The sequence below is a fragment of the Sminthopsis crassicaudata genome, chromosome 1, assembly GCF_048593235.1.
Source record: "Sminthopsis crassicaudata isolate SCR6 chromosome 1, ASM4859323v1, whole genome shotgun sequence".
NCBI classification, from domain to species: domain Eukaryota; kingdom Metazoa; phylum Chordata; class Mammalia; order Dasyuromorphia; family Dasyuridae; genus Sminthopsis; species Sminthopsis crassicaudata.
Genome location: NC_133617.1, coordinates 631,880,617 through 631,952,705, shown reverse-complemented (window position 1 = coordinate 631,952,705; position 72,089 = coordinate 631,880,617). Strand labels below are relative to the sequence as shown.

General features: G+C 39.5%; 2 protein-coding genes across 7 annotated transcripts; both read left to right on the top strand.

Moving 5' to 3' along the window:
* Positions 1-16,182: 16,182 nt before the first annotated feature.
* Positions 16,183-20,735, top strand: NTN3 (netrin 3). The gene is given in 8 exon segments (XM_074282808.1): positions 16,183-17,966; positions 17,968-18,082; positions 18,457-18,645; positions 18,877-19,026; positions 19,398-19,448; positions 19,586-19,641; positions 19,643-19,661; positions 20,262-20,735. Coding segments are annotated over 8 exon segments (1,755 nt in total). The 5' UTR covers positions 16,183-17,132; the 3' UTR covers positions 20,603-20,735.
* Positions 20,736-26,827: 6,092 nt separating this feature from the next.
* Positions 26,828-68,977, top strand: TBC1D24 (TBC1 domain family member 24). Of its 6 annotated transcripts, XM_074282810.1 has the most exons (9): positions 26,890-26,926; positions 44,525-44,691; positions 59,044-60,071; positions 60,951-60,968; positions 63,327-63,485; positions 64,325-64,388; positions 65,398-65,493; positions 65,756-65,978; positions 66,896-68,977. In XM_074282810.1, the coding sequence occupies exons 3-9, from the start codon at positions 59,107-59,109 to the stop codon at positions 67,051-67,053; spliced, it is 1,683 nt and encodes a 560-aa protein (XP_074138911.1). In that variant the 5' UTR covers positions 26,890-26,926; positions 44,525-44,691; positions 59,044-59,106; the 3' UTR covers positions 67,054-68,977. The 6 variants fall into 6 exon arrangements, with proteins under 6 accessions (XP_074138910.1, XP_074138914.1, XP_074138915.1 ...); XM_074282809.1 differs by lacking the exon at positions 44,525-44,691 and having other exon boundaries at positions 26,828-26,926; XM_074282814.1 differs by lacking the exon at positions 60,951-60,968 and having other exon boundaries at positions 26,887-26,926.
* Positions 68,978-72,089: the final 3,112 nt, after the last annotated feature.

The window sequence follows — 72,089 nt, the reverse complement described above, 5'->3', positions numbered from 1 at the left end:
TTTTTTAAAATAGTTTTTATTTACCAGATATATGCATGGGTAATTTTACAATATTGACAATTGCCAAACCTTTTCTAATTTTTCCCCTCCTTCCCCCCACCCATTTGGCAGGTTGGTCAATACATGTTAAATATTTTAGAGTATAAATTAAATACAATATATGTATACATGACCAAACAGTTGTTTTGATGTACAAAAAGAATTGGACTTTGAAATAATATTTTTTTTAATGAAAAGAAACTAAATGGGGAAATAGGGAACTAACCCTTCTTTTGAGAGAAGGCTGTCTATATTTCAACAGGAAGGGCAAATCTGAATATTTTCTAAGGAATGAGCCCTGATTGGCCAGTCCCCGTTACATATAAAACACTTGGTAGAATGATTAAATAGCTATTTCACTTTCACCTTGGCTTCACACAATCCAAACAACTCTCTCAAAGTCCATGTTTTCTGGAAAATAGGACCACAACTTCTCCACATTCAGAATAATTTTTCAAAATAGGAAGTCTGAAGCTTCAGCCCTACCCTGAATGTCAGAACTTTTCCACTCTGCCAAATGATCCCCCTTACTCATGGGACATAGGTAATCAATATACTATAGACATATTGTTAGAAACACCAAAAATTAAAGCAAAGCACTCCTATATGGATCCCTCTGCCCATCCATTTCCCCAAATTCTCCCAGATTACCTTCTATGTTTTTAAAAATGGCAAAGAGGCTTTCTGAACTATACATATTCACAGATCATGGAAATGCAATTAACTGTGATTTGGGCATATCTGATACAACTCTGATTATAAACATATAAATATGAGAAGAGATGTTGGTCTTCTGGCTGACCAAGCAGTCTCATCATGATCGTTGACAGTATCTAGCACTAGGAAGCTTTTCTCATTTTGGTTCCATTTTTTCACCCTAAGTAATGTCTTCCCCAATACTAGTCTTCTGTCTATAGAGAAAGACTCAGAATTTAGCAGCCTAGAAAGTCTGATTCCCAAAGTCTTTCCCACATGGTGACATGAAACTAGGGAGTTTCAGTCCAACTTCAGACAAGCTCTCTTCCTTGCACCTGAAAGAGCCACTAAAAGAAAATTGGTAATCTCATTCCTTATGTGACCATGCATAAATCTTGCCACTAATCAGCTTCTCACAATTTCCTTTCTCTCTTTGGTAACAAAATTATCTGCTGCTGAGTCCAGGGGAACCCAAAGCACTTGTCCCCTTTCTCTCCACTAAAAGGTCCCTTTCAGTTCTGGACTCATACATATGTGGAGCTGGTTCAGTACTGGGAAGCTTGACCTTTAAAACTTTTTTAAAGTTTTAAACTCTGGCTCTTTACATGTCTCCATTTAGAGCTCCATGGAAAATTACTTAAAGGTTAGGTTTAGCTCAAGTCTACAGTCTCTTTAAAAAGAGGCAAGGAGAAATTAAAAAGTGCTCAATGTACAATGTAAATTAGGTATAGAGTAGCTATTTGTTTTCTTTACACAAAAGAAATCCTTAACACAAAAAAACTCAAGAATTATATTAGCTAAGATTTAAACAAGCAGCAGAAATCACTTTTAACTATTGCTATACTTTCTCAAGAAACTGATACTTGAAATATTGAAATATTTTGTGGAACTACTGAATTGGCTTTTTACTTTAATTCTGTATTGTCAAACAAATACCCATATATTTTGGCAACCCAAGCCACAGATTGGATTCATCTTTTTGACAATGGTTATCTTTTTTCAAGAACTGGAGTAAATAAAGCCTCCATAAGGAGGATGAGAATTCATGAATTCTCAATCCCTCAGACTCACATGGTTGCCTCCAAGAATAGGCATATTACCTCAGGAAAACTGTTTGATCACCTATCCTCAGTAAATTGATTTGGGGGCGATACTGTTATTTGAAAGATGATTACTGGTGAGGATATTGGAAGAAATAACAAACCAGAAAAGACATCCAAGGATTCTGGTTTCTAGAAGTTATTTTCTCTCCTTCATGGGATAATCATGAAATTCTCATTAAGGATGATGTATCTTTAATCTTTGTATAGCATTGAAAATAACCTTTCTTGTGTGTCTACATTGCCCTTGACTCCTGATGCACATAGTGCCTGAAGTCATGACTATTCTGGGGACACTGCCAGAATATAATAAAGTCCAAGTCATATGGTCTCCAAAGTTTAGAAGTTTCTCCTTGTAAATTGAGGGAGAGTTTGATTGAAATGGGTTCTGCTACTAAGTTTCTAAATACTTAATTTCAAACGAGTTTGCTTGTTTTAAATATGCCCCACAGAGTATGACCCAAGATTCTTCAACTAATTGAAATGTACTTCCTGTGCAACATCATTCCATCTCATCCAATAGCTCTCAAAAATTTTAAAACTGATCAAGGACTTTTTGAATCTAATCCAAAGGTTTTAATTGATGTTTTCTGTGGAAATGTCTAGTTCTTGTTTTTACCTAGCTCATTGATGATCTTTTTCTTCTTTTTTTATTAATTTATTTATAATTCCCAAGCAATTCTTTTTTTTTTTCTTTTTCTTTTTTTCCAAGCAATTCTTAATGAAAAAAAGTGAAGCATTTGATATATAGTTATAAAGTCTCAAAAAATGAATTCCAATATTGGTTGTGTTTAAAAACATGAACTTTCATTTCAAAATTATCATCTCTCTGGTAGTCAGTAAGTGGTGGCATTTCATCTTTTGGATTGGTGATTTATCATTGATTAATCAAAGTTCTAAAGTCTTTCAAAGTTTCTCTATAATGCTACTGTATAAATTATTCTTCTAACTTTGCTCACTTCACTCAATCAATTCAGGGAGGTCTTCCCAGTTTCCTCTGAAACTGTCCATTTCATCATTTCTTATACCACAATAATGTTCCATCATATTTATATCACTACAACTTGCCATTCCTCAATAGGGAGACACCTAATTTTTTACTACCACAAGAAGAGATGCTATAATTTTTTTTTGTACATTTACTCTTTCTATGGGAATAGTGACATAATCAGGATATATCAGGGTCAAAGTGCATGTAGATTTTAGTAACTTTAGGGTAATAATTCCAAATTCCTTGGTAGATATACTTCAAATATTTTATAGCTTCCCATATATTTCATGTCTTTGATTGGATGATTAATTTGCATCCTGTAAAGTTATCTAAAAATAGCATCTCATTAGTTGCTTCAATTGATGTGGGGGAGATTGATTAATTGCTTCAAGTGACTCAAGCCCTTAATCAAGGAAACATTTTTGATGGATAGATAAAACATAGCAAGTTTATAGGTACCAAGGAAGAAGCCCAAATATATGAAGAGGTTAACCAAGCATCACACGTAATGAAAATATACTAGAAACTTTCCCAATAAGTGTAGGAGTAATGTAAGGATACCCACTCTCCCTTCTATAATTTTTATAGTCCCAGAAATGCTAGCCATAGCAATAAGAAAAAAAGAAAAGAAACTAACAATGTAAAAATATATAAAGAAGAGATAAAATTATCCCATTTGGGATGACATGTTGATTTATTTATAAAATCCTAGTAAATTATCAAAGAAACTAATTGAGACAAGTAAGAGATGAAGTAAAGTTACAGGCTACAAAATAAATGCGCAAAAATCACTAGCATTCTATTTAATGAAAACATTAAAGATTGGGGGAGAGAGAAGGAAAGAAAGGGGAAAAAAGGAAGGAAAGAAGGAGGGAAGGAAGGAAGGAAGGAAGGAAGGAAGGAAGGAAGGAAGGAAGGAAGGAAGGAAGGAAGGAAGGAAGGAAGGAAGGAAGGAAGGAAGGAGAGAGGGAGGGAGGAAAATATAGGAGGCATCTGGAATAAGGCACATGAAAAGGACTTTGGTATCTCTGCCTTACACAGTGGAACAAAGAAGGATCGAACTGGTGAAGATGTAGAAGGGTTTTGAGAAGAAAAAGGAGTCATATAGGTGGCCTCTTTTGTCCCTGGCTTCTTTGATAAAGTAGAAGCAACCTGGAAAGAGAAACAGATTTGGATTCAAAGGACCTAAATTTTGACTCCTAGCTCAGCTGCTAACAGTCAGTGTCACTTTGGACAAACCATTTAATCTCTCTAGTCCTCAATTTTTCCACCTATAAAAAAGATCTCCAATGCCCCTTCCATTTCTAAGGCTATAATGTTCTGATTTGCTTTTGCAAAAAAAAAAAAAAAAAAAAAAAAAAAGGAGCTTGATTAATATTAGGAGAGAGAGGTGGAGGTTTTGAGTAGCTACTTCAGGGATGATGATGTCAACCAGCATAAAACAGTTGCTGTGCAGCAGTGCATATCTACATGAGATTAGATAATATGCATTTATAATAGATCTAGTTTTTACAGTTATGTTGTAGGAGTTAAAAAGGCCAGAAGGTGGAAGGTAATGGAGGGTTTGGGACTAGCAGAGGGCAAAGGGCAAGAGAGTCAAGAGGGTAGGACAACTCCTAGTTTGACCTTTTCAGGTTGGAGGGAAGGAAGACAGTGAGACCAGAACAGGGATAGTGCACTAAGAAAATGGAAGGGTAGAGGGTAAGAGCAAAACAGTGAACAAAAAACCTGATTGGTAAAAGTAATCTAGAAGATGGAAAGACAAGATCACAGAGAAGAATTTCAGATTTCCAGTCTATGGGCTGGCACAAAAATTTCTGTTTCTCATTTCTCAATAATTTTGTGAAGTAGGATTGGAGTTCCCCCCAGGAACCTGGGTCATTTAAGATTGTCACAGTTGAAAGGCCAGGGGAAATGACCTAATATGACCCTTTAAGGTCCCTTCTAGTTTTAAATCTATGATGTTCTGCCTAGCAAGTATTGGGATCCCTAACTCCAAATCTCCTATATCCAGCATTCTTGCTCCCTGTTACCACCACTGCTGCTTCCTGTGTGTAGTAATAATGCCAGTTCAGTTAAACAAAGGGTTGTTATGGACCTACTATGTATAAGGTTCTACTAAGTGCCAGAGATATAAAGACAAAAGTAAACTCTAACTGGCTTCAAGGAGCTTGTATTCAACTGACACAGTTCTGGATTTTCTTGATACTGCTTTCTCTTGGTTCTTCTCCTACCCGTTTTATCTTTCTTTCTTGTCTCCTTTGCAGGTACATCTTCTATGTCAATGCCCTTAACTGTAGCTTATGAAGCTCTGTCCTGGGACCTCCTTTTTTTTTTCTCTTTCCGCACTTTCTCACTTGATTATTTCCTGAGTTTCCATGGGCTTAATTATCCCTTATATGAAGATGATACCCAGATTTATCTATATTTCTCCAAACCTCTAGTCTCTCTACTGAGCAGCAGTGGACTATTTCCAGGTGTTTCTTGAAAATTTTTAAGTGGATCTTCTGTAGTAATCTCAAACTCAACATGAGTTCTTTCCTCCCAAACCTATCCCTCCTTTATTTCTGTCAAGGATTTTACCTTCCTTTCAGTTAGTTACTTAGATTCACAATCTTGGTATTATCCTCAATTCCTCAACCACTCTCATATCTAATCAGTTGCTAAATTTTATTATCTTTACTTTCATGATATGTGTCAACAAATATTTATTAAGCACCTATTATGTAACAGACAATATGATAAACATAAGACATTGATAAGGCAGAGAATATTTATAGGAGAGCAACCAGGATGGTAAGTGATTTTGAGTCCATATCATATGGGAATCACTTAAAGGAACTTGAGATGCTTAGCCTGGACTCAGGGATCACATGGTTCCTGTTCTAGTGTTCTGTACTTAAAGGGCTGACTTGTAGACTTGACTAGATTTTACTATTAGATTTGTTCATTTCAAAGGGCAAAAGCAGTAATTTAGACATTATGTCAGAAAAAAATTTTAAACAATTAGCACTAACCTTTGTTAAGTATGTTCAATTAGGGATTTCTTTTATATATGGGTTGGACTAGATGGTGGCTGAGGACCCTTTCTTAGATTCTGTGACTATGATTCTGTAAATTTTGTATTCTTCTCATCTGTTGGTTTGTCTAGGAGATTCTGGGCCTGGACTCATCAGTGACCAATAATGGCTATTTAGATAGCCTTTCCTTCCCAAGAAAACAAAGGAGGAGAAAATGCCATGATTAAGAAATCTAGGAGTGCTAGGTAAGTTATGCCCTATAAGTCTGGCACATGTGCCCATTATGCACATATATATATGTATGTATGTATGTGTGTATGTATATACACACATACATACATACAGACCATTCCATTAAGTCCCTAGGAGCACTACTTCTAGTCCATAAAGGACCAACAACTGAAGGGCTTTCCTTGAGGACTGAAGAGAATCTCTGATGGGCATACTGGCTAGACCAGGATAACCGTGGAAGCCGGATAAGGAGAAATGATATGTTTTCCAACACAGCATTTGGGATGAGGGTGGAGCCCAGGTCTCAGCCATATAAAACTGGAGCATGACCAAGAAGTCAGAGTGTGAGTCAAGATTGATCCATTTGAAGCTTCCCAACCAAAGGCTCCCTGAGGAGAAAATCAAAAAACAATCCACAAGGGTACTTCTAAGACAGAACAGGCAGAAAGCCACATGAAGAGGAGGGCACTGCCAACAAAGCAGAACAATGCCAGCTGGCTCTTTCCCCCTCTCCTGTATCTTGATGTTATGAATTAAGAGCTCAGAAACTGTGATAAATGAAGGCAGGTTTCTCCATGCTCACATGTAGCAAAGTGGTTCACAAGATCCTAGATTACAGGATTTAGAACTGGAAGGGACCTTTGAGGAGGACATCTAGTCCAATTCTTTCAAAGAAGGGAAGTGATTTAGCCATGATCATATAAGAAAGAAACTTCAGAGGCAACATCAGAAGCTTGGAGGGGCTACCCAATCTCCCTCCTTAAATGAACCTGGGTCATTTAAGATTGTCACAGTTGAAGGGCCAAGGGAAATGACCTAATGTTCAAGAAGCTCCTAGAGGCTGATACAATGATTTGAGAAGACCTAAATGGGCACCAGGGACCCTTTTTGAGAGCCTGTAGGGGCCACATACCTGAAAGAACCATTGTGGTTTGCCTATCCGGGAGGCCCAGATAGTACCCTATAGAAGCTCCACCCATCCTCAGATAGCTTTTATGGGAACAGCTATATTGGCTCATTTGTATAGCCCCAATATTGGTAATCACCTCCAGAATGTAAGCCATTCTGATTGTATAGGTAAAATGAAAGATTAATAGAGCTCTGGACTTGGAGTCAGGAAGGCCTAAGAGCAGATCTGTTCTCAGACTGTGTGACTCTGAGCAAGTCACTTACTCCTGTCTGTCTCAGTTTCCTAATCTATAAAATGGGAATAATATCACCTACCTTCCAATATTGTGAGGATAAAATGAAATAATATTTGTAAAGCATATTGTAAATCTTAAAGTCTTTGTAAACATCAGGTGCTATTATAGTTATTATTCAATAAATGCAAGTAAAATTTCTGTTGCTTTCCAAAATTGTAAACCAAAACTCTGTCACCTCCTTGAAGAGGAGGAGCAAAAGCAGTGATCCAGAAGTGGTCAGCTACCACCCTCTAACCAAGGACTAGTTATAAGATAAAGAAAGTTAAATCATTCCAAAGGACTGAGTTTGGAGCAGTTCAATCACCAGTAATAAGACATGTCAGGGAAGAGACTTGAGAGGTAGTCTTTACATTAATTAAGGGGCCATATATAGCCAGTGACACAAAGGGCAAGATTTTGTGGAAGGATGAGGCAGCCATTTAGTCATTTGTATAATTTATGTTAATGCTTACCAAAAAATGCCCCCTTTTCAAAGGAGCACATAATGTAGGAGACAGACAATGGAGTAGACCTCTAACAGAAGCTAACCCAAGAAGCTTCTTTGTTTCTTGCCCAGTGGTCCCCTCAGCAGAGTGGATGAAGAAGAAGGCTCAGAGGATAAAACCAATTGCCCAGTTTGGGCCAAATTATCTGAGGAAAACTACCAGCACCTTGGTGAAAAACTGCACAAGTCCCCTGTCCTTGGAGAAGAGGTAGAGATTTGGTCTGATTGCTATGAACATCTGCTTAAAATTAGGCTTTGTGTTGCTGAGATGCTGAGCCATTGAGAAACAGTCATTAAGGGGCTGAGTGCCTGATATGCTGCCATATAATTCCATATTCTGTAGTTTCTGATTAAAAATCACACTATATTTAAGTGTCTTTTATATCCCAGGCACTGTGGTGGATATTGGGGACACGAAGACAAAAATTACATAACCTTTGCTTATAGTTTAGTTTATATTCCATTCAGACAAATACTGTATAGTTGTTACTGTTTAGCTGAGTTCAGTCAAAGCTCAATTTTCACTACTTTAAGCATTCTCATGATTTTATTAGTAAGTTTGTGGAATGGTTGGCTAGTATCTTAAAAGGTGCTTCACAGGTCTTGTTCAGTCTATCATTGTAAAGAGCACCAGGCATATTCGACCTGTTGGAAGTGATGTCAAGTTCTCTTCAGTCTTGGTGTCTTCTGACAGTTGCTGCTAAAGTCCCAGAAACATCTCCCTGAGTTTTCAGAGAATAATCAAGGTAGCATAGTATTGTCTTGAAATCAATGGTCTGTTTGCTCTTGTTTGAGATCTTACTACAAAAGGTCACAGAATTCTAGGGAATTATCAGAGGGAAAAAGTGGTTTGCATATTACTACTTTTATTTTGTATTCTGCATTTTGTGGATTATTTCATAGGAAACAAAATTGTTGTTGGTTCAGCCTGTATGATTTTTCATGACCCTATGGCCCATAGCACACCAAGTCCTTCTATACTCCATTATCTCTTTAAGTCTGTCCAAGTTTATATTGTATTGGACATCTTTTGACCTGAGGTTTTCCATGTCATCTCCTTTATCATGTTAGTACTTTCCATGGGGTTTTCTTGACAAATATACTAGTGATTTGCTACTTCCTTTTCCAGTGGATCACCTTTTGTCTCCACTATGACCTGTTCATCTTGGGTAACCCTGCACAGAATAGCTCATAATTTCATCAAGTTACACAGGCTGGGGCAAGATGGGGAGGTTAAACAGATCTAATATTTTATTATAAAGAATTGTATGCAGAAAAATGTATTCTTAGCAACCTCTAAACAAAAGATTAGTTTTTGGTCTTAACAGGATTCTAATACCCTATTTTCCATAGGTTCAGTGTATCAACATTCATATTTTTGACATTTGCACTGTTTTCTAGAAACATTACTCCCACCCCCACTAAAGTTGAGCATTAACTGTATTTGGAAGGAAATATTATTGTCTGGGCCATGAAATGTGACTGCTTGAACATTTTTACCTTACATTCACAAATCTAAAGCTGAAAACGTCCTTGGAGGCCATCTAAGCCAGTCCCACTCATTTTACCCATAAAGAAATCAAGGCTCAGCGAGGTTAAATAATTAATTTGTCCAGTCACATAGATAATACATCAAGTGTGAGATTTGAATCTAGATCATCTTGATAAACAAGTAAGTTCCCCTTCCTCTGCACCACATTCCTTCCAAGATTTAGTGCTCTAGCTTCTTAAGGAATGGTCAAACTGGCAAGGTTAACCTATATAATGCACAACATAATTATGTATGCAACTATGCCCTCTCAGTGAGACATCTTTCCAAGTTCAATGAGTTGAAACAAACTGGAAGACCTTTAAGATAGAGTTTCAGACTCATTAATTAGCCATTTGAAATTGGGGCCAGATAGTTATACAAAAGGTGAAATATAGGATAGCTCTTTCTTATCATTGGGCCTTTTGAATGACTCTTTTTGAATAGTGTGATGTATCCAGTAAACTTTGAGAGGTGTTATTGTTACTATCAATATGTATTGTTGTACACATAATTTTAATGTATTGCGTATGTTATTGTATAAAACATGGGCAAAGGCACCTTTTCTAAGTGCAATGTTGGAGAAGCAAAGAGACAGAATGAAGGACATCTCTGTCCATGATTAGTATTCCTGCATTTATATTATAATGTAATAATAAATTAATTTAAAAACATTTATTAAACTACAGGAATAAAAATAGAAATTACCTACTATGTGCTAGATACTCTCTAGGAGTTCATATTCTAATTAAAGGAGACTACATATAAGAGGGTTCAGCTATAGGGTAACTCAAAAAGTCTGGGATTCCCAAGAGGGAATTAGCAAATCAGATGGAAATGCCTAGAGGTCTGGAGGGCATAGTGACAAGACAGATGGTAAGAGCCAATGGCCCACATAGCAGATGGAAAGCTCGGATGGTCCTTTATTTTTTCTTGTAATTCAATTTATTTTATTTTCAGGTCCAAATTTTCTCCCCTACCTCTACTTCAATTAAGAAAAGCATAAAAAATAAAGCCACCCATAGTTGAACAAAATTAACTGCACATTGGCCATGTTGAAAAAAAAAATCATACGCCTCAATCTATATTCTGAATTTATCTGGAAGTAGATAGCATTTTTCATTGTTAGTCCTCTGAAATTGTGATTTATTGTTGCTTTGACCATAGTTTCTCAAAATTACTTATCTTTACAGTATTGTTATTATTGTATAAATTGTTCTTCTGATTCTAACTTTTTTGCATTACTTCATACACGTTTCAGTTTATTTTTTTATGAAACCATCCTCCTTCATTATTTTTTACAATATTATATTATCATACTCATATATCATGAGTTGTTCAATCATTCCCCAGCTGATGGTCAAATTTTGACCATCAATTCTTAAAACTTGATTCTTTCCACCAAAAAGGAACTACTACATGTTTTTGTACGTGTCTTTCCCCCCTTTACTTAATTTTTTTTGGATTTATACTTACTAGTGATAACAAAGGGCATATAGTTTTACAGCTTTGGGAGAACAATTGTAAATTGCTTTCCAGAATCACTGGATGGATTCACAATTTAGTGGTCCTTTATTTTACCAAAAGAAAGGTAGTTGGTGAATTCCTCATAATGATTAGATTTGAGGGGACTATTCTACTAAGGCGGGGAAGAAGGAAGTAGACTCAAAGGTTGGAATAGAGTGAGAATTCTGGTTTCCCTCCCAAAGAGATAAGGATTTTGTATGGGGAGGAAGGAAAGAGAGTTGGTATCTATCATATCTACCCCAAATACATAAAATAATTTACCAAATCAACACAAATGATTTACCAAATAAACACAAATGATTTATGTTATCAGCAGCACTAAAAATTAATCTATAAAAGCCTCTCTGATAGGAGGTTTTACTTGAGTTAAACCTTAAAAGAAGTCAGGAGTTCTTAGAGGCAGAGATAAGAAGGGAGAAAATTCCAAAAAATTGAAAGAACTTATGCAAAAGCACAGAGATGAGAAATAAAATTGTGAGGGGCCTTAGAGGTCTGCCAATCCATCCTCTTCACTTTATGGATGAATGATACAGATTACAGAATATCGGCTCCAAAACTGACTGGGCCTCTAGATAAATGCAGACTGGGACACCATAATAGCCCTCACCCTAGCCCCAGTTGCTAGTACAGCATTATCACCCTCTTACCAACCAAAATTATTTTGTATATATCTTGTACTTACACAAGAGGGCTCTAGATATGAGAACTTACCAATTGTAAGGTCCCCATGTATGACAAAGTCTGATTCCCTCTCCTCATCTGTATCACCTGTGAGCCACCTATGAGGTTTAGCTCAAAGGCAGGCAGAATAGACATGTCCAGCAATTATAAGCTAATTCTCTACCAATAAGGGAAAATCCTATACTAATGGCCTTTAGGTTAGAGGTTACATTCACTTATCCCCAGTAGATATGGAAGCTCCTTGAGAGAGCTTACTTTCATATTATCTTTGCATTTCCAGCATTTAACACAATTCCTAGCCATATAGATAATAGCACGTAAAAATGCTTGTTGAACCTTTGAAATCACTTGTGGGGTAAGAATTTTCTCAATCTTGGTTCAGAAATTGATTTGGGCATGACTAAAACAAAAGAACTTCCCCTATGCAAAGACTATAGGGGAAGGATGATAAAACAATAGGATTTTAGTGGGATGTAATGAGCATGTGGGTGGCCCCTAAAAAAAGGTAGAATCTATGAAAGACTCCCTTCCCCCCCCAAAAAAAGATAAATGTGGGGGAGGTTCCAGAAGACCAGGCCATGGACAGCGACAAATCTTGTCCTGCTGACCACTAGGGGGCATTTAGAAGCTACATACCTTGACTAGATGGAGTCCCACATCTCTTTGCTGACCATGCTGGAAAATCCTGAATTGTCTTCCCTCTAGCCTCCTTCTCTGGTTTCTGCTCTTTTACCCCTACTCTTCTATCATATTTAAATATTTTCCTCACAACCTCTTATATACTAAGCACTATTCCATGTTCTTCTTTCCACATATCCCATAAGGTCACAGAAAATTATCCAAATAGACAACAAAAAGCCTTGGTTCAAGAATCAAAAGATTGAAATTCTAGTCTTAGTTTTTCCACTTAAAATAAGTCTTACTTAAGTCATTTTCCCCTATCTAAGTATCATTTTCTTCATCTATAAAATAATTTGTTTGTGGGTAGAAATTAGGTTAAATGACCTCAAAGATCCCTCCTGCTCTGCTATTTTATGGCTCTTAGTTGAAATTCTGGTCCATTAGGGATAGTGGAGATGGAGATACCGAGGGGTCCAGCCACAATCACAGTGTGATTTGGATACTTGTTAGGGACTACCCTCTCTCCACCTCCACTAGAGATAAAATGCTCCCCCTGCTAGGCTTTAGATCCATGACTTGATTCCTTACATGTGAACTTCTGGCCCAGGAGTCAGGAAGACATGAGTTCAAATCCAATCCCAGACACTTAACTAGCTGTGTGACCCTGAGTATGTCACAACCTCTCTCAGCTTCAGTTTCTTTATCTATAAAATGGGGATAATAATAGTACTTGCCACATAGCATTGTTGTGAGGATCAAGAAATATAACATGTATAAAGAACTTTGCATATCTTAAAAAAAAAAAAACTACATAGCTATACTAGCATATCACTCTCCTCAATAATCTTACCTCTAGCATAAAAGGCAAACCTCACAGCCTGGTATTGAAAGCTCTCTACAATGCTTCCAACTTATTTGTCCAATCTTATTTTGCATTCTCTTCTCCATACACTTAAATTCCAATGTACTAGAATTTTAGTGCTTCCTTTTGTATCTCCACCTACTTCTATGCATTGAGAGGAATCATAGTAGAATGGAAGGAATATTGTAGTAGAGTCCAGAAAAGTTGTGTTTAAGACTTGGCTAAAATAGCTATTTTCCCATCAGCCTTCATCCCTTTGTTGTTATTGATCTCTATCTCCTCAAATAACTTTGTATTTTTTTGTATATTTTAATACTCCCTCTTCCTCCTGAAGCAAAATGTGAGCACTTTGGGAGTACCTCTTTGTAATATCCTCTAGTCCAGTATTTTGCACTTAATTGGCATTTAATCATTGTCTGCTGAATTTGATTCCTATCGATTAAAGCTTTCTAAAAATGGAATGCCAAAGTTAGGAGGTGTTCAAACAAAGGAAGGACAACTTTCTGGTGATATTTGTATGATCAAATATGGTTTGGATGTGTTGGTGTTGATAGTCTCTTCCAATTCTGAGACTCCATGGTTCTGTGTTAAGCATAGTTACACCCAAATACCAATTGTTCTCTGGTCACTGTCATAAACTTCACCTCTTATGTGTCCTCTTGTGATTTCTAGAATGTCACCAGGGAGAGGGTAAAGTCTGACCCTGGTGGGGTTATGCTCAAAACCACCCAGAGCAGATAGATAGGGCCCTAAGCCACCAGAACCAGGCATGAGGGACTCTAGGGATTTGGGGTACTGAGCAATTCAACAAAGGTCTAGTGTGTGCTTGCTTTGTGCTAGGAACAGTATTAGATTCTGTGGAAGATACAAAACTGAAAAAGGGAATATTCTCAAGGACTTTATAATCTAGCAGAGGAATGAGACACATATACAGATAATTCTTTTTATTTAAATTTTTTTTTATTTTCAGCTCACAGAACAAAACAAACATTTCCATAAAACAGTGCAATAAAAAGATGGTTGCCCTCCAAATCTACCATATACAGCTTACTGCCCTCCAAATATACAACAAACTTATAATGTGAATCTCTCTCTCTCTGTACACACACACACACAAACATACACACAAGTATAGCCCCTGACTTGGACCTTAAAGAAAAAGGATTTTAGTAGGCAAACTAGAGTTTGGAGAGAGAACAGAGTTTATTTCAGGCAAGATAATGCGATGTTCAAAGATGTCATCAAAGTTAGGACTAGATTTATGAACAAAAAATAGTTTAGCTGAGAACAGTGTGTAAATATTAGTAGAGGAGTAGAACCTGCACTAGGTTGTAAAGGTGGGTTAAAGCTTGTTGGTGGATATTTTATTCTGAAGACAGTGAGGAGCCATTGGATGAATTACAGCAAGAAAGGGATATGATTAGAGAGCTCACTAGTAAGTGATATGAAGGCTGAATTACCTAAGAGAGAGGAGGCAGAGATTTCAGTTAGGAGGCAATGCTCAGAGTCAATGCTAATATTCCACTATGGTTGTACAAACTGGGGTAGAAGGATGTTACCGAATATTCCTGTGCTGTAAAGAATGATGAATAAAAACCACCTGGAGAAATTTGAGGAGACTCAGATGAAGAGAAAGAGTAAAGAAGAATCAAGAAAACAGTATTCAAATTACTACAGTGACAACATTGAAAAACAATAAGTCTCATCAAATACAATGGTCAATTATGTGACTATCAAAGCAAAAAAGATATATTTCTCCTTTCTGTTAACAATCAACAGATCATTTGTGAACAGTTGCTTTGTAGGATAGTTTGATGTTTTGGAGAGAATGGTCTGTTTTATTAAAACAAAATATTTCAAAGTATTGAAAATTTTTTTATGTGCTACAAATAATTTAGGGCATAAACAACAATGGTTGCAAAAGGAATGGAAATTTTTAAAAACTACATAACTACGTTTATGTTGTTGGGTTTTTGTTTTGTTTTGTTTTGTTTTTTTTCCCCCCAAACCAACTTAATCCATCCTTTCCTCTTACGGTTATCCATCATTCATGCTTGTAAAAAATACCTTTTCACCTACATATTCAAATGCATATTTCTTTCAATGCTCAGCTTCACTTCTTCCAGAATGTTCACCCTGGCTCCCATCACTTTTCTCTCATTTCTCAAATTATCTTAGAGTATTTTGCCTTTCTCTTGTCTGTTTCACTCCCTGCCTCTTATTAAATTAATGTAGGTGTCTTTCATGGCATCTTCCTTCCCATCCCTTGTAAATTCTTGTAGGTCAGAGATTAATTTATCCTTGCTTACTTATCACGAAGAAAATTTTCACGCACATAGTGGGATCTAAATATTTGCTCAGTTTAAACCAGGTTAGATGGAAAAGATATTTTAGGGGTAAAAATTAATAGAACATGATGGGGGGTTAATTGGGAGTTAGAAGATTTCTCTGAAGTAGCAGAGCCGGGATATGTGCACTGGACAGTAGCACTCAGACAAATACACAGAGATCTAGTCATGTGGGGCTGAACCCTAAAACTTAGAACAGAGTGCAGGAAACCGGCTGCATTAAGTTTGAACAGGGGCAGATCCCTTTGGAGGCAGGATTAGGGTTTCTAAATATGGGGTCAGGTGGGTAGGGTGGTCTAGGACTACTTTCGAACACCGAGATTTTCTCTTAATCTTGTAGAAGGGGTGGGGGTCAGGACTCTACCTCGGATCCTACTAATGGATGGCAGGGACGTTACCAGCCCCATCTAACTCCCACCCTCCCCCCGCCAGCCAGTCTGGCGAACACCTAACCACCACCTCAGTCGCCACTCCTCCCTGTCAAGTCGGACCTCTCAACAGCCTTCTTCCCCCATCTCCCAGAGGATGCTCCCCCTCCGAGTCCCCTCCAATCCTCTACCCCCACCCCCACTATCCAGCATCGGAGACCCAGTAGCCCGGTGGCCTCCCTTTACGCAGAGGGGCTGGAGTATGGGATGGAGAAGAGAAGAGGGACCGGCAGGGGCGGGGCGAGGGTTAGGGGCGGCGCGCACAGCCCCCTCCCTGGAGTCCTGAAATCTGCTTCTGATTTCCGCGGGGAGACTGCGGCCGCCCCTCCTCCTCCTCCCCCTCCTCCCTATCCCCCTCCCTCAGCTCCCTGGCCCCCCCTTCCCCGCCCCTCCTTTAGCACGGGCTCAGCTCCCCGCCCCCTCCCCCACCTCCAAGGCTCCCCCTCTTCCCTAACCCCTACTTCCCCCCTCCCCGCGCGGTCTCAAATCCCCCCTCCCCCAGCTGCCCGCTTTCCCTCCCCGCCCTCTCCCGGCTCTTGAAGCAGCTGGGCTGGACTGGGCTGGGCTGGGTTAGGTTAGGGAGGCTCGGAGGAGACTGCCGAGGGACCAGGCGTTGGGAGGGAGAAAGAAGGGTGCGAACCCCAGACCCGCCCTCGGGGGCTCTAGGGAGATCCGTTTTGGTCCCCGCCCCCCCAACCTGCCTCTGGTGAGTCTGACTTGCGGCGGCAGCGGCAGCAGCAGCGGCTGGGGTACGAGGGGGTGGGGGTGGGCGTGGGTGGGGGGGGCTCTTGTCATCTCTTCCCCGGCTCTCAGGCCGAGGCTAGGGGAAGAAAAAACTTTTCTTTTGCTTTGACCAGGGTGTGTCCCCCGAATCGTCTCCGGCCCCTCCCATTTTCCCCCGCCCCCCACCTTTCTCCCGCTCCCGCCCACGTCTCGGTCTGTCTCCGGGTCTCTGTTTGTCTCTTGCTGTCTCTGTCTCGCTGTGTCTCCGTTTGTCGGTGTCTTGTGTCTCTGTATTTCAGTTTCTCTCCTCTCCCTGGGTCAGTCTGTCTCTCCCTGGGTTTCTGTCTTATGTCTCCGTGTCTCTGTTATCTCTCCCCGGTTTTGTCTCTGTGTTACGGTGGCTCTCCTTCCCTGTCCCTCTTGTCTTGCTGCATTTCTCTCCCTTTGCTTTTAGCTTGCTGTGTCTCTATTTGTGTGTTTTTCTTTCTGTCTCTATCTCTGTGTATCTATCCTTGTTTCCTTACCCCCCCCCTGTCAATATGAAGCTCCCATCCAGTTTTCACTTGCTGCAACCTAGGAGGGCATACCTGATATAGGGACTCTCTTTCCTCTGATTTCCCCCCTCTAACCCACCTCCTGGCCCTGGAAATGTCCTGCCCACTCGGCCAGATCCCCTTGGGGTCCAGGGCCAGGCTGGGCCAAATGCTCTGGCTCCTGCTGGCTGCCTGGATGCTGGCTCCAGGGCTGAGTGCTAGCCCGCAGGTCCCCACAGACCCCTGCTATGATGAGACAGGAGCCCCCCAGCGCTGTATCCCAGAGTTTGTCAATGCAGCCCTGGGGCGTGAGGTGCAGGCTTCCAGCACAGACCCCAGACAGACCCACCCTGCAGCCTTCCTGACAGATGCGAGTGCAGCAGCTGACCGCACCTGCTGGCGCTCCGAAACACTGACTCGGACACCACTAAATGTGACATTGACACTGCCACTGGGCAAGGCCTTTGAGTTAGTCTACGTGAGTCTCCACTTCTGCTCGGCGAGGCCTGACTCTGCCGCTGTCTTCAAGTCCCAGGACCATGGGCGAAGCTGGTCACCGCTGCGATTCTTCTCTTCCCAGTGTAACCGCGTATACGGTAGGCCAAGCCGGGCTGTGGGACAGGCTCCTGCCCAGGCCTCCTTGGGCTCCATAGTTCCTCGAGGCCCTGAAGCACTTTGTTCTGAGCCTCCACCAAGGACTGGTCCCCTCCTAGCCTTCAGCATGCAGGATGGCCTCCCACCTGGTCAGGACTTGGATTCCAGTCCTGTGCTTCAGGACTGGGTCACAGCCACAGACATCCGTGTGGTGCTCACCCGGCCAGTGGGGCCAAGGGCTACAGAGAGTGGGGTTGTGGCACCGTATGTTTACTCTGTGGGTGAACTCCAGGTGGGTGGGCGCTGCAAATGCAATGGACATGCATCTCGATGTGTGGTGGACACCCAGGGGGCGCCTGGTGTGTGACTGTAGACATGGCACTGAAGGCCCGGATTGTGAGCGCTGCAAGCCTTTCTACTGCGACCGGCCCTGGCAGCGGGCCACAGCCCATGAGGCACACGCCTGTCTGGGTGAGGCAAACATGCCATGCCATGCATATCCAGCCCCAGTTCCACCCCTGGGAGGGAGACCCTTAAGAGCATTTTGTATTTGGTCTGGGTCCCACAAGTTCCTGACTGCATGACTTCCCAACCCATTTTTTCTTTTACTGACACATTTAACAAACCTTGGTGCTAGGCCCTGTGATTTCCTAACCTTGACCTCTCCCTTGGCCTTCTCAGGAAAAGCTTTTAGGAAAATGAACAAAGAGTCCCCATAGCCTGTTGTATTTGCATCCCCAACTTCCCAACCTCCTCCTTCTGCCCAAGCTCTCGTCCCTCCCTTAGTCTAATCCTGTTCTTCAATCTGAGCCTTCCCTTTCTTCCATGCCCCCCAATTCCTCCAGCCTGTTCCTGTAATGGTCATGCTCGTCGCTGTCGCTTCAACATGGAGTTGTACAGATTGTCTGGGAGGCGCAGTGGGGGTGTTTGCCTCAACTGCCGACACAACACAGCAGGGCGGCACTGCCACTACTGTCGTGAAGGTTTCTACCGTGACCAAACCAGGGTCCTGAGCCACCGCCGTGCCTGCAAGGGTAAGACTTCACCCTAGTTCCTGACTGCATACTCTAAGCTATGATTCATAACCCTAAACTCTTGAGATTCCCCACTCCTGAATCCCAGTACTGACCTCAGACTCCTACCCTTGACCAACCTTGACTAACCTTTGGCTCTAACCTCCAGCCCTGCCCCCTAATCCTGGCCCTGGGACCCCCAGGGGCTTCTGCCTGCAAGGGTGAGACCATCCCTCAATCCCCTATCTCCAGCCTGTGACTGTCATCCTGTTGGAGCTGCTGGCAAAACCTGCAATCAGACAACTGGGCAGTGCCCATGCAAGGATGGAGTGACAGGTCTTACCTGCAACCGCTGTGCTCCTGGCTTCCAGCAGAGTCGCTCACCTGTAGCACCATGTGTCAGTGAGTGATCATCTACATACCTTTATGCCACTGAGTAATTTCAAGGATTCAGATCCCTAGGGTTCCCTCAAGTTCTTTTGCATTCTGCTTCAGTGAGTGGCCCAGTCACCTGTGCTCCCCGGGTTCCGGGTGATGACTTAGGTTCCCATGTTTGCAGTGTCTCCAAAAGACTTTTGAGGTCATCTTTGTTAATGAGAGGCACAGACTCCTAGTCTCCCCAGTCTTTCCCAGGTTTCCAGAGATCCCTGGGACCCTTGAGTTAAGTGAGTGATCCCAGAATCTACAGAATAACTAAGAACCGTCCTGCCCTCCTTCTTCTGGAGGTTCTGGCAATCTGCTCAAGCTTAGCTTTTTTCCCCCCCTTCCCATAGAAATTCCAGCTATGGTTCCCACAGGAGTGACCAGCACTGTGGCCCCTGAGGGTGAGTGAGAGAGAAGGGGTTTAGAGGGGACTTGGGGGGAGGAGATTTGCATGAGGTGGCGGTTCAGGGGAGGGCAGGGGAGGGGAGGAACGACCTATGAGATTTGGGACCCTAAAATCTTCCTTCCTGGCTCCCAGATTGTGACTCTCATTGCAAACCAGCAAGAGGGAGCTACAGGATTAACCTGAAGAGAATACTGTGGAAAAGACTATGGTACCAACCCCTTCAGACACCGAGTTCCCTTCACCTTCACACCACTTGACTGCTATTCTTGGCACTGACAGGTCCCCAGCACTAAGTCCTTCCTCAGCCCCCGCCCACTCCACTTTCAGGACCCTCAAAACCTAAGCTCCACCCTCAGTTGTTGGTCCTGCCCCATTCCCGACCCACCCCTCAAAATTGGCTCCACTCCCAAACACACATTTCCTTCCTTTCCTTTCAGATCCCCTCTCCTCCCTGACTTCTCTCTCTCTCCTCTCTCTCTCTCTCTCTCTCTCTCTCTCTTTCCTATGGATCCAACCTCAGTCTTGGTCCCTCCCATTTTAAAAATCCGACCCAGACCTCCTATTTCTCCCCCCACCCCCACATCTCTGTTCCCTTCCCCTGCCGGGTCCCCCTACTCTAGCCTTACCCAGCCCTTTTCGCAGGCCCTACCCCTTCCTATCTAGCCCCGCCCCAGACAGCACTAGCTCCGCCCAAAGCCCGTTCCTGGCCCTGCCCCTCCCTACCCTGGTTCCGCCCATCCCCGGTCCGGGCTTTTTTCCAGACCCCTCTCCCACGTGATGTGACCCCTCCTTCTCTCCCCCATCCCAGCGGTGCAGGTGGCAGTGGGCGCAGCGGAGGCGGTCGGCTCGTGGACGCGCTTCTCTGTGGCCGTGGTGTCTGTCTACAAGAGCCGGGAAGAGCGCGCGAGGCGCGGGGAGAGCGTTCTGTGGGTTCCCGCGCGGGACCTGGCGTGTCGCTGCCCACGCGTGCACCCAGGGCACAGTTATTTGATCCTGGGCGGGACAGGAGCGGGAGCCGGGGTCGGGGAGCGGGCGGGACTTACGGCCGGGCGGGGCAGTCTGGTTATCCCCTGGCGGGATGCTTGGGCTCGGAGGCTCCGGAAATTACAGCGGCGGGAGCGGCAGGGACGCTGTGGAGGGGCCGCGTGACCGGGAAGGAAGAAAGGGCATCAAAGCAGGGGCACGGATGGGGAGGGGCGCCGCGCGTGGAAGTGAGCAGGCGCGTGTGCGAGGGCTCCGCGGGGCACAGGATAGGAGAACGGGCAGGAGAGGTGGGAGTGTGCGTGACCCTGAGAGAGGGGCCAGGACCTTGGAAAGAGGGAGCCCTCACCTGGAAACCCTGCCTGTAAATAACTGTAAATACCTCGACCGCCGGCGGTCTTGGTCCGGCTGTACGGTCCCTATTGTATCTGTCCTCGAGTCATTGTATTGAGCTCTGTACCACTGTATTAGTAGCTGTATCACTTTATGTATAGCTGTATTGCTGTATCCATTGCTGTACTGATCCTTGTATCGATGTATCCATCGCCATGTCGTTGTGTCTCGTGTCATCTGTTTCGCCGCCATCCCCTCTGGATTCTACCTCTACTCCTCTCCCTTAAAGAGCCTTATCGCCCCAAAGGAACCCCAGGAGTCACCAGTTATTCCAGCCTACAACTTCTGCAGCTTCCCTGGCACGTTGCTGTTCCAGCCTGAAGACCTCCAGTGATAGAGAGCTCACTGTCTTCCTAGCCCGCTCATTCTATATTGGGACAGCTGTAGTTACTAAGAAGTTTATCATCACTTCCCATCCCCACCTCTTTATATATAAGATCCACCACTCGAATTGACACCTGTTGATCTTTAGGCAGCAAGGTGGTACAGGGCATAAGGGCACAGGTTTTTGGAGTCAAGGAAGACAGGGATTGGAATTCTGCTTCAGAACCTCCAAGAACTTTATAACCCTGGGAAAGTCAATCTCTCAGTGCCTCAGTTTCTTCATCTGTAAATGGGATAATAATAGCACTTGCCTGACAGCATAATTCTGTGAGGAGTAAATGAATCAATATGTGTGAAGCAACGTGGCTTAATAGATTTAAAATTAGGAAGAAACAAAACCTATCCAGCCCTCCCATTTTATGGATAAGAGTAAGGTACAGAAAAGTGAACTTTTAATACTTGGATGGAGCCACAGTTTGAACCCAGTATTATTTCTATTGCACCAAGCTGCTGAGATTTGAATTTGGGTCTTCTGAATCCAAACCCATGTTTCTCTTTGAATCTAAGCAAAACAAATTCCTTTAGATATTTCAGAGAATCTCAGAATTAGAAAGGACCTCAAAACTCATCTTGTCCAAATCATTCCTGAGCAAGAAACTTCTATAATACAGTAAACAAGTGGTCATCCTGCATTTGCTCAGTGGCTTCCATTGAACATTAATCCACTACCTCCCAAGGTCACTCATTCTATTCTTAGGTTGCTAACTTGTTACAATGTTATGAAGCAAGCTGTTATTCTCCCTTCCTCATTAATTTCTCATTCAGGCTAAAGCAGTAGTTATTAACATCATTCCAGTTCCTCTAAGGCTAACTAATGTCGTTCATTAAATATGGCACCGATAATAGTAACCGACCACAATACACTGAATGTGGTCTAAGAAAAATATTTAGTGGTACAATAACTTCTTGAACAGTATGCTTTCTACCAATGTAGCCTAAAATCACATGAGTTTTATGGCTATCTCATCACAGTTTTCTACTAAATTTGTACCTCCAGGTCCTTTTCCGATGCACAACTGCCTAGCCATGATGTCTAACCCTGTCTTAAAACTTGTGCATTTGTTTTTAATCCAAATGTAGAACTTTACATTTAACCCAATTAAATTTAATCTCAATTCTATTTAGCCCATCTTTCCAACCTGTCAAGATCTCTTTGAATCCCATTTCTGCTATCAGTATATTATGTGTCTGTACCAGTATGTTATGTATCTTCAATTCTGACAAGCATGCCATCTATGCCTTCTTCTAAGTCACTGACAGGGGACAAAAAAGGTTTATTAAAACAAGCCAAATGAAAGATCAGTATTCCATTAGAAATATATTCCCAGATTGAGAATTACCCATTTCTCACTACATTTTTTAGCCAGGTTGTGTTAGCTAGTTATTTATCTATCTAACTATATTATTATTCAGTCTACATCTGTTCATCTTGTCCACTAATCATCATAAGAAATTTTGTTTTGTCTTGTGGAAATCCAGGTATATTGTGTCTAGGAAGTGCTACTAACAGCTGTAAGTCTAATTCTAGTCTAGCCTTAGATTATGACTTCCTCAGTTTAGAGAAATGTCAATAAGAAATTTCCTCAAATCAATCAACTAACATGAAGTTACTACTATGTACTAGGTTCTGTGCTAAATGCTGAGAAAGAAGGCAAAAGACAGTGCTTCCAAGGAGCTTATAAGCTTCTCTAATGGGAGAGATAATGTAAAAACAACTCTATAAAAACAAGATGCATACAGGATAAAGTAGAGATAATCAGCAGAGGGAAGATACTTGCATTAAGGAAAATCCAGGCTTCTTGTAGAAGGTGGGACTTTAGCTGAGGCTTGAAGGACACCAGGGAAGTCAAATAGAAGTATGATAAAGAAGGAGAGCATTCCAGGTATGGGGAAAAGCCAGCGAAAATCCTCAGGCTCAGGAGATAGAATTACTAAAACAACCAAGAGATGACTTCACCAATTTGTAATCTTAGAGTTGTTTGGGCACTTAGAGGTTAAGTGTCTTGCCCAAGGTCACATAGCCAGTTAGAGATAGGATTTAAACCTGTCTTACTATCTTTGAGGCCTGATCTCTATCCATTATACTATGCTACCTATAGTATCTAGTTTAGTAACCTTATTTAAAAAGAGAAAGAGAAAGAAAGAATAAATGAAAGAAAGAAAGGAAAGAAAAAAATGAAGTTACATCGGCATGTCTTGTTCTTGATGAAGCTATGTTGGTTTGAGAATTACTAAAACAACCAAGAGATGACTTCACCAATTTGTAATCTTAGAGTTGTTTGGGCACTTAGAGGTTAAGTGTCTTGCCCAAGGTCACATAGCCAGTTAGAGATAGGATTTAAACCTGTCTTACTATCTTTGAGGCCTGATCTCTATCCATTATACCATGCTACCTATAGTATCTAGTTTAGTAACCTTATTTAAAAAGAGAAAGAGAAAGAAAGAATAAATGAAAGAAAGAAAGGAAAGAAAAAAATGAAGTTAGATCGGCATGTCTTGTTCTTGATGAAGCTATGTTGGTTTGGTGATCACAGATTAATTTCCCAGATACTAATAATAACAGCAACACACACACACACAAACCCATCTGTCCCTTGTCTGTGCTTATCACAGAAAATAGGGTTGTTGTTTTTTTTATCAGAAGATACCCCTCACCAAACCATATGTTCAATTATAAAACTTCTATCAGATACAAAAATTCTTCATTCATGCTTCCTCCATTATAATAGTGATGGTGATTCTCTGGGTCTTCTCTGTACATCCACAACTTTATCCTCCCATGTCCTTCTCAAAGTTAATCATCCTTTCCAATCATAGTCTTCTCTTAGGGCAAGATTCTAGTCCATGTGTCCTCTGGTCATTTTCTTGTTCTACCATTCACAAACCTTTTGGAGTGACCCTCATTTCCTCCATGACAATTCAGTGCTTAAAAAGTGCTGAGTAGGGTGGTCTGGATATATCTAGAATTGCTATATAGTGAGGGAGAGGAAGGGGATATCATCTTCAGATGTAGGGCAGAGAACATCCAGCCATGTCTTTCAGCCTCTGAGCTTTACCCCAAAAGGAAACTATAATTAAAGGAAACAGAAAATTTTATTTTATTTTATTTTTATTTATTATAGCTTTTTATTTACAAGTTATATGCATGGGTAATTTTACATCATTGACAATTGCCAAACCTTTTGTTCCAATTTTTCCCTTCCTTCCCCCCATCCCCAACTCCAGATGGCAGGTTGACCAATACATCTTAAATATGTTAAAGTATAAATTAAATACAATATTAGTATACATGTCCAAACAGTTATTTTGCTGTTCAAAAAGAATTGAACTTTGAAATAGTGTACCATTAGCCTGTGAAGGAAATCCAAAATGCAGGTAGACAAAGGTAGAGGATTGGGAATTCTATGTGGTGGTTCATAGTCATCTCCCAGAGTTCTTTTGCTGAGTGTAGCTAGTTCAATTCATTACTGCACTATTGGAGCTGATTTGATTCATCTCATTGTTGAAGAGGGTCAGGTCCATCAAAATTGATCATCATATAGTATTGTTGTTGCTGTGTATATTGATCACCTGGTCCTGCTCATTTCACTCAGCATCAGTTCATGTAAGTCTCTCCAGGCCTTTCTGAAATCATGCTGTTGGTCATTTCTTACAAAACAATAATATTCCATAATATTCATATGCCACAATTTATTCAGCCAATCTCCAATTGATGGGCATTCACGTAGTTTCCAGTTTCTAGACATTACAAAAAGGGCTGCCACAAACATTCTTGCACATACAGGCCCCTTTCCCTTCTTTAAAATCTCTTTGGTATATAAGCCGAGTAGTAACACTGCTGGGTCAAAGGGTATGCACAGAAACAGAAAATTTTAAACAAGTCCCTAAACACACCCCTCAAAACTATTCTCTCTTGCAACTCTGTGGCTATTTTATATCTTTATGTCTCTCTTCTTTCTTTGCTGTCTCTTGGATCACATTATTTATTTTATGAGAAATGGCTTCCCACAAAGCAGTCTAACACTCCTTCACATGTCCAAGGTCACTATGGTCTCTGAAGATACTTTAATTATTGTGGGCACTTCAGAGATTGTGATCACTACAATTACAATAAGCATTATGGGCACTGTGGACACTGGGCATTGTGGTCATACAAATACTTTTTCCTTAGAGAATGTGGTCACCCCAGATACTGCCTACTTTAAACACCAGTATCCACAATGGATACTGGTCAGCGATTATTTTTTTTTTTTTTAGCAAATTTCTTTATGATGATTAATAATGCAAAGCCAGAGAAGGGTAATGGAGACAGAAAAACAGACTAGGTGATAGAATCTTCAATGGCTCCCCATGGCCCATGAAATGAAGCACAAATCCCAGATTCTTATTTGACTCAAACTGGCTTCAACCTACCTTTTTAGACTTATCTCATATTTTGTCCATCATTTACTTTGTTCCAGACAAATTTGCTGTCCTCTGCATTAGTCCTGCTCATTTTCAACTTGAGCTTTTGCCCATATTATATATATATATATATATATATACATATATATGTATATGTATGTATATATATGTATATGTATATGTATGTATGTATATATGGAGTCCTTTCACTGTTCATCTGCTGAAATCCCTCTCCTCCTTTAACACCACTCAGGTAACACTTCTCGTAGTTTTCTCTTACACCACTGATCCCAGCTGATTCTTTTCAAATTTCCCACAGTGCTTTGCCTACACCTCTCTTTTTGCACTTTACCACACTCAACCTTATACTATAACTGTGAATTTTGTTTCTTTTATTAATCAACCAACAAACATTTATTAAACACTGTGTCCCAGGAATTGTGAAAGACACTACGAAGACAAAATCCTAGAAAACAGACTGTCGTAGTCATCTTTTGTATCATCAGCGCCTAGATCCACGCGCTTGACATAGTGCTTAATAAATGTTTGTGGAATGAATGAAGAGATGAAGAATGGAGTATTTCCAGAGGATTAAAAGCTGTTGAGAAAACTAACAGATCAGCGAGTCCAGCACTTCTTAATCAGGGGTTGAGGGTGGGTTCTGTAAACAGTTTTTTAATTCGGTATAATTGTTTCCCTTTGTAACCCTGTGTAGTTATGCATTTAAAAAATAATTCTGAGGAATCTCTCAAATGGGATCCAGCTCATTTTATGCGCTAACAGACGGAATGGGTAAGTGTCTTGCTGAGACTAAAATGTAGCATCCTCTGACTCAGGTTTTGCAGCTCTGGGACCAGACCCTACCCCACCGCCCCGAGCAGGATGGCCTGAGGTGGCCACGCCAATTATCTTCCGGAACTTTTGGCGGCGAAACCACGGACAACTTTCTGAGAGGCCTACGCCCTCCACGTCTCTTCCACCCCGAGTATCTCTGGTCCCTCCCTCTTCGTTCTCCTCCCCACTCCCTAACACTTCCACTCCATCCCCACCCACCCCGCATCTGGTCCCGGTGGCTGGCTCCCGCAGCGCCGCGCATGCTCCCTCTGAGAAACAGCGCCCAGGCGAAGGGAAGCATTCCAGTAAAGCGCATGCTCGAGGCCAGGTATTCGGGCTCGTTTTGTGGAAGCCCGTGGGCGGCGCGTGCGCGGCAGGGGGCGGATCGGGGGCGGAGCCAGTTAAAACGACGCCTGCGCATTCAATCTGCCCGCTGTCGGTCTGGGAGCCGAGGTGAAAGCGGACCTTTGGAGCTGGGTGAGGCTTTGGGTGAACCAGGGGTTGGGGGTCTCTGCGATGGGGAGGGGGGGCTAAGGACTCCAGGTGCCAGTGGGAGGGAGAAGGGAAGCAAAAGGAGCCCTGCTGGGTGGCAGATTGTGTAGGAGCGGCGACACTTCTCGCGATCTGGGGGCTTCAGGGGGTCTGAGAGGGGATGTGGAGGCCTTGAGAGCTGCGAGGGTAGAAGGGGTCACAGCAGGACGTTGGCGAGCTCAGGGGGCGAGAGAGGAAGGGGACGTGAGGAGCGCGTGGTGGAGGGGAGTTTGGGTCTGGCAGAGAGGTCGGGGCTTTGATGGGCAGAAGTATGGGTTACCATAAGCTCGAGTGGGGGTGGGGGAGCCGGGAGGGGGCTGGCTGGAGGGAGGGGGCAGATTCCTGCGGGGCTGTGGAGGGATGGAGAGCCCTCCTTCCCCTGTCAGGGGCGGCAGAGTCGTCCTAGGCAGAACGGAGCCGAACTGTCAGACAGCGGCTAAAGCCCTGCTCAGGTCTGTTGTGGAAACACGGGTGACAAGTGCGGGTTAATCCGAGGAGCTCCGGGTGAGTGTTGTGAGTGTTTGTCCAATAGCCTGAAGGGGAAAAGAGGCTTTGAATCAACAGGCTTGAGCAGTTAAATAACTGCACAGTCAGATAACCTATCTGGCCCGGTCATTGGCTATTTCCTCAAGACGGCTGCTTCTGGATATTCACACGACCCTGAAACTTAGGTGTTGTCACAGAAAGCAAGGAGTCTCTCCTAACGCTGGGGAACTCCCAGAGACTGAGAGACCGACCCAAGTGTGGCTGGTCATACTCAGTATGACCCACTGCCCCTGATGGATCAGGCACAGGGCGGGGCTTATTCCTGTGATGCCCTCACAAGAGAAGACTAACTTCTTCAATTGCCGAGGTGGCCTGGTACTAAATGGGTACTCCAAGGAGCCAGACCCAATTAGTGCATCTCCTTCATTAAATAAGACCATTATCCCCCTCTTGGAGAACTGTTGTCAACCATCTTCTAGTACCTTCCAGAGCAGAGTCCTTTCTTGACAACTCAGGGGGAGGCACTTCTTGCTGTAGTTTCAGTAGAAGTGGGGTAGACCTCCTTTCCCCACCCCGATTTTTGTTAGAGCATCTTGGAAGTGATAAAAGGATAACCTGGGGCTGAGTGGGAGATTGAGGAAGTAGATACCTTGATCTGGAGCAAGGAAATGAGACTTGAAACAAGATTAAACCTGAAGGATAAAAAAACTAAACAAAACTAAGTGGTTATAGGTGGCAAAAAAAAAAAAAAAAAAGGCACTTAGGTAAACCAGCATCAGTGAAAGTCACATCCCAGGCTGACACTGTGGGTTCCCAGGAGAAGTAGGAGCAAAAGGACTCAGACATCAGGACTTGCTTCTTGATTTAACTTACATATTTTATTTTGGATTTATTCTCTCCTCTTCCCCTTAGCCAGTAATCTGGTGCTAACCAGAGGAGATGAGAAATTTTGAACCGCACACTTCAATCAGCAGTATCTATCTCTTCATGCTAGAAAACAGTCTAGAAAACTTTCAGGCCTGGCTTCCACAAAGTGAAGACTCCCTGATCCTAGGAATTTTTGCTTCTATTCCCTTATGTGTTTACTATTAGCTGTTCCTGCATGTGGGCACAGTGCCAGCAATTCTTGGTAACCTTTGAGGACTTTGAACAAATTGATATGACCATTCTTAAGCAGAAGCTCTCAAAGAGAAAATTATGCCTTTAGACGTTAAACCTTCCACATAACTCATATTGACCTCACCTTCATTGCTAAAGCAGAAATAGGGAGAGTTCAGGATACTTTTGGCATAGATTTTCTTATTCCTGCTCACATCACCCAAATGGCCCTTTCTTATTTTTGGATTGACACAAGTAGCCTATAGATTATTGACAGGTTTTTCATCATTTTGGTGTGGTATGCCTATTAATGAGGAGATTAGTTCCAGTAATTAACTATTTTCGAAGTGTCTTATGTTCTCTGACCAGCACAAGTCAAAGAAGGGGCTCTAGTAATATCAGGCTTTTTTGCATCTTTATCCTCCACTTCCCTTAGAGATCTTTTAAAATCTGTCTTATCAGACCCTTATAGGACCTTTGCTTTAGATTTTCAATTTCAGATCTAGAGAACACTCTTCATAGGTTTAATTTAGTACTCAAATTCCTTACAATTAATATCTTTCTACAGATTACATGCTGATTTGTGCAGATTAACCTCATTTTGCTTCATAGAATCATACGTGAAGAGACCTATCTAATCTAATTCCTTGCCTGATGGATGAATCTTCTCTCTAAGATTTCTGTCAATTAGTCATCCAGCCACTGCCCAAATTCCTAAGGTGATGGATAACTTACTACCTCATGAAATGGTCCATTCCATTTTTAACAGCTCTAATTGTTAGGAAATACTTATCAATTTGCAGCTGATATGTTTCTCTGTTGGAGCTAGTTTTAATTTTCTAGGGTCAAGCAGAATAAATCTAATCCCTTTTTTTGTGATAGTGCTTTCACTTAACTATATGCTGAAATATCTGAATTGAGAGCTATTTTTTTATTTTTTTTTAAATTCATTTTTCCAAATTATCCTCTCCCTCCCTCCACTCCCTCCCCCCGATGACAGGTAATCCCATACATTTTACATGTGTTACAATATAACCTAGATACAATATATGTGTGTAAATACCATTTTCTTGTTGCACATTAAGTATTAGCTTCCGAAGGTATAAGTAACCTGGGTAGATAGACAGTAGTGCTAACAATTTACATTCACTTCCCAGTGTTCCTTCTCTGGGTGTAATTGTTTCTGTCCATCATTGATCAACTGGAAGTGAGTTGGCTCTTCTTTATGTTGAAGATATCCACTTCCATCAGAATACCTCTTCACACAGCATTGAAGTGTACAGCGATCTTCTGGTTCTGTTCTTTTCACTCAGCATCAGTTGATGTAAGTCTCTCCTTACTTTTAGAGCTATTTTTTAAAAATGTGAAGGGTTATCATGCTTCCATTAAATTTCTTCTTTTAAGTCAAGCATCCTTAATCCCTTAAATAGATACTGGAATAATATGATGTTAAGTCATCTGTTTCTAATCTGCCACACTTTAAAATATAGTGCCCAGAATTGAACATAATTAGTCAGACCAGCTTAGAGCATAGTGATACTGTCACCTCCCTTATTTATACACTATCTAGTTTTGTTATTGCAGACCAAGAATACTTTTCCCTTTTTTTTAAATTGCCAGCCGGCACACAGATTCATATTAGCCTGGTTCTAGTCTGTCATATCTTTTTGGATCCTAATTCTGTTATCCATATATTAGCTATGCTTTTCAACCCAGCATCCTATCTATTTGTTAAATCATTAACAATCTCCAGAGACAGGCTAGAGATATAGCTATTCACACAATTACTAGTAATTGTCTTTCATTTTGGGGTACAGTCATTCAACCAATCTCAGATATACATAATTGTAATATCATAGCCTATTCTTAAAATTTTCAGCCAACAGAAACTTTGTCAAATCCCCTATTGATATCTATGTATATTATTGTCTTTGATAGTCTACTAATTATTCTGTCAAAAAGGGAAACCAGTTATTTTGGCATGACCCAAGCTGTCTTGTAGTGTAAGTTTTGTTTGAAAATCATTCATTTGAGCACTCAGGTCCTCCTGAGTTCAAATGTGGCCTCAGACACTTAATACTTCCTAGCTGTGTGACCCTGGACATGTCATTTAACCCCAATTGCCTTAGCAAAACAACAACCACAAAGAAAATTATCCATTTGATCCTCTTATAAAATTTTGCTGAATGTGGATGTTAAACTAATCTATCCAGAGTTTCAGAAGCTGAGATATTTGATTATTTGGATATTATTTGCCCATCTCCAGCTATATGTTTAGAAACAACATACAGTAGTTCAGCCATTACCTTGGGATATAATTTGTCCAAGCTAGGTACTTAAATTTATTTAGAGTAGCTAGGTGATGCTCTTTTATTACATCTTCACTTATCTGAAATTTCAACTTTCCTGACTTTTATTGTTTTGTCTTTTCCAACCTCGAGATCATTCTCCTTGATAGATAAACTGAGAAAAATTAAAGTTGCATAATTCTGCTTTTTCTCTGCCATCTGCTAAGATTGCCCCATTGTTACTCTTGTCCCCAATTCAGGTAAAACATTTGCCCTTTAGCATTTTTTACAGGCTTTGGACTATTTTGGAATTTAGTTTTCCTGACAGTTTTTTACAGATCCTTGCTTTTGTGCTTGATCTTGGTTTTATGCACTCTCCTATAAAAGTTCTTTTTAAATCTTGTCAGAGATTCTGTATTCTACTCGGTATTTTAATCCCCTATCCAAGGCCAAAGTTATTTTAACCTTAGCCTAAAGTGTGTGCTCTCTCTCTCTCTTTTCTCTCTTTCTCTCTTTCTCTCCTCTTTTCACCTCTCCCGCCATTTCTATCTCTCTTCATCCTGGGTCTCCCTATCTTTGCCTACATTGGAAGTGCTGTACCTACTCACAGGCCCAATCCTTCTCATCATCATAGAAATTTTTGCTTTGTTTCTGACCTGAACCACTTCTCTCCTTAAGCAACTTGGTGACTTCTAAGGCTCACCATATAAGTGCTACATTGAGTAAGGCTATCTGATCTGCTGTAGCCAACTGCAGCTCAGACCCACCAAACTCAAGCATCCACTAGCTTCCACCTCTCTGATAGTGATTATAAGCATCTACCACCATGACTGCCGACTCTTAGTTTCATAGAAGCTTGTCTTGTATCAATCTTAGGGGAATCTTTCAGCTGTCATTTCCCTTTGTTGTTTTTCTTCAGTGTTCAGGATTTTAAAAGATACTTCATTACCAAACAAGTATATGTTTTACCTTGCTTAATGAAAAATTTTTCTACTCTTCTGAGAGCTGTTGTATCTTAGCTTTCCCCATCTCTCAGTTTTCCTGCTGTTGGGCTCTTGATCACTCTGTTGTACTGCCCAACTGTGGTTCCATTTGTTATACCCCATCAATGTTAACCAAACCATCACTGAGTCCTTTGGAAAACAGATAGAAAAGAGAAAGTAAACGTTGAGTGCAATTTTAGGATTAAAAGTTGGTCTTTGTTATCTTTTGTCTTGTAGAAACAGAGATATCTTTATGGGATTGGATTATATCTGTATCAGAATCAGTTATGTAATGAGGCCTGAGGATAGGAGACATAAAATCATCTCTTTGCTTCTAGGCAGCTCTTGCTAAGAGCCTGGCAGGACTGATTTATCTGATTATCCAAGAGAACCAAGCTTGGCCTGTTACCTCACCCAGATTAAGTCATGCTGAGCAAAGGTTAAGAGATGCTAAACTTGTGAGCTAAGGGTAGACTAACCATCCCAGTGCCTGAATCTATAAGTCATTTGTTTTATAAGGAAAAGAAAAGATCAGAAGCCTGTTTTCCCCCATGGGTTTATATTGCTTCAGAGCTTGCAACATGACTCTCCACATTGCCATCATAGATTAAAAAAGGTGATAGCTGATGGTATTGCTTCTTTTAGCAAATGACGTATAGTCAAACAGACAGAATACTGTCTCATTTTGGTTTATGTCATAGTTTCCTTTCTCCAGATATTTGAAAGATAAATTCTGCTTCTTAAATTCTAAAAATAGACTCAGATGCCAAATGTAGACTCAGTATTTAAGAAGTGCTCAAATAAATTTGTTGTCTTTGTTTTTAAGAATGTTGGGGAAACAGAGAGAGGACTGTGGGAATTGAGTGTGGTTCACAACATAGCATTTTCATTCTTTTTGTTGTTGTTTGCTTACATTTTATTTTGCTTTTCTTCCCCCTCCCTTTTTTTTTTTACTGGTTTGATTTGATTTTTCTTGTACAGAATGATAATTGTATAAATATATGCACATATATTGGATTTAACATATATTTTTACAATGTTTAACATATATTGGACTACTTGCCATCTAGGGGAGGGTGTGAGAAGGGGGGGGGGATTGGAATACAAGATTTTGCAAGGACTAATGTTGAAGAATTATCCACACACATGTTTTGAAAAATAAAAAGCCTTAATAATTAAAAAGAATGCTGAGAAAAGGAGTATGAAGCAAGATGGATAGGAGTCCAGAGTTGGATATGATATGAAAGCTAAGGAACTATGATAATTCTTACATAGAATTATTTGCTGGGATCATTCTGTGTCCCTGCATAGAAACCAGTAAGTATTTTAGTGCTTACTATGTGCCTTATTCCTTGTTACTTGTCTATAACATTTCCAGAGGACTCAGAAGATTTTTCTGGCTTTAAACCCCATGAACTTGGGGCTCAGGCACTATTTCCAGTCTTGTATCCTGTGGACTCCCCTACAGATTTGGCTGTTAGCTGTCTCCTTATCTTGGTATGAACTTCCTACTGTGGCAGGCCTGCATTTTTTGTGACTAACACCTCATTAGTGGTTATATTTATGTTGTACCTGGCAAGTGGCCCTCATTATTTGCTACCAGCAAAGGGCTAGGAATTGAATTCCATTGCAATTAACTACTTGGTAGTTACTATGGAATTCTAATTATTATTAATATTTGAAAAATTTCATGCTATAGCATTGAAACATCACGTATTAATCTCATACATGTGAATATCAGGCTTTTCTTCACTTATAGAACATAAATACCTTTAGTGGCCTGACTATTATTTCCTTTTGAGAGCAGGATTCTTCACTCTGGCATCTACCATAAGAAGTATTCCAGAGAAGGAAGTTTTCCTCCTATACTAAAGTAGTTCTAAGGCTTGCTTGGTTTGCTTTATATTTGACTGTTCTTAATCTTTTATTTTTTAAGATCCCTAACTACCCACAGCCTCTTTTACTGGAAGCTTTTTTTGGTTCTTTTTGTTCTTTAAGGTTGAAGAGAATCAGGCATAAAGCAACTTCTATTTTTTTCCTTGCTCTCACCTTTTCTCATCTGAAAGATAGATTCTCTATTGACATAACCTCTTTTATTTGTATGCATTAATAGTCTGCATTTATTTCCTATGAATAATCTCTCACAATTCATTCCTAAAATGGATGTTCTGTAATGAAGATGATTCTCCCAACTTTTAAATTCTGAACTTATACCAACTAAAATGAGAATTTCCATATACATAGTAGAACAGAAAAAGAAGCTGTAGATCTCTATGTATAGCTTTTCTTTTTAAGTTATATGATAAATGTTCAACATGTATCTTTCAAAGCTATCTTGTTTGCTTCCTTCTGACCTTCCTTTTTTTTCTTCTTCTGTGAATTTCAAAAATATATTTCAAATCATGATTCTTTCCTTTTCTTTCTGTTTTTGGGACAATCTTATCCCTACTTCCACTTTCTCTTCTCATTCCCCATCCTTTCAAATTGAGGAAAGTGAAGAATCAAACCTTTGTCACAAATTAGTCAAGTAAAAGAAATTCTCACATTAGCTAGGTTCAAAAATGTATATTTCATTTCCACCTTAAGCCCATTACCTCCTTGTTCGGGTAGAGAGCTTGCCTCATGATTTATTTATCTCAAATTGTGAGACATTACATTGATCAGAGTCAAATCTTTCAAAGTGGTTTGCTTTTAATAATGTTATTATATAAATTGTTCTCCTGGTTTTTGTTCACTTCACTATCAGTTTTTTCCAGGTTTTTTGGAAGCCATCTCTTTTGTAATTTGACACAATAGAACTCCTTTACATTTTTATCCCATAATTTATTTGTCCAGTAATTCCTCATTGGTAGATATCTTCCTCTACCTTTTTGGTTTCTAGTTTTATTTGGTATAAAAAAGAGAACTATTTCAAATATTTTTATAGAAAAGAGTCCTTTTCTTCTTTCCATGCTCTCTTTGGTATATAAACCTATCAGTGGTATGACTAGGTGAAGGGAATGCACAGTTTAATGACTTTTTGGACACAGTAACAAATTGTTTTATAGAATATCTGGACTAATTCACAGCTTCATCAACAATGAATTAGTGTTCCTGTTTTTCTGAGTTCCCTTAGTAGATGTCACTTTTTCTAATAGTCTTTTAACAATTAATCTTCAATCTTTAATTATTATTGATTTGAACCAATCTGGGCTCTTTCCCCATCAATCTACTAAATCTCTTTTCTTTAAGGTTACCAGTGACCTCTTTCCTTACCATAGTGCCTATCTCCTAATAGATATATAATGAATGCTTATTGATTCCTTAATCTCCTTATTTCTTTTTCCTTGACTTCTTTAACTTTATTCTGGGCAACTAAGTGATATAATAGATAGAATACTGCACTTGAGAGTCAGGAAAATCTGAGTAAAAATTCAGCCATAGATATGTACTGACTGTGTGACCCTGGATAAGTCATTTCCCTTTAATTCACCTCAGTTTTCTTATCTTATAATAGGGGAAATAACTTACCTCTCAGTACTAAGAGATAGTTAAGCATTCCACATAGTGCCTGGTACATAATAAGTACCATGTAAATGTTAATATTTATACTTTATAATCATTATCATCATCATTATACTTTACTTTTCAAGATTTCTTCTCTCTCCAGTTATTCTTTCTGTATGTTCTTCAATGGCACTTCTTCAGTCTTATTATATCTTCCTCTAATAATAGAACATTTTCCTAGCTGATTTCTTCCCTTGTAGCCAGTTTCATTCCTTCTATACCACCCTACATATTGCTATGAAAATGATTTTATTAACATTTTGTTTTCTATCCTGTTATTCCCCTGCTTCAAAATCTATTCAAAATCTTTGCCTAAAGGATGCTTTCCAAATTTCCTTGGCCAGCATTTAAGACTTTTCTTACAGTAGTATTACATCTTATACCCAGTAGCATAAGGTAGTGTAATCTAAAGGAAAGGAAAGAGCATTGAATTTGTAGTCAATAGATCTGGGTTCAAATCCCAACTCTGCTAATTACTACCAGTATGATCTTTGCCAAAGCACTGAACCGGTCAAATCATGAATTTCTTCATCAGTAAGATAAGGAGTTGGACTAATTGACATCTAAGGTTTTTTTTTTTTTTTAAATAATTCTACATCTATAGTCCTTTTCTTTTGTTTCCTACCTTTCCCTCTTCTCCTCTTTTCCCACCCCCACCAATCCTCAACCCATTTCTTCTCTCATTCAACATTCACTACATTAAAATTTGATTGGATATTCTAAAAGACCTTCTCATACTAATCCTACTCATTTTGATCACCTTCTCTACTTCATTAAATATCCACTGTGTATAAATATATGCTAGGTAATAAGGGATTTGTAAGATTTGGATAGGCTATGATTAAACTAGTAATCAGGTTACACATGATTGATTACATAGTCTGAAGCATCACAGATATGAGAAACTATGATTGGCTGGAAATTAGGGATATCTAATAACTCCTCCTCCCATCCTGTCACTGAGAAATGTTCATTGTTTATATCGACTTGCAAGGACAGTTTAGCCACAGTGGACTATACTACCCTGGATAACAGATCAGACTCCTTGGCATCCATTTGCCTCCTACAAGGATAACAAATTTTCTTGAGGCAAAAATAGAACAGTGATTATTAGCAGGAGAATTGAACTTTGAAATATAACAAAGAGACAATGAGGGATTTACAATAAAGTTGAATTTCTGAATTTCCAAACTTAACTGAAACAGATGAAACATGAGATAGGTTATTTAAAAGTATCAGTAATGATACAGAATGGAATCAATAACACAATAGAATCAATTTTCACTTGGTTTCATGGAGTTAGTGAAACTGATGTACACTTACATGGTGAATTCACTAACCAATTTAGATTTTAAAACAGAAATGTACATTATAAAGACAAAGAATTTGGAAAGACTTAACAAAGACCAACCATGATTCCAATGGACCAATAATGAGCAGGCTATCACCTAGTGATGATAGTTTTAGGATACAAAATATGATGTACATTTTCTTGATATTATCAATGTGGTAATTTGTTTTGCTCAACTATGAATTAAGTTACAACACCTTTGTTTTTCTTTTCTTTTTAATGGGGTGAAGGTAAAAAAGAGAGAAAATAGATTTTGCTTATTTTTTACAATTAAATAAAATTTTTAAAAGAATCAGAAGATGGAAGGAAAGAAATAGAAAATGGAAGACGAGGTAGCAGAGTAGCCTATCTAAATCTTACTTAATAGAGTAACATGGTCCAGTAAAAAGTATCAGTATTATTAAATCTCAGAATGAACTTAAGCTGGTGAGGGAGACCAATGACAACAAAAGGATCTTTTAAAGTTATATTTGAGGGGGAAGGGAAGATCAAAAAAGTGACATGACCTTTACTTGGGATAGATCTGGGATCTGGGCATTTTCTCTAGCTGTCTCTCAGGACTAGAATGTCCCTTGTCTTCCTTTCTACCTCCTGACTTTCCTAGCTTCCTTCAAGTCCTAGCCAAAGTTCTACCTTTACAGACTTTCCCAATCCCTTTTAACAATATCTTTCTTCTGTTAATTACTATTTCCTATATCCTCTATATAGCTTGTTTGTACATGGTGTTTACTTGTCTCTTTCATTAGATTTTAAGTTCTCTGAGGACAGAGATTATCTAACTTTTCTTTGTATTTTCAGCATTTAGTACAGTGCCTGGAAAATAAATACTAGTCACTTAATAAATGCTTTTTGACTGACTGACTAGATAGATAATGATTACTAACAGCAGAAAGGAGGTAGATCTGCTCACTTCGATTTTGTTTTTGTTTTCTTTGCCAAGGAGAATGATTTTTATACTTCAGATGCTACTCTTTTGTAATCATGTTCTGTCTAACAGGGAGTTGATACACACAATGAGTAGATAGTAAAAGAATCCTTAGTTACCCTTAACAAGTTCCAATTACCTGGTTCAGATGAACACATCCTCACATCCTGAAAAAAAACTGGCAGATGTGATTGCAGAGCCATTATCAATATTATTTGAAAGATCATAGAAAATGGGAAAGCTACCAAAGATTGGAGAAAGGCAACTGTTATCCTGGTTTTCACAAAAAAGGGAAGAGAACAGAGTCTGCAAACTACAGGCTAGTGAGCTTGACTTTTGGTCCTGGGAATATTCTCAAAAAGATCACATGTGAATATCTTGAAAAGGGAACAAAGAATGATAGTGGCTTCATCAAAAACAAATCATGCTAGAACATTATCTTTTTTGACAGAATTACTAAATTAGTTGATAAGGGGGATGCTGTGGACATGTTTGCCTAGATTTTAACAAAGCTTTTGATAAAGTATCTCATAGTGTTCTTTTGGAGAAGATGGATCAAATGATAAAACAATCACATAGATTCAGAAGGACTTGGATGTCAGTATTCCATAAGTAGTTGTTAGTAGTTCAGTTTATGTGAAAGGAGAATTCCAGTGAAGTTCGCTAGAGATTTCTACTTGCTCCAGTTCTGTTTTTTAACATTTTTATCAATGAGTTGGATAAAAGCATAGGTGATATGTTCATAAAATTTGTAGATGACACAAAGTTGAAAGGAACAGCTGAGTGACTGAATGACAAAGGCAGATTCCAAACAGATCTTGATAGGCTAGAGAATTGGTATCAAAGTCAAATAGCAAAGGATCCCAGCCACATATTAGCTTAGAAAGCCACAAATTAACATTATTTTGTACTATTTTTAAATTTATTTTGTTAAACATTTCCTAATTACATTGTAATCTGGGGTGGCATAGTGGAATGAATTTGAAACCTCTGGGCTAGAGTACTGAACAGATTCTTGTAAGAGGAATTCAATAGATAAAATTTCTTGCCAGAAATTAACTCCACACATACAAAATGAGAGATGGATAAATAGCAGTTCTGAAAAGGATCTGGAGATTTTAACAAAATGAGAGATGGATAAATAGCAGTTCTGAAAAGGATCTGGAGATTTTATTGGATTGTAAACTCAGTTTGAGTAAGCAATATGATGCAGTAGCTTAAAAAAAAAAAAAAAAAAAAAAAAAAAAAAAAAAACTAATGCAATCTTGGGTCACATTAGGAAGAGCACAGATTCCAAAAAGAGAGAAGTGATAATCCCACTATACTCAGCACTTGTCCTGTGTCATTTGGAGCTATGTGTGCAATTCTGAATTCCATAGTTTAAGATTTAGACTGTCTAGAAGTGAGCAGCTAAGTTAGTGAAGGGCTTTGAGTTCATGACTTAGAGACTGGACATATTTAGTCTGAAGAAAAGAAACTTGGAGATGTGACAGCTGTGTTCAGGCATTGGAAGAGCTGTCATGTAGAGAAAGGGTTAGATTTGTTCATTGTGCTTCAAAGAACAAAACCACAAGCAATGGAAGTTGATGGAAATTAAAAAAAAAAATTGAGGTGTGATGTCAGAAAAAAAAAAACTTCCTGATTATTAAAGTTGTCCAGGAATGGAATGCACTGTCTCAAGAGATGGTAGTTTTTCCCTTCTTAGAAAATTTCAGGCAGAAGCTGGACAACCACTTGTCAGATATACTATAGCAGATATTCTTTTTTTAAATTTTTTATTTATTTATTTATTTTGCTGAGGCAATTGGGGTTTAGTGACCTGTCGGGGTCACACTGCTAGGAAGTGGTAAGTATTTGAACTCAGATCCTCCTGATTTTCAGGGCTGGTTCTCTATCCACTGCGCCACCTAGCTGCCCTAGAACATATTCTTTCATGTATAGGTTGAATTGGCTGAAATTTCTTCCCATTCTCAAAATTAGTTATTTGGGGGATAAGTTACCAGCACAGATAATTATAATGAGTGTGCTCTATTAAAGGATCTAAGATGTGTGTCAGGAACTGTGGCAAGGGCTGCACAATTATCTATAATGTTATGTGAAGTGAGTACACTAGATAATTACAAAACTGTGTCATGTGTGGGCTGAAGGGGAAGGTTTTTATCTAGCAGGGTGTAGTGTGATTGGGGCAGCTAGAAGAAACAGGATTTGAGTTAGACTTTAAAGGATGGTTTCAACCAGCAGAAGAGAGCAAGGGGATTCCAGGCATAGGGAACAGGAGGAACAATGGCAGGGAGGTATGAAGACACATGTCATTTTCCAAGAAGAGAAAATACAAAGTGTATTGCTCATGAAGGTTAGAAAGAAAGGGAGCACCATTTTGTAGAGTGGCTTGGATGTCAGTCAAAGTGAGGTATTAGAGAGATGCTGACTTTTAGTAGAAAAGTAAAGTAACCAGGTCTTTGTAAAAGAGAAATTCTTTTGGTAGTAGTGTGAATGATAGATTGGAGGAGGAGAGAGTACTGTCCGAAAAACCTAATAGGAGGTAATGGCTGTCATTCAGTTGGGTGATAATAAGGGACTATACCAAGGTGGTTGCAGTAGAAGGAGAGAAGGAATAAATACAAGTGGTCAATGTGGTTAAGTGTGATTAATAAAAATGATGGTTTATTTGGCCTCATGAGGCCACTAACTCTTGGTGGGATGTCCATGACTGGAATGTGGATTTAAGGGAAGAGTGTACTTTATTTAAAATAAACTAGATAGGTAAAAAAAATGAGGAAAATCATTTGATGCACAGTGTATGTTCTCACGTAAAGACATCAAAGAACCAGAAATGAAAAAGAATTGCTGACAAGAATTTGACGAAATTCAGTACCATTTCACAAACATTTATTACACATCTGGTAGATATCAGAGAGCTAAGACAAAAAACAAAATGGCCCCCGCAACAAGGAACTTATAATCACATGAGGAGAAACAACATGTACACAGATAAGTGAATACAAAACATATACAAATACATAATCTGAAGAAAGAAACCCTAGCAATTGAAGGACTCAAGGAAGTTCTCTTATTGGAATAAGGGAGTAGAACTTGAGGTGAAACTTAAAGGAAACATTGAATGGAATGGGGATGGGATGTGGAATATTGCGGAATAGAAGCATTAATTAAGCCATTTTAATTGGAATGCAGTCATGTGAAGGGGAATAAGGTGAAATCAGCCAGAAAATATAGGCTGAAGACAGTATCATGAAAGGTTTTAGGTGTCAAATGGAGATTTAATTTATATTTTATCCTAGAGGCAAAAGACAGCCATGGAATTATTTGTTTAAAGGAGTGACATAATTTGTATTTTAGATATCAATTTGGTAGCTATATGAAAGAGGTAAGAAAGGGAAGAGACATAAGACAGAGAGAATAATTGGGAGTCTTTTGTAGTAGTCTAGAGGAGAGGTGGTAAATGTCTAAATTAAGATGATTGTGATATGAATAGAAAGTAATGGAAGTAGGATTGAGAAAACTTGACAGGTGATTAGATGTACAGCATGAAAGTGAAGAATCCTGGAGGATTCTTAGCTTGCAAATCTAGGTGACTGGAAAAATGATGGTATCCTTGACAGTAGAGAAGTTAAAAGAAGGAGTGAGTTTAACACATAGTTTTACACATATCTGAGATGTCTCTGTGACATCTAACTTGAAGTGTCCAACAGGCAGTTGATATAGGGAAACCAGTGTTCAGTGGGAGTTGACTACATAGATTTAGGGTCATTTGCACAGAGATGATGGTTGAATCCATAGTTGCTTGCTGAGATTATGGAGATAAAGTGGAGAATGAGAAGACAAGAGGACTCAAGGGAGACTCATAGTATTCATTCACACATAGGGATGGTTGATGAATGATGATGCAATAAAGGAGATGGAGGACAGGAAGGAGGAGAACCAGATGAGGCCAATGCCATGGAAACCCAGAGAGATGATCAGTGTCAGTACTGAGCAAAAGTCTTTGGATTTAGCAAAGAGATCATTGCTGACCTTGGAGAAAGTAGAACAGGGCATGCCAGACTAGATTCCTTTCCCAGACTTGTAAATTAGGAAAATGTAGATAATGTTATCCTCTCTTTTGGATGGATTGAAGGGTTTAAGCTAGACAATAGATCAGATGAATTCAGAACTTACTGAATGGCTGAACCCCCAAGGGCCATCAGTGGTTCTGTGTCAGTTTGAAAGAAGTGTTATATAGAATTCCCTAGGGAATTGTGTGATCCTATGCTATTTAACATTTTTATCAGTGACTTGGATAATAGAATAGATGAAATATGCATTAAATTTGCATGTAAATTTGCAAAACAGTAACACAGTGAAACACTTTAGTAGGAAAAGACACTGGCCAAATCTACCAAGATAAAATTTATGATTGAGTTCAAAAAATTTATGAGTACAAAATGGAAGAGGAATGGCTAAACAGAAATACATCTGAAAAGCTGTTGGCTAAGTGGACTGCAAGCTTGTTAGGAGTCAGTCCTGTGATGTGGCAGCCACAAATGCTCATGTGATCTTGAGCATCAGTAAGAGACCTAGTTTCTAAGGAAAAAAGAGATGTCAATTTAGTTCCAACATATTCTTCTTTGGTCAGAATGTATTTGGAATATTATGTTTAATTCTGGATACCAGACAGACAAGTTGAAGGAGAATTGAATAGCTCAGAGTTCATGTTGTATGAAAACTGACTGAAAGAACTGAATATATTTGTCCTAGAGAAGAGAAGTCTTAGCAGGGATGTGATATTTTAGGTGTCTAAAGGGTTGTCATATGAGTGAGAGATTAGGCTTGTTCAGGTTGGTCTCAGAAACCAGAAATGGGCATACTGGATAGACTTTGCAGAGAGGCAAATTTAGACTTAAAAATTTTGTGATAGAGCTAGCTAAAAGCCTCAGGAGACTGTAGGTCACCTCTCATTGGAGATCTTCAATCTAACACTAGGCAAGCACTTGTTCTGCATATTGTAGAGGAGATTCTTGTTCAGATTTAGATTAGACTAGAAAGCCCCTGAAGTCTTTTCTCGTTTGGAAATTCTGTGAATCAAAAGGAGCTAGTAGTAGCTAATTGTGTATTAAATTTGAGGGCTTCCTCAAGAAGATATGCAGCCATCAATGAACTATCTTACACTTGTGACCACAGAGTTTTGTAGTTATTCTTTTGTTTTGTTTTGTCAAGTCAGCAATGAGCCTGGTTCCCCCCCACCGCCCCTCCCCCGATACCTCAAAGCATCTGCTGCATTCTGTATCTTGATTGGGTATTTTGAAATGATTAGAGCATATTTTGGGGAGTAAGTTGAATTTGCTTCCCAGAATACCATTTAATTGTCTACTATGTACCAGATACTTGTCCTGTGCAAAGTGCTTGAGACAGACCCTCCCCCCCAGAAAAGAAAACCAAATGGAGAACTGCAACACTGAAAAAAACTGAAAAGCAGGTGGAAGTGGAGTTGAGAGAAGAGGAGGAAGAAGCATAATGAGGTGTCAAAAAAGTGAAGCACTGTGCTTCAATAAGAAAATAAGAAGAGATATGAGCACCCAAACTATTTTGACCTTTTAGGATAGTGAGATTCTCAATGATAGTTTCTGGGAACATGATGGAGGAAGTCCCAAAGAATGTAGATGAATCCAAAATGAAGAGAGAAAACACTTTTCTTGTTCAATTCTCCTGACTAATCCATTAATTATTTTCTATTTATCCTGTTTATAATTTGGTTTGTGTGTGTGTGTGTGTCTTTAAGTGTGTGTATATATATATATATATATATATATATATATATATATATATATATATATATATATATATATATGTGTGTGTGTGTGTGTGTGTGTGTGTGTGTGTGTGTGTGTGTGTATACATTTATTTGTATTCTCTATCATTAAAGAATAATTTTTTGAGGGCAAGGGCTGTCTCTTTTTGTATCCCCAGTGTGTCTAGCACATAATGGTGCTTAATAACTTTTTATTAATTGATTAATTGATCCTATGAGAGATGAAGGACCAAGATTAATGCTGCTTCTGTCTTATCTTCCTCCCTGTTTTTAAAAAAATTATTACTGTTATTACTACTTCTACTTCTAGTTCAGAGTCACCAAATTTTAGGATTGGAAAGGAATTTAGAGGTTATCTAATCCAGCATCCCTGTCAGAGGATTCAAACTCTCTATTTAGTTTTAATGTTGGAGACTTTATCATTTCACTACTAAGCTAGTTTCTATTCTTGCTTCCTCTCTTTATTTACAATTGTCTTCATCCTAGAATTCCCTTTATCTCTGACTTTTGAAATCCTACCATAATAATAATAATAGTTAATATTTATACAACCCTTTAAAGTTTACAGTGTATTTTACTGATATCAAAACCTAGAAGATAAGGGTCAGAGAGAGGACTTGAATTCTTAATGCCAGTTCCAACATTCTATCCATTGCACCACCTACCTACTAGTTCAGATACCTTGTCCTCCATTTATCCTTGGTACAACATTTTAGGAGGATATTTTTTTGTTTGGTTGGTTGGTTTTGGGGTTTTTTTTTTCACTTTCTTTTTTTAATTAATTTTATATTTATAAAAAATTTTTGACTACATATGCAGGAGTAATTTTTTTATAACATTATCTCTTATATTCATTTTTCCAAATTTTCCCCTCCTTCCCTCTACTCCCTCCCCTAGATGACAGGCAATCCTATACATATTAAATGTGTTACAGTATAACCTAGATACAATACATGTGTGTAAATCCAATTTTCTTGTTGCACATTAAGAATTGGATTCCGAAGATATAAATAACCTGGGTAGAAAGACAGTAGTGCTAACAGTTTACATTCAATTCCCAGTGTTCCTTCTCTGGATGTAGTTGTTTCTGTCCATCATTGATCAGCTGGAAGTGAGTTGGATCTTCTTTATATTGAAGATAGTCACTTCCATCAGAATACATCTTCATACAGCATTGAAGTGTACAATGATCTTCTGGTTCTGCTCATTTCACTCAGCATCAGTTCATGTAAGTCTCTCCAAACCTTTCTGTATTCATCCTACTGGTCATTTCTTACAGAGCAATAATATTCCATAACATTCATATACCATAATTTTTCCAACCATTCTCCAATTGATGGACATTCATTCATTTTCCAGTTTCTAGCCACTACAAAAAGAGCTGCCACAAACATTTTGGCACATACAGGTCCCTTTCCGCTCTTTAGTATTTCTTTGGGATATAAGCCCAGTAGTAGCACTGTTGGATCAAAGGATATGCACAGTTTGATAACTTTTTGTGTATAGTTCCAAATTGCTCTCCAGAATGGCTGGATTCTTTTACAACTCCACCAACAATGTATCAGTGTCCCATTTTTCCCACATCCCCTCCAACATTCATCATTATTTGTTCCTGTCATCTTAGCCAATCTGACAGGTGTGTGTAGTGGTATCTCAGAGTTGTCTTAATTTGCATTTCTCTGATCAGTAGAGATTTAGAACACTCTTTCATATGAGTAGATATAGTTTCAATTTCATCATCTGAAAATTGTCTGTTCATATCCTTTGACCATTTATCAATTAGAGAATGGTTTGATTTCTTATAAATTAGGGTCAGTTCTCTATATATTTTGGAAATGAGGCCTTTATCAGAACCTTTAACTGTAAAAATATTTTCCCAATTTGTTACTTCCCTTCTAATCTTGTTTGCATTAGTTTTGTTTGTACAGAAACTTTTTAATTTGATGTAATCAAAATCTTCTATTTTGTGATCAATAATGATCTCTAGTTCTCCTTTGGTCATAAATTCCTTCCTCTTCCACAGGTCTGAGAGGTAGACTATCCTCTGTTCCTCTAATCTATTTATGATCTCATTCTTTATGCCTAAATCATGGACCCATTTTGATCTTATCTTGGTATATGGTGTTAAGTATGGGTCCACATCTAATTTCTGCCATAGGAGGATATTTATAATGTGAAGAGAATCCAGAAAGGATAATCTCATATTTTGAGGGTTAGAAAGAAATAGTACAATTCATAAGCAAAATTAATCTCTGTTATTACTTATCTTGACAAGCAGTTGCCCAGATTTTGTTTGAAGAATTCCAAGGTAGGGCAATTTACAATTCAGTTAGCTAGCAAAGCATTGTGCTAAGCATTATAAATACAAAGAAAGGGAAAAAACAGTCCCTGCTCTTAGGGAAGTTGGAAGACAACATGCAAACAACTATACACAAGAGTTTACACAGGATAAATTGAAGGTAATCTCAGAGGTAAAGCACTAAAATTACTGAAGACTAATTACTGAAGACTAGGAAGGGCTACTTGAAGAAAGTAGGACTTTAGCTGAGACTTGAAGGAAGCCAGGTAGAGATGAGGAAGAACATTTTAGTTATGGGAAACAGCCATTAAAAACAGGATGATGTTATATGACAGGTCTCTGCTGGAAATCTGGAATGAAAATCAGGTTTCTGAGGGCTCTATGGGGCTACTGCAAACCTTGGTGCTAAGCGGGGAAAGAGCAGAATCTAGAGCAGGCATACTGGTAGCACAATGAGTCTCTTGGGTCGTCCTTAGAGTAGAGCTATCAGGTTCTTAGGAGTTTTCTTTCTAGTTACTATGATGAAGTTTTGAGTAAAGTGGAACCTGGCTGCCCCAACTTGTAGAGCCTTTTTGTGTTTTCAGTTTCTGTACCTGGGGGTAACGGTGGGGCATGGACGTGCCTAAACTCTCCCAGATTCACCTCTAAGTAACTATAAGATAATGCCTCAAAATGAATTTTGGAATGGTAAACCCAACAAAAAAGTGAGGTGAGATAGTAGCAGGAAAGCTGTTTCATTTTAAAAGGAGAAAGCAACCCAGTGCAGAGAGTGTTCAGGCAAGCCAGCAGCAAATCTCTAGCCCCAACACAGGTCAGCAGCTAAGATCCTTCAGCCCCACTGCATAAGATCAGTGACACAGAAGCCAGCTGTTAGGCATCCAGCCCCTAAGCCAGCAGGCCAGTGATATGGCCTTCAGTGCAATAAACTTAGGATGGTGCTGCCTGTAGCTCAGGAGCAGAGTTCAACTTTAAAAGTCACAAAATGGCCCACCAAACCCCAAAAACCTGACTGTAGAAAATTATTATGGGATAGGGAAGATCAAAACACTGTTCAGAAGAGGACAACAATATCAAACCATCTGTGTGTAGAGCCTTAAAGAATTTTTTTTTAATTGGTCCCAGGCCAAAAAAAAAACCAAAAAAAAAAAAAAAAACAACAAAAAAAAAACTCCTAAAAGAGCTCAAAATGATTTTACAAATCCAATGAGAAATAGAAAAAAAATAAGAAAAGAAATGGGAGTTATGCAAGAGGATTATGAAAAAAAGTCAATAGCTTAGTAGTGGAAACACAAAAAAAATGGAAAAAGCCATATAGAAATTCACTGAAGAAAATAATTATTTAAAAAGTAGAATTGTACAGATAGAAAAGCTAAATGAAGCAAATAATTCCTTAAAAATCAAAATTAGGCAAATGGAAGCTAATGACTCTATTTAATCAAACAAAATGAAAAAAAATAGAGGAAAATATAAGTTATCTCATTGAAAAAACAACTGACCCAGGAGAAACAACTGAACCAAAAGAGATGATTTAAGAATTTTGGGATAATCTGAAAGCCATGATCAGCAAAATCCTGGACATCATATTTCAAGAAATTATCAAGGAGGGGGCAGCTAGGTGGCAGCTAGGTGGCGCAGTGGATAAGAGCACCAGCCTTGAATTCAGGAGGACCCGAGTTCAAATCTGTATTAGACACTTAACACTTCCTAGCTGTGTGACCCTGGGCAAGACACTTAACCCCAGCCTCAGGGGAAAAAAAATGAAGAAATTATCAAGGAAAGTTGCCCTAAAAACCTAGAACCAGAGGATAAACTAGAAATTGAAAGACTTTACCAATCATCTCCTCAAAGAGATCCCCAGTAAAAACTCCCAGGAATAGTATAACCAAATTCCAAAACTCTCATGCAAGCAAACAAAAAGAAACAAATCCACAGTCAAAATTACACAGGATTTAGCAGCCTCTCCATTAAATTATAGAAGGGGTTGGAGAATGGTATTCTGGAATGCAAGGGAGCTAGGATTACAACTAAGAATCACCTACTCACCAAAACTTCAGGGGGAAAAGTTAATATTCATTGAAATAAAAAACTTTCCAAGCATTTCTGATGGGAAAACTAGAGCTGAACAGACAATATGATGTTCAAATACAAGACTCAAGAGAAGTATTAAAATGGTAAACAGGTAAAAGAAAACAAAGGAAGATATGCCTAAGAACCCTGTCACTATTAGGGCAGTTGAAAGGAATATATACATAAATAGGGTGTGAATATAAGTTGACAGTTTCTGCAGCTGGAGAGGGATTATAAAAATACTAATAGTCATGGGTAAAAGGAAAGGATGATAGAGGAACCTGGGAAAGACTTACTCATTAGACACTTTTCCTTAACACCCATATTATCTGAGGAAAAATCTACTCATTCTTATCTTGGATCCCTGTTTGAGAGACAAAAATGTGGAGAAGTTCCCTGTACCTGTCCCTAGTGAATGTTACTGAGTTATCACACCTATTTGAACTTTGGCCTCTAGAAACTTGTGACTCCAAGGACTAAACTGGCTTTTCCATGTTGCAGATTATTTTGAGCTCTAATTGGGGTGACACATAGAAAAACTCCTAGGTTCTTAAACTCTGATCCAAATTCTTGTCCATAAAGAAGAACTTCATAAAAAAAGTTCTTGTAGACATTTAAGCATTAATGACTGTACCCTAATCAGAGAGGTACTTTTCATCCTTATTAGATAGATACCTTTCAGTAATCTTAAAATTTTTTAATCTTTAGCTATGAATCTGATAAATCTAGAGGCTGACTATAGCCCAATATACTCCGGGGTTCCTTGGTTGTCCCGTACTATTAGTAACCAACTTGTGGGATTTTTCAGCACTTGAACACAAGTGTTCTGGGGAAAGAAGTAAAGAAAAGCTGCTTCATTTAGCAAAACAGTAGATATAATATGCTTTTCTTTCCCCCCTTTTGTCTTAAGTAATGCCTAGTTTATGGCAAGAATGGGGTTAGTTATGGCTAAGGAAGGTCAGGGTGGGGATAGCTTGAGCCAACTGAAGGTTCTATAAAGGAAACAAGTTTGAGCTTCTGATCAAAGGTTTAGGATTGAAAAGGACTTCACAGATAATCTAGGCCAATTTCATTTTGTCGGTCAGTTGTTTCAGTTGTGCCCAATTTTTGTGACCCCATATGGGGTTTTCGTGGCAAAGACTCTGGAATACTTTGTCATTTCCTTCTCTAGTTCATTTTTCAGAAGAGGAAATTGAGATAAACAGGATTAAGTGATTTGCCCAGCATCACACAGCTGGTAAATGTCTGAACTCAGGTACATAAGTTTTCCTGATTCCAGACTGCACTCTATCCACTGGATCACCTAGTTCATTTTACAGATGAGAAAACCGAGGCCCAGGGAGGTCAAATGATTTTTCCAGGGACACAATTCTTTTTACTTTAAACCTAATGCTTTTTTCCATTCCACACTTCCTTTGTCCTTTGTGCTAGGTTTGAGTCACTTTAACCAGTTTGTGTGCTGATATTAAAATAGTAAGTGAAATTCTACTTCCTTTAAAATTGGGAGGACTGTTGAAAGTAGGATTAGGCTTGTTTGAGATTTGTAGACTGATATTATCTTTTGAAGTAAGAAGAATATAGAAAATAAACAAGAGCCAGGATTTTTTTCCAGCCATCTCTAGATGATTATATTAAGTTGTAAGCACCACTTTTTGTGGATGTGGATATTTTTGTGGCAAATCCTTATTGTAAGGCAAAACAAATTTCTGCCTCGACTATGTCCAAGAAATATTGTACCCTGAATCTATTACCTCTTGATCAGGAGATGGGTAGGATTTTACATCATGAAATTCCAGAGTCCTCTGGGATCTGGATAATCATTGCATGGATCAGTATTTTTATGTTTTTCAAAGTTGTTTGTTTTTACAGTGTTGTTATTTGTACAAATTATTCTCTTGGTTCTGCCAATTTCATTCTATATTAATTTATACAAGTTTGCTCAGGTGGCTCTGAAACTGTCTCATTCCTCATTTGCTACATAATAGTATTCCACCATATTCATATACCATAATTTATCTAGCCATTCTCCAACTGATGAGAAAAACCTTGGTTTCTGGTTCTTAGCCATCACAAAAAAGAGCTAGGATAATTTCCATCTTCTAGATGACATGTCCACTAATAGCATTTCTCTGTGACCTCAAGCTTTCCCACCACTTTCTTTTCCCTTCATAAAAACTACAACACATCTAAAATATTTTGCTCTTGCTTACCTAAAGAAAATCTACTGGATAGCAGAGCAAAATTTAGGATAGCAAGAAGCCCACAGGGATAATTCTTCTATGCCCTTTGCAAGTCCTTCCTTACCTTGCAAACAGGTTACCTGACCTGCTTATACTTTGGCAAGCATAGTTCCAGCTTTGCTTCTTCCAGTCAGTCCTTTTAAAGGAGACTTCTAAAAGGGATGAGAAGTGGCTTTGGAGTTTCCAGTTTAATATTCAACCTGAATCTGGGGAGAGCTGGGTGAAGGTTAGTACTCCTCTGGCTAGTGCCTGTCTTGTTTATAAATATGTTTGCCATTATGAAGAGTAATTGGTGGGGTGAGGGTGGGAAGAAAATGGAAGCAATAAAATTAAAATAAAACTGTTAAGCTGAACTAAAATTTCAAATAGAGAAAAAAGATAGGTCCAGACTTTTTACAAAGAGTGGTCAATTCTATCCTGAGTGTTTCCAATCTATAGCTTAATAGTCATGCTTACTATTATTAACAAAAATTTTAGCATGTATCTTCTATATTATTCACAGTATAAAACTTATAAGAAGCAATATGATCTAGTGCAGCAATTCTCAAAATTTAGTCCAGGTACCCCTGGAAGTATTTGAAGTTAAAAATTTTCTTAATACTTACACTTTAATTTCTAATATGTTAAGTATTGATAATTCTAACCTACATAAACAAAAGCTCTTTGAGGTATTTTTGATTTTTAAGAGTGTAAAGAGATCTTGAGTCCAAAAAATTGTAGAACCACTGGTCTAGTGGATTCAAATCCAGCCTCAGAGCCAGGAAGTCCTGGATTCATACCTGTACTACATGCAGGTACATACTTGTGACCTTTAACTTCACTACATAGTTCCTTAATACTGGTAGATGCAGAGAAGATGCCAATCTTATCTGTTTACCAGAAAGTTATATATAGCAATAAAATAAATTTAATCCCTATCCCTATAAAACTTAAACATACAAAGAGATTTAAAAAGGATGAGGCAAAGCAAAATAATTTTTGATACTGGAATAAATAGGGAGCCATTGGAAAGACATGATCAGATTTATACTTTAAAAATATCAATTTGGCAGCTGTGTAAAGCAGAACTAATTAAACTTTTTCTATTCACTATCTCTTTTTGCTTGAGAAATTTTTATGTGATCCTAGGTATATAAGCAGATAGAAGTATACAAATTAAACAATTTCATTCTATATTAATTTATACAAGTTTGCTCAGCTGGTTCTGAAACTGTCTTATTCATCATTTGCTACATAATAGTATTCTACACTGTTCATATAGCATAATTTGTCTAGCCATCTTCCAACTGATGATAAATCATAATTTCATGACCCCTACATTTAGGTACAAGACTCCATATGGAGTTGTGAACCACAATTTAAAAAGCTAGGGTGTAGAGGATGGATTGTAGTGGAAAAAAAATTTAGCAAGGAAACCAACTAGAAAGCTATTGTCATTATCCCTGGCAAAGACTATAAGGGCCCAAATGAAGGTGTGGTGACTGTGTATAGTGGGGATGGCTATAAGAAAGATGGTGCTAGAAATGACACATTTTGATAAACGTATTTGATATGTGGGGAAACCTGAGTAACTAGAAAGATGATGTCGGTAAAAGAGGGAAGTGGATTGGATGAGAGGAGGGTAACACACAAGATTAGATCTGAAATGATGATCATAGCCCATCTGTGACTGTTAATAGTGAGTGACTCACTTGGTTCCATCCAAATCAAAAGTTAAAGGAGTGGAGAGAGTATGATGGGAGATGGGAAGAAGGGGTTCTAACTCCCTGACCACTACTCTAAATCTCAGAGCCTGCCAATGGAGGTGTCCCTGAAGCAGTCATGATATGAACTAGTGGCCAGTATATAGGAATATAGTATATACTGGAAACAGAATGAGATAGTTTGCCTGCAACAAAGGAGCTGATGTAAATGAGTTTATCCAGAAATAGAAGGAACTAGAGGTGAGAAGTATTGAGGTGCAAGGTGGAATCAAGTAGAGGAGTTGTGAATGATAATAGAGGAGAGAGTGGTTCTCATGTTGGACACAAGCCCATTCTAGGTTATCAAGGGGATTATTTTCTCACACTCACACTATTTCAATAACTGCTTACATGCTTCTGGGATCATGCCTTAGTCCCCACTTTGGAGACCACTATTACAGCTATTAGTACCTCCATACTAGAGTTTAGGTCTTAAGGTAAGGCTCCTGGTTGTTACAGTTCCCTCACCTGCAGTGCCTTGGCTGTCATCCTAGAGGGTAGCTGGACTTGGCAACCAGGTTCCCCTTACATTTAACAAAGACCTAAGAGGAAGAAAATCTTAGCTTGACTTTACTCCAAATACAGATACATTAAAAAAAAAAAAAAAAAAAGGAAAGTGATATTTTCAAGACTCTTTCCAGAGAAAGCCAGATAATTCTTGTCCTAGCCTCAAGCCTAGGAAAAATTGCTGGAGTTCTTTCAGAAAGTCTTTAAAGTAAATTTAAAATCAAACTTAGCCAATCATTAGTCAGTACACTTCAATTTTAACCAAATATTTTTCATAGGAAAATACTTTCTTGAATTTGATATTAATCATTGCCTGAGATTAGGAGATTCTGTGAGAGGGAAGGGAAGAAAATAGATGTTATCTCTATTTTTAGAAGGCAAACATTTTAAAGCAATGAATGATTTTTAAAATATTTTTTCAGATGCAATTCCCAGATAACATCAGAAATCTGAAAAATGACCTAGTTCTTTATCAAAGCTAACTGAAACCATTATTTATAATCCCATTGGACTAAGTTAACAATCTCCAATTCAAAAGGTCAGTCTCATAGGTTTGTAAAGTATGAGTTGAAAGGGACCTTAGGGATTCTCTAATCAGAGAATCCCAGAATTAATTACCTGGTGGCCAGCTTCTAAATAAACCTCTCCAAACTTAGCTGGATGGATGTTCAGTTAGTGTTTGACATGGAGATGATACACCAAACCACTTTAGTTTTGTAGACCAGCTGGAGCTTTCATTCTGTTGAAATAACCAGACTTCCAGAATTCAGGTCATTCATGACTAATGTAGGAATTTGTTTTGCAAGACTATCCATATTTGTAATGGATTTTGTTTTTCTTACCTTCTCAATGGATGTGGGAGAGGAGGAAGGGAGAGAATTCAGACTGAAAATTCAATTCAATTCAATTTTTTAAAAAGAATTTAGATCATTTCCATGCTATGACAGAATAGCAGAATAGAGTTTTTGTAGGCATGACAAAATATGAAACAGATAAAACTACAAACTAGTGTCTGGGTCTCTAAAGCTCCCTCTAACTTCCTGCAGTGACAAGTGGCAAAGAAGGAACACAAGATATTAAGAATCAGTTTTTAATCATTCATAAGTATTCATTCAACTTGTAATGTAAAATTCTTATCCAATGACCAGTTGAGTTGCTATATTATTGGAGGAACTAAGCCACATCCACATTGACATTCTCATTATAAATTTCAAATACATTATGTAAAAGTGAAAGAATGTCTCATAGTTATTTTCTCCTCACAAGATAAATATAAGAATTGATGAAACTTGTTTCATTTTGCACCCAATTCATGACCTTCATGAAGCATTAAATTAAATTTAATGATAAATTCAGCAAAGAACCTGATGAGAACCTCCAAACCAAGTCAACGTATGCATTAATATTTTGTGACATCAATGTGAAGGACAAAAGTAGAAAATGTAAAAAAAATATATTGGAAAATATGGTTTTAAATTAAGAAATGAAAGAGAATTATTGATAACTCAGAAATCTCCATCTGTAGATATGAATACATATGTCTGTATGTACTGGATGCTTTCTTTAACGAGGGAATTAGAACCATTTTCTACTTGATATAGTTTTCAAAAGATTTTCAAATCATCCACAATCATGTTGAAAGTTACTCCTAATCAAGCACTAATAACAATGCAAACTAAAATGATCTGAGGTTTCATCTTAAATCTAACAAATTAGTAATGATGTCAAAAGACAATTAGTTATTTTATACTGCTATACTCTTAGAGCTGTGAAGGGGGCTCATTCATTCTGGAAAGTAGTTTGAATTTATGTGAAAAAAGTCACTAAATTATTCATATCTTTTATCCTAGAGTTCCTTCTTGTTGTTCAGTCATTTTTAATCGTGTCCAATTTTTCTTTACCCCATTTGGGATTTTCTTGGCAAAGAAACTGAAGTGGTTTGCCACTTCCTTCTACAGTTTATTTTACAAATGAGGAAACAGACAGACGCAGATGGGATTAAGTGACTTGCCCAGGATCACATAACATTAAGTGTCTGAGGTTGGATTTGACATCTTCCTGACTCTTAAGTATAGCACTCTATCCACCCTCGTTGCCCCAAAGCTCCTGCTACTACATCTATATCCTGCAAGGAAGTAAAAAACAGAAAAGATACACACACATACATACACACACACACACACACACACCAAAATATTCAGGATAGCACTTCTGTGGTAGGAAAAAAAGTGGGCTGAACAAATTGTAGTATTTTAAATGTAACAAAATATTATTTTGCTGTAAAACTCAATTGAGGAATTCAGAATAACATGGAACTCACATGAACTGATACAGAAATGAAGTAAGCAGAATCAAAAGAACAAAACATATGATGACTGCAGTAATGAAAATGAAAAGGACACTAAAACAAAGTCAAATGCTGAGCAATTATTATACCCAATCTTGGTTTCCTGAAAAAAGATGACCGAAGTATCTTTTTCCTTTTAGTAGAGAAGTGGAGGACTGCAGATGCAGTGTTTAATACATTGGTAATGCATTGGCAGTCATAATTCTTATGTCTGGTTTTGCTTAACTGGGTTTGTTTTGTTCATTCCCTGAAAGAACTCATCTTGCATATTATATCCAGAAATAACTGATGATAAAACTAAATTAATATTTTTAAGTTGGAAGGTATTATAAACCTGAAAATGCGTATACAGAGAGAGAGAGAGAGAGAGAGAGAGAGAGAGAGAGAGAGAGAGAGAGAGAGAGACGCATACACACATACCAGCCAAAATTCTAAATTGACATCTTACCAGACAGGAAATGACAAGTTATTTTTATGAAGGCCATTTAAGAAACAATCTGGAGTCAGATCAATGATTAAAATAAAGAAGAGAAAGATAAAAATTATTTATGACTACACAACCCAAACCTGTTTTGGCAGTCTGTTGCCTCTAAAAAGTAAGAAGTGGATAAAAGTAAAATCACTGTTTTTCCTTATGACCCTTAGAAGTTTAACCAATATATTTGGTTGGGAGAAAGAGAAAAACAGGAGAACAATCATTTTATGAAACAGAATAAAAAATGAAGAGGATAACAAGCCTTCAGAAAACTTGGCTTGAGACCCAATTAAACTAAAAAATTCTTTTGTAGATGAAGTTAGAAGGAAGAAAACAAATGTGAGATGGAATCAATCTTCCAGAAATTCAATAGTAATTTGTTCTCTTCATCTGGGAGAGCACAATAGTAATTTGTTCTCTTCATCTGGGAGAGCACAACCATAATATTTGGATGCAACCACCTTGGTGTCTCTTTAAGTCCTGAGATGATAGAGGTAATAAAAATATCACTAAGAAAATAAGGAATTAGAAATGGCATCATAGAAAATTAAATCAGGAATTGTGGACAGACCTGATTAAATAACATATCCAATAATAAATCCACTTTAGAAGCAACATAGTTTTAAAGGAAACTTGGGGATTTTTTCTTGATGGTAAAGGAGAAAATTCTGAAAGAATGGAAATTTAATTTTTCAAAACAGTGATGAAGAAGGCATTGTTGACTACCAACTCATATACTTATTTTCTAATTTCTAAGACCTATATAAAAATCGTCCATATATGCATCAAGGTTATCCTTAATGGAAAATATGAAGAGGGAATAGACATGCAATAGCAGCAGATGATTCTTAGTAGATTATATCATTAGTCATACAAATGATTTGAGTATAAAGAATATACAACTCCACTTTGTATATTTTTTGTTTGCAAAAAGCATTTGATTGAGTAGGGGGAAAATGTACCCTTAAAGACTCTCCCATAAGATATCCTGTGCATATGTTAAGATCATTCAAGGGGGCACCTAGGTGGCTCAGTGAATAGAGCACCAGCCCTGAAGTCAGGAGGACCTGAGTTCAAATTTGACTTCAAATACTTAACACTTCCTAGTTGTGTGATCTTGGGCAAGTCATTTAACCCTAATTGCCTCAACCAAAAAAAAAGAAAAAAATAGTAAAGATCATTCAAGATTCCTTGATAGCTATAATCACAAAAAAATTTTTTATTCAATTGTCCTCTGTTGATATCAAGTGATTATCAAAATAGATCTGTTCTGTACAAAGGTGTTCACCAGTGCCAGGAAAGATGTTGTGTTCAAAGCCCAAATGGGAGAGAAAATCCCTGTAGATAGTGAGGTAGTCCTTATGTTTCTGTTTGCAGATGACATTGTGCAGATTGCACTGAACCCTAAAATTCTATAGGGCCTCCATGGGATCCAGGATTACCCTAAAATTTTTTTCTTTCCACACAGGAAAAACATGTTGCCTAGATTTGTGATGTTAGACAAGCAATTCTTTGCATTAAATAGAGACAGTGAGCAGGGCCTATAATTGAATAGGAGAATGAAAGTAAAATCTAAGCCTATCTAGGGCAGGAAGTGTTTTACATTTTATCTGTGTATCCCCATTGTTAACCAGCACTGTACCTTAATTGTAGTAAGCACTTAAATTCACGTTGAATAAATGGGGAAGTGCTAGATCTGTTTGGGAAATTGCACAATGCAATTTGCAGAATAGACTGCTCCCTAATGCCAAAGAATACATTTTAAACAGTATTGCCTCAGTGATGATATGTGGTGATACTTTAAGGAATAAACCACAATATCAATAATCAAAGTTATATTTCACCTAAAAGACAACATAAAGCCATTTAATTGGTGTTACTATCTTGAGGCACCTTACCAGTGGTGACTTACAACCAAGTAGAGTCAAAAACAATAAAAAGTATGTGTAACCAAGTTGTTATGCATGGAGAGCATCAGATGAATAGTCTAAATGTTGTATTGGTGTCTGAAATATTAAAAGATTTAGCACTGGGTAGATCTCTTATGAAGCACTTATGAAAGAACACAGAAAAGAATTGTACAGTGTAGGAAGACACAGATGACTTGCCATCCATGTCTATTGAGATCCACATATGAACTCTTAGAGACATTAAAATAAACATGTTAGGATAGGCAACACGACACAATGGAAGGAACAAGTGCTTAGGGAAGCTGTCAGGAACAGCTGAATTCAGATCCTGTCTCTGAAACTTACTAGCTGAATAATCGTCCTGGTTTTTGTTATCTCTAAAATGAGAATGATACTGGTATATATAACTCAAGATTGTTGTAAGTCCTAATGAGATGAAGTCTATAAAACACTTAGCTGACATTTATAGAGAACTAAGAATTTTGCTAATAATTGGAAAATATTAACCTGTGGCAAAAATAGATTTGAAATTCATTTTTAGAAGTGCTAAGTTTCAGATATTGATGGAGATATCTAGAAAGCATTCAGACATAGAGAACCTAAATTGAGGGTAGCGGTCAGTCTGAATATATATATTTGAGAGTCATTGGCTTCAAGATCAAAATTTAAGCCATACAAATAGATGCCTGAGGACTGAGTTTTGAGTGATATCTTTACTTACTAGGCAAGAAGAAAGGGCCAGTGACAGAAGAAATAATCAAAGGAAAGGAGATCTAGAAAGGCACAATGTCACAATTCCAAAGAAGAGATTAAGAAAGACTCAAAAAATAAATAAGTAAAAGTCTCATTAGTCTCATGTTCCAGAAGGGTTAAGGGGTATGAGGATGGATAAGGGATTATGGGATTTGGTAATTAAAAGAAGCTACGGGTGACTTGGAAGATCACAGCTTTAGCTGAGTGGTGGGAACAGAAACCAGATTACTAGGGGTTAAGGAAAGAGTAGTGATAGTTGTGTGACTCTCCTTGCAACTAACCTTTTGGAGAGAAAGGCTTTATTTTCTATGCAGAGAGCAAAGCTTAACTGTCTTCTCATCATTTTATAATTGAGCACATTATATTCGGTATACATTCATAGTTTGGGAACTGATACTAATAATCTCCTTATTTTCATGTTTTATTTTACTCCTATAGCCTCTTCCAACTCTAATACCCAAGCTAAATCTAACTGCTTGATTATTCATAGAAGTAGAGCTCATGAATGGAATGAAAAAGGAACTAAATCCACACCAAGTAAGAAGATAAAACAATGATTATTTGATCATTCCAAGTTGAAATCAACCCATACGCTTCCAAAGTTCCATATACTTTCATGTTCCACATCTAGATATTAAGTACTCAACTGGTTGGAAGCTAAATAATTTACTTCTTCAGACTTACCAAATCAAGCAGAGGCTTTTTCTTTAGTTTTCCTCAATTACCTGTAAAGGAGACTATAGTACCCTTTTTGTTGCAAGTTATTCCTAGCACTTGAAGTCAGGAAGATCTAAGATTTAATTCCTTCTGTGAAATACTGACTTATAACCCTTATCAAGCTGTTTAATCTTTCTGTGTTATAGGCAACTCTCTAAAACTCTGAAGTTGACTGGAATTAGTAAAGGGAATTTCCTCATTTGAAAATTCTTTACACCAATGAAATCATAGTTCTAATTCCTGTTTTATTCATGAATATACTGGCTTAAATATCATATGACTTAATAGTTATCTTTATTCTTTAAGATTGATGATGTTTAAGATCTCAATTAAAGCCATCTTTAATTTTTGAATGTTTTTAACATTTTAAATATTTAAATAATTTATATATTTATTTAAATAAACCTTATTTTCAAGACTTTTTTAAAATGACCTTCAAATATGTGGGCTCTACAGTAGAGCAAATAGAAGGAAAATCTCTAAAATGGGTGGAGTTTCAGTGCCATTGTTTTCTCTTCTCTAGGTGCAAGACTAGGTGCATTTCCCCTATTTTATAAACTGCCTTTGTGGAACTTAGTTCTGAATCATGGATGCCCCGGAGTACAACCGCTTTGTGGATACAGAGAAGATGGAAGCTATGATCCCGGACCAAGGACCCAAAGAGATGATAAGCATAGACTTCCAAGAGATAAAACAGTTGGCACGCCAAGGCTACTGGGCCCGAAACTATGCTCTTAGGGGGAAGGTTTACCAAAAGCTGATCGAGGACATTCCATGTCGAACAGTCACACCAGATGCCAGTGTGTACAGTGACATTGTAGGAAAGATTGTGGGCAAACGCAGCAATACTAACCTCCCTTTGCCTGAGTTTGTGGACAATAGTCTGGTCCCAAGCTACTGCCTAAATCCACAAGGAGAAGAAGCTGTTCGAAAAATCCTCCTGTGTATAGCTAACCAGTTCCCCGACATTTCCTTTTGTCCAACACTGCCGGCCATTGTTGCCCTTCTCCTGCACTATAGCATTGATGAAGCAGAGTGTTTTGAGAAAACCTGTCATATCTTGGCTTGCAATGACCCCAACAAGAGGTTTATTGACCAGAGCTTCCTTGCCTTTGAATCTTCTTGTATGACATTTGGGGACCTTGTTAACAAATATTGCCAGACAGCCCACAGACTGGTGGTAGAGTCATCAGAGGATGTATTACAGGTCTACTGTGACTGGCATAAGTGGCTCTTTGGGGATCTGCCACTCAATTACTTTGCTCGAGTCTTTGATGTATTCCTGGTTGAAGGTTACAAGGTTCTCTACAGAGTTGCTTTGGCAATTCTTAAGTTCTATTGCAAGGTGAAAGCCGTACAACCCCTGGGATCAGAAAATGTGAAGGAGGATATCCGCATGTTTGTCAGAAATATTGATAAGACAATATCCCCTGAGAAGCTGTTGGACAAATCCTTTGCCATCCGTCTCTTCTCCAGGAAGGAGATTCAGCTCTTGCATATGGCCAATGAGACAGCTCTGAAGCAGAAAGGAATCACTGTCAAGAATAAGAGGTGAGGTAGTTGATTTGGCTCTCAGGCCACTCTCAATGCTTAGGGAAGCCTTTCTCATCCTCTCTCTTTTCCTCTCAGATAAGGGTAGGTTGATATTTTGGGGAGTGTGACCCCGTGTTTGTGTACTGAACACAGGAAGCTTGAGCTTGTAAGAGGGATAGGCATACACAAAATGATTTTATGTGTGCATCTGGGCTAGGAGTCGGTGTCCTCTTTTTAAAAAAAGCCTGAAGACTATTGGGTATTTTCCTATTTGATTCCAAGGCTCTTCTAAATAAAAACCACTAGAGTTTATAATTTTTACAAAGGTGATAAACCAAAGGTTGTATATCTTGTCTGTGAGAGGAAGGTGGGGGTGGGGTAGAAAGGCGGCTGTGGACAACCTTTGGCCTATACCATCTGTCTGGGAACTTGAAGTTAATCTGGCTGGAGAGTTGGGACAAGTTTCTGGGGGAAAGTCCAAAGTACCTTCAATCATTCCTCACAGACTGTGAACTGCCTTTCAGACAGTTTTAGAAACTACTGTAATGGTTAGAGTGCATTAATGAATGGCCTTCAAACACTCTTGAGTCCTATTACTATATTCCATGTTGTTTCTTAACCAAACCATGCTCCTCCCTGGAGAATAGTCCCAGAAAAATACTGGATGGAAAGTCAGTATTGCTGCTGTGCTTGTAGATATCCTCGGATTAAACACTGTGGGGGGCCATCCTTGTCTATGACTATGAAAATATCTATGTTCAAAAAGTAATATGTTTACAGCTTTTTCTTTAGGCCTATACAAGAGCTTACTGTGATTTAGGAACTTATTGTTAATCTTTTCCTATCTGTCTCATTTTTTCTTTAATTCCATGTCCACTGCCTCTTCCTGTTTTTTAGTGTTTCATCTTCTCAAAGGTAGGTTTGAAATGGAATCTTCCTGCTTCTCTCGTCTGTCTGTTCTTGGTCTCTGCCTCTCTCATGCTATCCGTCTGCTGTCTGTGTGTGTCTGTGGGTATGTCTATCCCATGTTTGGCTGACTCTCCATACCCTGCTTCACTGTGCTATTTGCCTGTCTGGGCTTGGCTGCCTCTAGGACCTTACCTTATTGATGTGTCTGCCTGTCTGTCTGATGTGTGCTTGCCTGGCTCTTGGCCTTGCCTTGCTGGTGTTCATGGGAGTTGGGGAGAGCAGCCCAGGAACCAGTAAATATGGTCCAAAGGGTGAAAACTTCAACAAGTGAGGGTCACCTTTATGCCCCTACTTCTGCTTTGTATAAAATGAAAACATTCCAGGCCTGTGGGTGAAGGCATGTGAAGCAACAGAGACAAAATGGGCAGATCTCTGGGAAAGAATGAGCCATTCCAGGGAAATGTGGCTTTTCTTCAGGATCTTTGGAAATATCAGAGCACTGTTTCCCCTCCTCTGAGGTTACATGTGACCTCAAATTCCTGTCTCCAAAGCACCAAAAAATGTACTGACTGTGAAAACAATACAAACTTTGATGCCAAAAGCATAAATCCAAATGAGAACCTTTTTTTGAAAAGTTGATCCTTATTAATGGGGAAGGAAAGAAGGGAGCCTCTAATGAGTTCCATAAGTAAGCCTAGGCTGTCAACAGCATGGTCATACACTGTGAGTGACAGATATCATTGCCACAGTTCTCTGTCTTGGAGTAGAATGTTAGGGAAAGTTTTGTGGAGCAAAGAATGTGAATTGATATGGGAGTTAGAAAAAAAGCACTATTTATTTTCCTTTTTGGATTAGCAAGTTCTTGATGTAGCCTGCAGTGCCAATGGTGCAGAGGATTAAGTGATTTTGTAGACTGTTAAATATATCAGGCCAAAAGCAGATTGTGACCAGTGTAGGTGAGTGAGGGTGAGTCCCAGACCCAGCTGGGCTGACAACACTCTCCAAAACAAAGATGGAGCGGTTGGAGCTGGGCTCTACATGCCTTTTTTTTTTTTTTTTTTTTAACATCTTTGACTTTCAGTGTTCCCTTTCTCTGTGAGGCAAATTCAGCATTCTGGGTTGTGAAGGAAAATAAAAGAGGGTACAGTCCCAGAGGTCTCAGGTGAAAGACACAACAGAATGAGGAGAAAGTCCAGGTTCTGATTGTTTTTCCATTGGGATTGCATTGGGTCTAGGAACAGGAATGGAGGCAAAGAGATGTAAGACTTTTTGCTAGAATTAAGAGACTTGAGAATCTTCCCTATTACCTAATTAGGGACCTCTCAGTCCTCTTTCCCTCACCTTTATTCTCTTGGCCCTCTTTTCCCCTTATGGTTTGCATATCCTAGCCTGAAGTTCTTTACTTATCCTACTACTGAGCCTATTCTTTTTAGGGGATTCACTTTCTAAGCCATAGAATTGAGTATTCATGGAGATGACTTGGCCTTCCCTGAACTGACAGAGTTGTTGGGGTCATATGTCTGATCAGTCAATGCTTACTAGAGTTTTGTTGATTCTTGAATGAATAGAAAAGTAAGATTTATCTCTTCATTTTTCACTTTAAAACTGTCAGTGCATCAGGGGCCACCTTGAAGAGGGTCTAGAGGGGAAGAATTTCAAGTCTGGGAATTCAGGCATGTGGAAAGTTCTTCAGATTGGTTTCCAAGTGGCAACTACAGCTGTAGTCTTGAAGGAACAGTTCATTTTAAAAGAAATCTGAGACGTATGTGCGGGGGAAGTCCTGCTTTGTCCCTGAACACAAAGGCATGGAGTTGGAGGGGGGGGGGAGAGTTGACTTAAGTTTGAAGGTCTTAACAGATACTATGCAGAGTGCTTGAAATTTAAAAACAAAACAAACTAAAAAAAAAAAAAAAAAAAAACCACCTAAATAATCCCTGCTTTCAAGGAATTTAATTCTACTAATAGTTTAGACTCTCCTGTATTCCTATACAGCTACTATATGAACAGGAAGAATAGGTTCAGTTCTTGAAATCAGAGAAACTGAGGAACTGGCCTCTATAACAAATATGTGACTTGACAGAACTCCTTCTTACCTTAAAACCTTAAAGGAAAGAGGGACTCTGTCTTGTATATAGGCTGAAATCTTTCACAAGTTGGAATTGATGCTGCCCGTACTAGCTACAACACTGTCCCCCCACTTTTCTCCCACCTCTTTCTTCACATCCAAACTGGGAACTCCTATTCTGGGAGTCCCATCCAAGCCTGTTTCCAAAATGCCATTCCTCTTCCCTAGTTTGGCTGCCCCTGCAGCTTCCTGCTGTGTGGCCATTTTGGTATTCTAAACGTATCTCCCACCTCCCCCAGGCAGTTCGTGCACTTGGCTGTAAATGCTGAGAATTTCCAGTCAGACATTGTTACAGTGAAGGAGATGCGAGACATCTGGTCGTGGCTCCCTGAACGGTTTGCTCTCTGCCAGCCTCTGTTGATTTTCTCCACTATGCAGCATGGATACAGCTTGACGAGGTAACCCTAACCAGCTTCACCCTGCCTGGGCAGGATCCCTGGGATAAGGATCTGAATAACTCCTCTCTCATTCAGCTTAAGCATGGAAAGGGAAATAATGGAGAGCAAAGTGGGGCCCTGGCCTTGACCCCTCTATACTTCCCTAGTCAAACTAAGTGATAATTGGGCTATGAAAGGGGTGGAACTCGTTTCCTTGCTGCCTGGTCCAACTGTAGGGTCAGCGCCACTGTTTGGCCTTCCCAAAGCAGAGACACCTCAATGGGAGTCGTAAATGCTCTTGGGAAGGAGATACCAACATTCTGCCTCGATAACATCCCGGCAGCACCTGCCAGCCCCAGCTCAGACCCTAAGCAACCTGAACCACATTGCTTAGTCCTTTCCAACCACTGCAGAAGAGCCTGGGCCTGGCCAGGCCTCCAAGAAGGGTGGAGAGGAGAAAGAGTTGGCACCTGTTCAGTCCACACCTGTTTTCTTTCTTCCCTGCAGTGTAATGTTTTCCCCCACATACATGCTGGTTCCTCAAGCAAAGTGGCCATTTTCCTTAGGCAAAGACCAAGTGTCCTGTTTCTCTTGTGTCCCCTATGACACCTACTTAGTTCTGTCTACAGTAGAACTTGACCTGAGCTGTGTGTGCTTTTGCAGAGCTTTGATCTGCCATGTGGTATGTCTCAGCCACTTTGCCCTGAAGTGGGAGAGAAAACCTGCTTACTTGTTTTCTTAACTGCTGTGATCCCCTTCTTCCCCCAACCACTAGAGATAGCCTGCCTTCTTTATCTCCTTCAGTTCATCATGGGCGGCACCACACTTAACTCCTACTAATGTGTCATTTCTGCCTGCAGGCTTTATTACCACTGTGATGGACATGAACCAACTCTCCTTCTCCTTAAGACAAAAACAAAAGAGGTAAGGCTAGAGACCCAAGCCTTTGGATACATTACTATTGACATTTCTAAACTTACCTACTTATGATCTTATTATGGCTTTGAATGATAAGAGGGGATTGGGAGAAGTAGAGAGTGCTGAGCTAAGGATGGAGTGCCTGGGTGAAAGGGAGTACACATGTAGAGGGATGTTTCAGAGTAGGAGCCTGAATTTAGGGGGGAAAAAAAAATTTGTGGAATATCTTTTCCAAATCCCAAATTTGTGGAATTTAACCAAAGAGACAAATTTTAATGTTAGTATTTCAAATGCTTTGACGGGTGGACTTGGATGTAAGGTGGGAGGTGGAAGATGTTCTTTGGCAGGGAGGCTTTTTTACCTACAAATCACATTCTAACAACGTATTTTGATTAGGGATTCTCTTTGGCTTGGCAGATATTAGACTAAAGGGGTTCTGGGACAGGGAGAAAGTATTCTATCCTTGTCATTGTGGGACCTTGACCATTGGGATCTGATGAATATTGAGCCTCTGTCAGTAATATCTTTTATATTGGGGCAGCTAGGTGGCGCAGTGGATAGAGCACCAGCCCTGAATTCAAGAGGACTGGAGTTCAAATCTGGTCTCAGACACTTAACACTTCCTAGCTGTGTGACCCTGGGCAGCCTCAGGGGGAGGAAAAAATAATGTAATATAATATAAGTTGGGAAGCAGGTACCTGAAGCTTCTGTCTCTACCCCCCTTCCATTTTAGAGATCTCCAAGAAATAGCCATTTTTAGGGACTGGGAAGAGAATCTAGGCATTTATACCTTGAGGGAAATGGGAGCTCAGACACTTTGGGCAGTGTAGAAACAGATTCTTTAGGCCTCCTGGTATTTATGAGCCTCTATCCTTTTACCTGAGGAATAACTAGTATGGGAATCATTGGGCTTTAATTGCTGGGACTGATGAGAGAATTAGAGTTTCACATTCTCTCTCTCTCTCTCTCTCTCTCTCTCTCTCTCTCTCTCTCTTTTTTTTTTTTTTTTTTTAAGGTTTGTGGTGCTTATCTGTCGACAGATTGGAGGGATCGAAATAAGTTTGGAGGCAAGCTGAGCTTCTTTGGGACCGGGGAGTGCTTTGTGTTTAGGGTGAGTGAGTCAGAGTATGAAGGGGCAGGACACTGAGGGCAAAAAGTATGAAACCTTTGGGGGTTGTTCATTCTCTTGGGCAACATGTCAGTCATAGAGTTCTCTTACCAGACAGGTGGAGAGTGGATAGGCAACTGATAATGATCATGACTTGGAGGGAGGGAGTATTTTAGTCCTTTTTTGGCTTTCCTTACCCAGTCCTTGGCCCCCCATTGAGGCCTCAGATCTTTATTCTGATACTTCTGTTCCCTCATCTCCACAGCTGAAGCCAAAAGTGCAGCGATATGTGTGGGTAGTGATCAAACACCCAGAGCTGGCCAAGAATTCATCCTCAGAACCCACATCTTCAAGTCTGCAGTTTAAAGATACAGAATCCACAGACCCCTCAAAACGACTCTCCCCTTTCTTGGCTGCTCGGCACTTCAATCTTCCTTCAAAAGCTGAATCCATGTTTATGGCTGGATCCAACGAGTGTATCATCATAGGTGATGTGCTGCCCTACCACGTTTCCCCGACATTTCTACCTCTTATTGCACCTCATGTTTTCCCCTCCCTTCTACCTTTTCCTAACTTTGACCTTTTCCCTGCCGTTCTTTCCTCCCCTCCCCCTAGCCATACAAGGCGTCTTAGGCTGGGATATAGAATACAGAGATTTTTAGATCTTCCAGTAGTTGTCCTCCAGTAGTTGTGAGCCTCAGCTCATCTAACCCAAACCCGTCAATTTACCATAAAGGAAACAGATTAAATGATTTGCTCAGGGTCACCCAAGGTCTACTCAGGTTAATAAATGGCAAAGCAGGTTCCCTTCTATCTGTCCCTATACTTTCCTACTCCCACCCCCAACAGGTTTCTCAGCCTGGATTTCCTTCTAGATTCTCACCATTCCAGAGGCTGATACTGTTTCCTTTTGTGGGTATCCCCAAAGCACCTGGGCCTCAAGGAAGAGCTCAAGTTTAAGATTGTAATGCTTTGGGGCTTCGTAGGCAGTGTCAGCTGTCTAGTCCCAGCCTTGAGCTCAGCTCTACTGTAGGGTAGGAAGAATGAGGAGACAGAAATCTTGCCTGGGTCTGGGGCTGTTGATAATGGTAGAAACAATACTTTTATATGGCAACAAGACATAATATAATCGATTGTGCCATAGTCCAGAAGTGCTAGAAGTTCAGAGGAAGCTAGGAAAATCAGATTTGCTGTGAAAGACATGCTGATTTTTCAGGTGCCAATAAAACATTCAAGTGAAGACTTATTGGCAGTTGGAAATGTGCTAAGGTTTAGGTTGGTCTTTATGCACATCAGCCCCAAAGTGATGGTGACAGTTTGAAGCCATATGGATAGATTTGCCAAGTAAATATAATAGCCAGCAGGTATTATCTAGCTATAATTGCTGACCTTTTTATCTTCACAGGTGGTGGAGGTGGACAGGCTTTATACATCGATGCAGACCTTAACCGAGGCCATACAGGACACTGTGAAACCTTTAACAATGAGCCTCTGTGCTCTGAAAACTTCCTCATCTCTTCCTTAGAGGTGTGGGGCTTCTGGAATGCTGGCGTACAAGAGTAGAGGCAGCCATATTCACTGGTCCCTACAAGAAAAACAAGGACATTCAGGGGCTCCAGCACAGGAGGAAAGCTGCTCCAGGACTGACTCCCCTATTTTCAGGTCCTGAGCTCCTATAGAAGCACAGGGCTGGAGGATCCTGTAGGGATCTCTTTCCATCCCAGCTTTCTATGATGACTACTGACCCCTCTACAATCAAGAGATCCTGACATCCCCCGGGAATGGGTTAGTTTGAGCTAGGGGCCTGTTATGGGGCTCAGGTCATTTGTGGAGACACTCAAGCCCCCATCTGCTGAGCGACTTTGGTAAATCCCAGAGTCCTGTGTCCTCTTGGGTCAGAGCTCATGGATAGTGTTGGGGGACAGACAAAGGGCAAAGAGGATGCTATGTGAATCAACCCCAAGGCCATGCTCAAGTCTTCCGTCTGTTCCTGAAGGATGCACTACTGGAATGGGGGACAGAACCTTTGTTCTAAGGGTAATCTAAGGTGCAAATGAACAGAGACCCTTGCATGAATTCCTCCGCAGTTGCTTAGATGTAGCCTCTGGGGCTACACTTTTCCTCTCTTAAATCGTAGGCTCGAATATGGATCAGCAGTTCTCCCCAACAGGCATCTGATGTCTCTGGTTTCGGGAGAAGGCTGATCCAAGAGACATTGGTCCTCAGTGGAACGGAATTAACCCTGGATGTGGAATTAGCACTGTCTACACAAACCCCTCATGTCCTCAGAGCTCTCGAGCCCCCCTTCACCTTCCTCCTTTGCCTACTTATCTCAGTCCCTCTGTACCCTGCAAAAAAAATCTCAATATGTGTGTATATGTCTTTTCCTTTAACACTGAATCTGGTTTCTGTGCCTGGTGTTTTCCTGTCCTTTTTCTTTGGGGCTCTGACTTCTTCCTCAGGGAAGACTGGATGAGGAATGGGTGTTTTTGAGGCTACAAACCTCAGGACCCAGAACCTGAAGAGCAGGAATTCTTTGCCTCACCAGGGCTCATGCACCGTTTCCCTGCCACTCCTTGAACTCTGGTGCCCCCATGTGGTGATTTCGCTTTTTTGCTGTAATAATAGAGAAAAAAGGTGACCTCTGGTGACTGATATTTATCCATGGTTATGTAAAAGAAGGTCTGGCCTCCTTTGGTTAGCCTTGTCCAAGCTGTCTCGTGTTTGGGATTCCCCAAAGCCAGCAGAACAATGCTATGGAAAAGGACGATGTTGCAGGAATCCAACTTCAGGTAACAATTTCAAGCCAGCATATGGGCAGAGCTTGTGCCGACTTCCCTCTGGACGTCTCCATCAAGAACCCTAGATGATTCTTCCCTCTGTCTTCCCATCTCCTCCTCCTCTGGCTCTTCTTTAGGAAGGGGCGAGGCACTATGGCTCATAGTCTTACTCAGTCATACATTAAAATCTTGATCAGAATCAGTTACTTATGGAACCTTAGCAAGTAGCAGAGGATACCAGGGCAGTATGAGCTGTAGGGATGCCCTTAGAAACGGCATATCTGAGGGGTTCTTTTGCTTGCCTAATCTCTTAGGGCTGGCCACCAACTACAACTCTGAAATACTGATATTTTAACCCTTTATTTGCCAACACTTTATAACTAAGTTATAATATGCAGGATTGTTGTTGTTTTTGTTTTGGTTTTTTTCTTTCCCCAGAGAACTCTGTGTCTGATTTTTTTTTTAAACCTTGAAGCCTCTAGTAACAGTTGTTTTCCAGGAAGATTTGTAGAATGAAAGGAATCTTTACTGTCTTCATTTGGGGCCCTCAATGAAATTGAGATCAGATTCAAAAGCTGAATCCAATTAAAGTTAGTTATGAGTGCCCTTTCCAGAGAGTAGTTGGGAGTTGAGCATTTCATTTCAATTCAACATTTATTAAGCTGCAAAGGATTGTTGTAGGCACTAAGAATAAAAATTAAACAGTTTCTGATCTTATAGCGTGCAATAATATATAATCAACAAGCATTTATTAAGGTGCTTATTCTGTGCCAGGGCACTATGCTCAGAACTGGGCATATAAAGAAAGTCAACATTGCCTTCAAGGAGCTCACACTCTAAGAGAGAGACCACATGTAACTATGTAAAGTACAAAATCAATTGTTGTTTGTCCTTTCGTTCTCAAAGAGGACCGTGACATCAGGGAGCGATGCCATGACACGTAAGTGAATTGGGTAGAAGTGGGCCAGGTCACCTGCCTCACTTTCCCCTCTGGAGCCAGCTGTAGATCGGGAGGAGTGGAGGCGGCCCTGTATGTAGGGGAGGCCTTAGCCTTTTTTAACCTAAGATCTTTCTCAGTTTGATTGAAGCAATGCCCGTTTGGCAGTTAAGGTATAAAATAAGGCAGAGATTAGCCTCTTTTACCTAGTTCCCCCCAAAAATTCAAGCTGGGAGGGAAAGACCTTCAGAGTTTCTGATCCAAACAGAAACAATTGCTATTCACATTCACTCGGAGCCAGTCTGGGCCCAAACACCACTAAGTGGGGTTTGGCCTGGGATTTATTGTGGGTCGGTCAGTCAGGGACTGAATATATGGGAGGTAATGTCAGAAGAAATTAGGGGTGAAGGAAACTAGGGCAGATCTCCTACAGAATTGGGATTTTAAAAAAGCTAAAGAAGCAGAAAAAAAAAACTTGGACTAGAGAGCCCAAAGCTGAGTCAGAAGATGAAGTACAAGAAACCACAAGACCAGTGTAATTGGATTGTGAAGTGTAAGAAGACTGGTAAGGTAGAAAGGGGCTGGGTTGTAAAGGACTTTTAATGACTAACAGAGAACTTTATATTTGATCCAGCTTGTAACAGGGAGAGACTAGATTGATTGAATAAGGAGTAGAGCATGAACAGACTTTTCCAGCTGCCCACTGCAGTCTGACTCACTGGAACAGACCCCCATTCTGCTGGGGATAAATACAGAGATGGGTCCACCTTTAATCTTTGCTTCTCATGCTTAATGAATTCTGAAGTTCCCTATCATCTGTAATAATTCTATTTTTCCTTTACCTTACAACTCCAAAACTTGTTCCTCTTTCCCCATGATCTCCAGTCTTACCATACTACTTTTGTATAGGCTACATTTTCTTCCCTTTCTCGTCTTGACCTCTTGGTGAACCCAACTCTATACTTTCAAGTTCCTTGGATTTTTATTGAATCAAATATTTTGCCTCTGGTAAATCTCACCCTTGAATTATTCCCAGCATCTGCCTGCATACTCTAATAGTACCAAATGAAGCTGGAGAAAATAAAACTGAACTCCATCCCCAATTAGGTCCTATACAAAAAAGTATCCTCTCAATTGGACCCTTCACTAAAGCAAGGCCAAGTCCTTTTATACCTTCCTAACTATCCCACTCACCCTAGCAACTTTTCCAAATTTTTTCATCCAATTTCCTCCTAACCTCTCATCTGAGGTCATGTGAAAAAAATCAAGAAATTCTTCCTCATCTTAAATTACACTGATGCCTTCTGCAACCATCTCTGTCACCCATTTCAATGAAGAATTGACCCTTCTCCAAGCAAACCCTTCCATATATACAAGTGATCCCATTCCATCCTCCTCCAGTGGATTACCATCTCTAACATCTCTATTTTCTCACTTATGTTCAATCTCTTCCAGCCCACTTGACTGCTTCTCTACTCCCAATATGCAGACCTATGTCTCCCCATCCTCAGGAAATCCTCACTTGATTTATCCATCCCTATTGGTCACCATTTATCTCCTCTCCCTTTCTGGGTTACATTCCTTAAAAAGTTTCTTTACTCAAACTCCATTTCCTTTTCTCTTTCAACTCTTGGCAATCTGGATTTTTGGAGTCTAATCTCAATCAGTTGAAATTCCTCCCTCCAAAGTTATCAATGATCACTTAACAGATCTCATGGCCTCTTCTCAATCCTCACCCCTATTGACCTTTTGGCAGCCTCTGACACTATCAATTACCCTCCACTCCTTGATACTCTAGTTTTATGATACTACTTCTGGTTCTACTGCTCTGACCATACCTTTGATGCCTTTGCTGGCTCTCTCCTGGGCCATTTTTTCTATTCATTTGATGAGTTCATCAGCTCCCATGGTTTCAACTATCATCTTCATGCAGATCAACTTGTCCATCCCCACCCTCTCTCCTGACCTCCAGTCTAGTATCTCCAACTGCATATTGGATTTCTCATGCCAGCTATCTAGCAAACATCTTAATAGATCCAAATCAGTTATAATTTCCCCCAAACCTCCGATCTTCCTGTATCACTGCAGAAGGGACCACCAGTCTCCTAGTCACTCAGGCTTACAATCTAGAGGTCATCCAAGACTCCTCACTCACATCCCCCTTTATATCAAATCAGTTGCCAAGTTCCCCCATTTCTGCCTTTATAACAGTTCTCCTTCTATGCCCCCCTTCCTCTTCTGTGACATCGCCACCATCCTGGTGCAGTTCGTCTTCATCTCATATTTGCATTGTTGCAAATGGGTTACTGTTAGGTCTGCTTGTCTCAAATATCTCCCCACTCCAATCTACATTCAATCCAGTTGTCAATCTGTTGATCTTCCTAAAGCACAGGCCAGATCATCTTCCTCTCTCCCCTATTCTATCAATTCCCTTATTTCCCTATCCAATAAAGTCCTGCTGGTCTTTTAAAGGTCTTCATAACCAGGACCTTCCTGTCTTTCTAGTCTCCTTACACCTTACCTTCTGCAGGCTCTTTATATACTCTGAGATGCAGTAACTATTTCTTGCTCTCCTTTCTCATCCTTGTTTCCCTGACTTCCTTTATATCTCAGCTAATGTCCCACTTCTGCAAAAAGCCCTTCCCTGTCCTCACTGATCTTACTGAATCCTTAAATTATCTACAGTTTATAAAAGTGTTCCAAAAGTTTTCAACTAATTAACAAAGCTTAAAACTGGGGGCAGCTAGATGGCATATAGATAGAACACTGGCTCTGGAGTCAGGAGGACCTAAATTCTAATTTTACCTCAGATACTTACTGTGTGACCCTGGGCAAGTCATTAAACCCCAACTGCCCCATCCCCCAAAAAGATGGGGGAAGTG

Bases quoted from the DNA above. Each gene is read 5' to 3' on its own strand.
- TBC1D24 (XM_074282809.1), top strand. From the start codon at position 59,107: ATGGATGCCCCGGAGTACAACCGCTTTGTGGATACAGAGAAGATGGAA. The intron at 63,486-64,324 runs GTAACCCTAACC...TTCTGCCTGCAG, and splicing joins CATGGATACAGCTTGACGAG to GCTTTATTACCACTGTGATG. The intron at 65,494-65,755 runs GTGAGTGAGTCA...TCATCTCCACAG, and splicing joins GGGAGTGCTTTGTGTTTAGG to CTGAAGCCAAAAGTGCAGCG.